At 45.3% G+C, this 70,378-nt stretch overlaps 5 protein-coding genes across 10 annotated transcripts; 1 reads left to right on the plus strand and 4 right to left on the minus strand.

The window, feature by feature from the left end:
- The first annotated feature begins 3,123 nt into the window (after positions 1–3,123).
- Positions 3,124–5,553, plus strand: LOC124661357 (probable cytokinin riboside 5'-monophosphate phosphoribohydrolase LOGL1). The gene is made up of 7 exons (XM_047199219.1): positions 3,124–3,392; positions 3,600–3,697; positions 3,829–3,859; positions 4,664–4,763; positions 4,899–4,969; positions 5,078–5,221; positions 5,343–5,553. Exons 1-7 carry the CDS (start codon positions 3,270–3,272, stop codon positions 5,436–5,438), a joined length of 663 nt encoding a protein of 220 aa, XP_047055175.1. The 5' UTR covers positions 3,124–3,269; the 3' UTR covers positions 5,439–5,553.
- A 1,690-nt stretch (positions 5,554–7,243) lies between these two features.
- Positions 7,244–11,942, minus strand: LOC124660018 (casein kinase 1-like protein 2). 2 transcript variants are annotated; one of them, XM_047197820.1, is made up of 15 exons: positions 11,703–11,942; positions 11,538–11,578; positions 10,833–10,902; positions 10,597–10,745; positions 10,126–10,221; positions 9,958–10,028; positions 9,779–9,840; positions 9,559–9,622; positions 9,402–9,486; positions 9,188–9,314; positions 8,972–9,054; positions 8,817–8,877; positions 8,399–8,538; positions 7,693–7,942; positions 7,244–7,554 (listed from the first exon to the last, which is right to left on the minus strand). In XM_047197820.1, exons 1-15 carry the CDS (start codon positions 11,776–11,778, stop codon positions 7,544–7,546), a joined length of 1,386 nt encoding a protein of 461 aa, XP_047053776.1. In that variant the 5' UTR covers positions 11,779–11,942; the 3' UTR covers positions 7,244–7,543. The 2 variants fall into 2 exon arrangements, with proteins under 2 accessions (XP_047053776.1, XP_047053775.1); XM_047197819.1 differs by lacking the exon at positions 7,244–7,554 and having other exon boundaries at positions 7,561–7,942; positions 11,703–11,939.
- A 5,882-nt stretch (positions 11,943–17,824) lies between these two features.
- On the minus strand, positions 17,825–23,240 carry LOC124662064 (probable magnesium transporter NIPA9). 2 transcript variants are annotated; one of them, XM_047199951.1, is made up of 9 exons: positions 23,122–23,240; positions 22,933–23,031; positions 22,703–22,832; positions 22,484–22,572; positions 22,062–22,118; positions 21,934–21,992; positions 21,580–21,700; positions 20,221–20,369; positions 17,825–18,250 (listed from the first exon to the last, which is right to left on the minus strand). In XM_047199951.1, the coding sequence occupies exons 1-9, from the start codon at positions 23,230–23,232 to the stop codon at positions 18,031–18,033; spliced, it is 1,035 nt and encodes a 344-aa protein (XP_047055907.1). In that variant the 5' UTR covers positions 23,233–23,240; the 3' UTR covers positions 17,825–18,030. The 2 variants fall into 2 exon arrangements, with proteins under 2 accessions (XP_047055907.1, XP_047055906.1); XM_047199950.1 differs by lacking the exons at positions 22,703–22,832; positions 22,933–23,031; positions 23,122–23,240 and having other exon boundaries at positions 22,480–22,572.
- Positions 23,241–29,170: 5,930 nt separating this feature from the next.
- LOC124660592 (glycylpeptide N-tetradecanoyltransferase 1-like) lies at positions 29,171–30,953 on the minus strand. Its single transcript, XM_047198417.1, has one exon. It carries the CDS (start codon positions 30,849–30,851, stop codon positions 29,538–29,540), a length of 1,314 nt encoding a protein of 437 aa, XP_047054373.1. The 5' UTR covers positions 30,852–30,953; the 3' UTR covers positions 29,171–29,537.
- Positions 30,954–41,399: 10,446 nt separating this feature from the next.
- On the minus strand, positions 41,400–47,436 carry LOC124660593 (single myb histone 4-like). 4 transcript variants are annotated; one of them, XM_047198420.1, is made up of 6 exons: positions 47,160–47,436; positions 44,291–44,496; positions 43,648–43,705; positions 43,017–43,100; positions 41,746–42,043; positions 41,400–41,670 (listed from the first exon to the last, which is right to left on the minus strand). In XM_047198420.1, exons 1-6 carry the CDS (start codon positions 47,307–47,309, stop codon positions 41,618–41,620), a joined length of 849 nt encoding a protein of 282 aa, XP_047054376.1. In that variant the 5' UTR covers positions 47,310–47,436; the 3' UTR covers positions 41,400–41,617. The 4 variants fall into 4 exon arrangements, with proteins under 4 accessions (XP_047054376.1, XP_047054374.1, XP_047054377.1 ...); XM_047198418.1 differs by having other exon boundaries at positions 43,621–43,705; XM_047198421.1 differs by having other exon boundaries at positions 44,294–44,496; positions 47,160–47,435.
- Positions 47,437–70,378: the final 22,942 nt, after the last annotated feature.

Here is a 70,378-nt window from a genome sequence, read left to right on the forward strand (position 1 = left end):
GCGGTGAGTTGAGCCCGACGGGCCTTGATGGCGTCCCTCCATTGGTCCGTGCGCGGCTTCGGCGGCGGCGGACGCCAATGTCTGTTCACGGCCATCTTCCGGCCGCCGCCGCTTAGCGGCCGCATGTCCGGCGGGGACCGGATACCGGCGTGGTACAGCGCCCACGCCTCCGCCACGGTGAGGCTGCCGCGGCCGAAGCCGTTCGCCGCGGCGATCTTGCGGGAGGACGAGGTCGACATTTTTGAGCGGCGAGGAGAAGATCTGGGAGGGGGAGGCGGCGGCGACGATAAGGATTATGAGCGGCGAGAAGCTGCAGGGCGTCTTAAAACAGCGGCGGCGGCCGGTGGTTGCACACAATAACTCCGCGCGGACGGCCACGCGGCCATGCACGACGAGACGCGTCCCTGCGTCGCCTGGGAAAACAGGGACGCCATTAACGTCGCTTGACCAAAGGTAGGCGACGGGGTTTTAGCCTTCTGTGCCGCTGACGGGTCGGCCCCGCCACTCCCCGCCTCGCTTTCGTTGTGTCCGGCGTCCCCGGAGCGTCCACTGCGGGACGGGGACGGGCTCGGGCGCGCCGGACACCGTATCGGGCCGTGCCGGACAAAAGTGGGCTTTTGGGGACGCGGCTGAACGCATTTTTGTCCGTGGCCACGCGCTCTGGGGAATCTTTGGGGACGCGCGACGCGAAGATGCTCTTATTCAGAAGTAGTGAAGTAGTATGACCAATGGAACGGAGAGCGTGCTGGGTCGTGCGTGTGCTCACGGGAAAGAGCACGGCAGCATCGTGCGGCCGGTCCCATGAACATGAAGACAAGGACGCCGGAGGATTTCGTCCAGAATGTGTCGCGTGGAGCGTCGTCGCTTGGAGCGTCGACAGAGCTAGGTTCGCCGCGCTTTCGACCTTTCGTCGGGGACGTCCCTGTCGGCGACACGAACCGCCGTGTCAGCGTCGCCGGTGGCTGATGATGTATCCGGCCGGGGGATGATGATGTCCGGTGCGATGGAGCTCGGGGGATGCGATTTTTCGCCGAGCACTTGGCTGGTTGCCGAGCAGGATGTCACCGTGTGACAGGGCTTGTCGTGGTCGTGGTAACTGGCGTGTTTCCTAACTGGTGAAGAACATGGGCTCGTTTGATGGTTAACTGAAGATTGCTGTTTACAACGACTCCATCATAGCATCAGCACGTCGTAGGGACATCGTGAGAGGGCCATTTCAACCGGCACAAGTCAGAAATCTTCTGCCTTTGCTCGAGCGTGCAGTGCTACGAGCAGAGGCGCGAGTGCAGCTGCTTCGGCATCCAGCACTCGACCACTGTTAATTCGGATGAGGCAGTCACTGTGGCACACTGAAGCAGCCTCAGCCCTCAGCAGACACCGCCCCTCCCACTAGGCCACCAGCACGCCTGCCGCCAGGTGACATTAGCTACATATGTCACCCACCAAGTGTTTGGCGTATGCAGAGGTTCGAATCTGGTAAACCAGATCTCTCCGTATCTGGCTTCAACCACTGCGTTACTATTTTACTATAACTAGATCTCCTAGGAAAGACATTGTATGCGTATTTTTGGTATCTTTTAAGGTGGAAGCTTATGCCTCTTCGGCGGGTTGGACTTTTTCATGCAAGAACTTTGTGGTCGGGTTGAACATTCATACATATCAGCTCGGTTTCATATAAAAATGTAATATGAGCTCATACATCATTTTTGTAAAGTCCAATGTTGCACCTAAAGCTAGGCCTTAATAAACTACTACCTTCGTCCTGGTTCATAGGGTTTGCACGTATTTTTAGGTCGTAAATTTTATTAATATAAATATATATTATAAAAAATATATATCATTAGAAAGAATAGATGTTCTACTTTCTAATGATATAATTTTTGTATTACAAAACTGATATTATGATGGCTAAATAGGCAACATAGGGATACGCATACGCCATGTGAACTGGGATGGAGGGAGTACAGTTCTTTCCAAGAAAAGAGAGAAAGAAGTAAAAAAAAAGCGGGGGATCCCTATGAGCTCCTCTTCCGCTAAGACCAGTAATCTAGAATCTATTCTTTTAAAGAAAAGAATATTACCCACTCAACAAAGAGCAGAGTCGTTGTCGTGAATAGGATTCTTTCCACCCTTGGGAAGTAGGCTAGCATTTCTCTCATCGCCATTTATGGTTATGGCATGGTCTGGGGATTGACCCTAAAAGGACATTGATTTTATTAAAGGTGGAAATTTTGTGTTCACTCTTAAAAAGTTTATACCTTCCGATATGTATCCGATGGTACACATCCCTACGATGTTACACAAGCAAATAATTCAAATTCATCAACAAGAATCACATGGCAAAACATCAGCTGAACATCACCGGAGCACACCAATTTGCCTCCTCTCAGGGACTGCTAAATTGAGGTTGCCCCCGTGGCGACCTTCCGCGCTTGAGCCCACCTTTCTTCCCCGATTCCGGCCTCTCTCCCCCTTGTTATCGGTGCCGACGGTGGCCGACGGTAGGTGGGAGGCAGGCCCGGAGCTGTAGATATAGGTTCTTAGTTATGTTTCTCCCCATCAATAAATTAGATCTAGGGTTTGTGAAGAAGCATCACAAACCTTAGATATGTTTCTCTTGCAAATTCTAGGGTTTGTGAGGCTTCTTCTTCCTCTGTTCTTGAGAGCCATGAGAACTGAGTTCTAGCTCAGTGGCAAGGCAAGCGAGTGCGCAGCCAGCCCACCCGGGTTCGAATCCCCATCCGCGGTAATTTCGCAGGAGAGGCGAATAAACCGGGTCATCATCCATCCGCGTCCATCCGCGGAGAGAGTCTCATTCTACCTAACAACGTATAGCCAAGGGAGGGATCATTCCCCCGTTGGTCAACGTTTTTTTTTTTTTGTTCTTGAGAGCCATCTTTAATGCTAATATAATCTATGTGTTAAAAGGAAGTTGTTTCTGCTGAATAATGTGCCCAGCGGCTTTATTCCTATTGGATACAAACTGAAGGGGCTAACTGTAAAGTAAAAGGATCCTGACACGCGGGCTCTTCTGGTGCAATATGGGCCGCTTGACCCACCAGATTAATCACGACATATTAAAAGGACAGTCGCGTCAGAATCCTTAATGCCGCCTCCGTTTGAAGCTCTCAAAGATACAAGAGATAACACACGGCAGCGGCGCAAAGGGGGAGAGAAGAAGAGAACCTAAACACCTCCCTCTCCTCCTCCACGACTACCTTCCCCAACCCCATCGTCCCGAGCCAAACCTGACGAAGGCACCTGAAGCCATGGGCGACACCGCCGCGGCTGCGCCGACGAGGAAGTTCGGCAGGATCTGCGTCTTCTGCGGCAGCAACTCCGGCAACCGCGCGGTGTTCGGCGACGCCGCACTCGAGCTCGGCCAGGGCCTGGTAAGCAATGCGTTCCGCGTTCGAATGCCGATGATGCTCCTTATTGCAGGGCGACCGGAGCTCCCGCGTCAGCCCCGAAATTCGATCGCCTTGGCGCCGCCCAAGCCGGGCCGGACGCCGCCCTGCCTGTCTGGATTGGGTTATCGGTTCGTTGCTGTCGCGCGCGTTGACGGTGGGATTTCGTGGTGGGTTTTCCCGTTCTTGCAGGTGACGAGGGGGATCGATCTGGTCTACGGCGGCGGCAGCGTCGGGCTGATGGGCCTGATCGCGCAGACTGTTCTGGATGGCGGCTGCAGTGTCCTCGGGTAGGGTACCCCTGCGCATGAAAAAAAAAACAATCTTTTTTGTTCATTCCTTCCCACATGTGGCAGGGTCATGTTTCTCAATCTGCAATCTTCCTAATGCGGTAGCTCTCTCTTTGGTTACTCCTTTGCAGGGTGATTCCAAGAGCACTCATGCCCCTCGAGGTGCGTACCAATCTCTTATTCTCATCCTATGTTTTCTTCTCTCTTTTTTTGACGGTAACCTAGGTCTTCATCTTATTCTTCTTTGTGTATTCGTAGAATTAGAAATACCGATTGTAACGTCATTGTTAATCGTAAAGTCTAGACTCACCTCATTGGTTCATCCGGTAGGAGGTTTTGTCACGCACGCACGCAGCGAAGTAGTCCAACACTCTGCCAAAGTTTGTCACGATGTCCCCCAACACTTGCTGACAGATGGGCCATCTGAATCCTATCCCTTTGTTCGGCCCCGCCTGTCGGCGTCACGGGTTCTCGCCATCACCTGCTAGTGCTATCTATCTTCTTCTGGCCACCCACTCGCCATTTGATTCCTGTTGGCCAGACGGATTCACCTTTGTGTGTGGGGTTAGAATCAGGTGATCATTGAGGAATTGGGACTATAATAGGGCTGGAAATTGCAGGCCGTCAGTTTCAGGCTCGCTGCCATAGAAAAATGAACTGTCAGTTTAGACTTTTCGGCGGTACAACTTGGAGATATAAAAGATTGCTGCTCGGTGGATGTAATAATAGTGTTCAGTTTTCCACGAGGAGATCACAAGTTGAGGGGAGAAAAGTAAGCAACAAGGGCGAAATTGCCTTGTAAACTTACATACTATATGTTACTGTACATTGATGTGGAAGTACCACTGTCCACGCATTTTGTGAACTTTCTAGGATGGTGATAGGAGGAATCTGAAAATGATGTTCCTGCAACTATAGCCTAGTCCACTCATTGCCCTAACGAAACACCAAAATGTCCTCTTCCAGATATCTGGTGCAAGTGTTGGAAAAGTAAAGATTGTCTCCGACATGCATGAGAGAAAAGCTGAGATGGCACGACAGTCCGATGCATTCATTGCTCTTCCTGGTATGCACGATTCTGCATGTTTTTTCCTCAACCCTTTTTATAAAGAGCTGGTGTTTTGATTCGGCATCCTTACATGTTAAGGATGGGATAGTATCTCAATCCCACATGCTTAGGTGATTACTTTGTTGACATCAGGGGGCTATGGAACAATGGAAGAGTTATTAGAGATGATAACATGGTCGCAGCTTGGAATACACGACAAACCAGTGAGTATTAGCATATTGTCGGCTATGTCAATTGACAACAAGTATCTGCTACACCAGGGGCACTTCAAAAAACTAATTTACGGGGCACTCGTCATTGACTTACAACAGGTTGGCCTGCTAAATGTCGACGGTTACTATGATCCGTTGCTTGCGCTATTTGATAAGGGTGCGGCGGAAGGTTTTATTAAGGCCGATTGCAGGCAGATAATTGTGTCGGCGCCAACTGCCCATGAATTGCTGACGAAGATGGAGGTGAACTGACCTCATTATCCACTTTCAATACCTGCCATTCGATTTAAAACTCATAGGCTCGTTGACAAACACAGGGCCTTAACATTGTTATTGTTTGAATGATTCTCTTGATTATATTCAGCAATACACCCGTTCACACCTGGAGGTGGCCTCGCGCACAAGCTGGGAGATGACCGAGCTAGGCTATGGAAAAGCAGCAGCGGAGGAGGAGAAATAGCATGACTTGCTAATGTGAGGGATTGCAATAATCCTTCTCTTGCGTATTCTCCATTGTTGGTTGCCTTTCATGTAATCCTATACGTTCGATTGCAACTTAATCTGGTGAAGAAGTCTAAGATTGCGTATCATCACACTTCTAATGACAATGCACCCAGATCCACGGACGCATCTAGGGAGCGGCCGCGTGCCCATTTGTGTATCTGAGCGGGCGACTACAAAAGGAAGCATGCAAACTTTATCAGTGTGAACGCATGTCAGTTAGTTATGATTAGATACCATGCACGTTAATTTTTTTTTCCAGATATTTAAAATCATATAACTTTTGCACTAGATGTTAAAATTATGATTTGTTTTCACTTTTGAATTTCTCGCGGTGAGCACTTCAAAACTATATCTCATTTCTATGTATTTTGATGACTTTTTTCTGAAGCAACTTCTACGTGCGACAAAGCAATTATAATACGGAACAATGCAACTTTAGTTTGGGACGAAACAACTTTGCTGCACAAACGTAAATCTACACACAACGAAAGTTGCATCGCTCGACGCCAAAGTTGCTCAGCTATACATCAAAATTTATTCGGTAGACACCAAAGTTGCTCGCTAGAGTCAAAACTGGGCCGCATCACAAACCAAATTTGCTTGGTCGGGCGCCAAATTTGCTCTGCAGGATTCAAAAATTGCATCGTCAGACACCAAAGTTGCTCTATCTTTTTAGCAAGTTGCCTATTGCCTGCCATTGCAGCGAAGTTGCCTCTGACGCAGCGAACTTGCCTACTCGTTGCTGCAAAGTTGCCTACACTACCGAAAAGCATTATAGACAACTTAGCAATGATGAAAAGCAACAATTGCAACAAAGTTGCTAGGATGACTCGGCCGGCATCAGTGGGGGAATGACTGACTCGACCGACGTTGGGTGTTTCAGAAAGCAACGCTAGCTATGCCAGAGCCACCAAATGTGGGATGATGATACTTACAATTGTGCTAGTTAGTGGCGAGGGCTGGTATGGCTTGATCGGCAACATTGTTGTTGCGACCGACTAGGGTCAGACCTTGTGAACTACATCATGGGTGCATTAGGAGTTGTTGCTCGTATTGGTGGATTAGGAGTTGTTGCTGTGTTTTCGTTGCACACCAAAATTGCTTTTCCGCATACCAAAGTTGTTTTGCTGCACAATAAAGTTGCTCTATCGCGCATAAAAATTGCTTGTTAAATTTTTTTATCGAAACATATGAAAATGTGTTCTAGTTTCGAATCTCTCGTCGTGGGGATTTTAGAAGTGAAAACGGATTGTAATTTCGTCGCACGGATTAAAAGTTATAGTTTTTCAAAAAGATACATGTTATCAGCTACCCTACTATTTTTTTAACAGACCCACGGTTTAACAGTTGTCTTGTAGTGTGCCCGCCCAAGATTTCGGTTTGGCACGCGTCCGCCCGGAAGAATTCAGGCAGATCCACGCATGGTTATTTTGTTCGCCTTGCATATATGTCATGAAATAAGTTGCCTCAAAAAATACCAACCTGACAGTACTGGGGGTATGACTCGAACTGCGTTTCCAGCTCAAGTCATGCAGTAATATCGAAAACATTACAAATCCCAAACGAAAAATAAGAGGTCCTGGCAACAAAAATAAAAAAAGAGTAAAGTGTACTAGGGCTATTTGAGCAGTAACAGTTTCCGATCTCATTGACACTCATAATCAACAAAGTGCTAAAACATGCATGCGTAGGACAGACTGACAACAAAAAGGACTGAACAAATCACACCACATTGTTCCCAAGGCACATTAATTCTCAGAATTGTTATCAGGCAAATTTGCTCAATGAACTGATGAAAAAATTCTACATGATCAAGTTTCATTTTTCCAAATACAAGTTTTACCAGCTGATCTTGGCTGTCCAGAGACAGCAATTCTCATAGACATATAAATAATACAACAGACCCACGAACTCAAGAGGCGCCAGATTAACAAACTATAAAGACATTTACAGAACAACCACAATAAATTATGAGAGCTGAATTCCATGCGCCTCGGGCTGACGATTTATTTACTGAGTCCAGAGGACCATCACCTGGCAATAGCCCTTCACATCCTCCTCCTAATCATCTCCTGTGATCCAAAACTCAACAGGAAATGCTGTGCTTATCTTCAGATTATGATTTATACACGGCACATGTAGAAGTAGAATTCTTCAGTGCTACTAGTACTGAACCCTCTCATCGCCATCAAAATTAAGACCTTCAATACCTTTGAGAGCAGACTCGTAGTTCTTTGTGTTGGATGGGTGCCGCGCTGAAGAGGAGCGCTTTGGCTCTGCAGAATCTATTGGTGGGCTTCTCTGAGTACCTGAGGCCCTACGAAATGCCCCAGGGCTTGCATCAGTTGTGCGTGATCGTGAAGGCTCATAAGTATCACTTGCCATAGCATCCCGGCTACTTGAAACAGCAGCTCTTCTTGACGATCCACTTGACCGTCCCAAGAGATTTGAGCCAGATGTCTAGACAACATAAACAACCAAAAGTAAGAAACTGTGATTGCAGTCATCCATGAGAAAGTACAACCAACCAACTGAAAATCAAGAGATACTAAGGTTACAGAATCATAATACAAGCCCATAGAAAAACATAACACTTGCACGATTGCTTGAAGAATTCTTCAAGCCACATGACACGCTGATCGGGACACGCTTGAGTATCCAGCACTATTGATGTGCAATGTTGCACAATAACAGGGAAAGAGCAGTTTGTGAAGCGCTTTGTGGACAAGTTTTGGTAAATCAGAACGCAAGTTTATAAGAACCAAATCATGGAAGGAAAGTTGATTTATAAAGTTGACTAGCGCTCACATTGCTCCTCTCTTGCACTAGAAATTGAAAGAAAATATCTGCCCCTAATCTTGCAATCACAATATCAAGTCCATACAGCAAACAAAGAGGATTAGGGAGAAAACACACCGCAGGATCTTTAGAAATAGGGGCATCATTTCCTACAGGGGCTTTCTGCTTAGAAGAATTCCCCACACTTGCAATAGGGGGTGGTGGGGCACGGCGGCGGTCCATTGCTGACCAACCACTAATCCTCCCTTCAACGGCGCCTACATCGTAACAAATAGATAATTAGCATAGGTAAGAAGTCGAAACTATCAACTGTTCAAATACAAAAAAAAACCTCAATTTAGTCATAGAAGCAAAGGAATCTTGCAGTAACATTATAAGCCAATTACTTATCAATATCGACTCTAAAACAGTAATCATGTAATTTAGTCATAGAAGCAAAGGAACCATGCAAGAACTTTATTGTACATCAATTACTTATGAAGATTGACTGAAAAAAAGTAATACTCATATGGAACTGATCAAATGAATCAATTACCAGACTGACTATCATTCTGCAGTGCAGGTGGTGTCAACCCAGAAGGTCCTGCGCCATGGCCCTGTGGAATATTGGCAAGGCATAAATATTTTCCCACAGATAGCTACATACAAATACACAGATTTAGTTGATGGGTGCTTGAGGAAAGGACTCACCACAACACGAGGAGGAGCACTAGCAATCTGTGATTGCTGGTACTTCAGTATTGTCCAGTCAAATACATAATCAAACTGAAAACCTGCAAAGCATCATTCTGATCATGAACATATGCATAGATACTTCATAATCCTTTTTCATAATAGATGGAATCCTGTTGCACCCTACGTAGGAAAAATTACAGGTTCTCTTCAATAATAATAAAAAGAACCAACCTTCACGGATAAAGAGGTCACGGAAGAGTCGCTTAAGGTAGGAATAATCAGGCTTGTCATCAAACCGAAGCGAGCGGCAATAATGGAAATATGATGTGAACTCGGTAGGATACCCACGACATAAAGCCTGAAACAGAATGATAACATCATTAACAAGTTAACAACAGAATGCCAACACCCAGTACAGACGTTATTACTACAAGTGTGGAAGTACCTCAATTGATGTTGCAACTTTTTTCTCACTGATCTTCTCATACTTTTGCTTCTTTGTTCCTGCTTTCAGACCTTGCCAAGGTAGGCTGAAAGAAAACAGTGTTACATCTGATACATCAAATATGACACGTAATAAGAAATCCAACAATTAAACTAACCTTCCCCTTAGGAAGTACATGAGTACATATCCAAGAGATTCCAAGTCATCTCTTCGGCTTTGTTCTGATTGTTAGAAAAAAATGAAGATTGAAAGCAAATAGTCAGAAAAGAAGTGCGCAGGGCCAAGATGAATGATATTCCAGTGAACAGACCTAAGTCCAAACACATGGAAGTTATAACGTCAAAACAATCATGAACTGGTACAGTATCATTTCTCACCAATGCCAAGATGAGTGTTCACACTTGCATATCTTGCTGTCCCAGTCAAGTTCTTATTCTCTCTGCAATATTAAGATCAAAGTACATCACGAAAAAGAAAATAATATAACAAAAAAAATGCTCATGCTTATGCTTGCTTTGCTCATGCATAAGAAGAATGATATAGTAATGCCCCTTACCTGTATGGGATGTGTTGATGAGTTGAAGTATCCCTGTACTTTTTGGCAAGACCAAAGTCTATAACATATACCTGAAATTTTGTTAGAACAGACATTAAGTGGTGAATGAACACAAGAAACTGGATCAACAAAACTAAACTGATTACTACAAGCTACATTGCTACCTACCTGATTAGCTCGCCTACCAAGGCCCATGAGAAAATTATCTGGCTTGATGTCTCGATGCAGAAAAGACTTGGAATGGACAAACTCCACTCGATTTATCTACAAGTGGGAGAACACAGATCACATATAATTCATAGTCTAGGAAAATGCAAGAAGAAATCCAGGATAAAAAGTATAAAAATGTGGAAGAAGAAAGCTTAATGAATACATGACAAAAATGAGAAGACCAGTGAAAATGTGTCTGTGCACTGTGCACAAGTGCACGTGTGGGTACTAATAGGTGAAGCTGAGGTCCATGAAAAATTAGTGAAGTCTGTGCAAAAGTGTATGTGTGGGTACTAATAAGTGATGCTGAGGTCCATGAAAATTTAGTGAAGGGTAGGTATGGAGAGCGAATTCCTTAATATATACAAAAAAAAATGCACGAAGGCTTTGAGATGGAAAAGCGTTATTAAACTATTGGAGTATGCGCACCATCTGATCGGCAAGCATAAGTACAGTCTTAAGAGACAATTTTCTGCTGCAAAAGTTAAATAGATCCTCCAGGCTTGGCCCCAGCAAATCCATAACCAAGACGTTGTAGTCTCCTTCGACACCAAACCATCTGACATTTGGTATTCCAGCTGCCACAACCCACAAGAGAGATAGTCAGACCACACTTGTTGTATCACAGATCCTAATAAAATGTGCACTATGTATAGCTTCCGTACTTCCTCCTTGTAAAATCCTGTAAATCTTTGATTCATAGAGCAACTGAGGATGTTTTGTCTTTACATTTTCCTGCATGAGAAATGGTGATCAAATGTCAACTGTCAATCGAGATGGATAATCTGCATTCCAATGCTTTATAAATGTAATAAGCTAGTATGATCAAGATTTATGTTGCATCTACGGGCAATGCCCTCTATTTGTAGATTATAACACCAGCCAACACAGGAAGTAGCAGCATATTTTCGGGAAATATCAAGTTCCCGATTCTCGTTCCTCCCCTGGTTCATTGTATCTCCAATTCAGTTCATTCATTACCATCATCCAATACCCAGCAGCTTTATCTTACTTACCAATCAGCGATGCGATGATTAACTAAACACCTATCAAGTCCAACCAAGTCAACCACAGCGCTTAAGCCCAGGGGAGGCATTGACTAATCAACTAACCAAACTGATTCGAACTACAGCGGCTAATCGAAAGAGCGGTGCATCTGAGAGCAACTCAAAAGTATGAATTGCTCTGAGAAGAGCAGCATATATTAAGTCCACAATCTGACCAACCACAGCACCTATCAAGTCCACAACTGGAACTAAGGAGCAGGCTAAACCGGCACCCGTACTCAGCAGAGCATCAGAACGTAGCACGACAAAGCCGGCACTTGGACAAAGATCCAAGCAGTCCATCCCCAGGAACAGAGCACGTACCAGCTTAATCGCGACCTCCTCGTTCGTCTGGATATTGGTCCCTGCGCGCAAAATGGAAAGAAAAAAAAAAGGAACCGCGTCACAAACCGATCAAGGACCTACAAAATCCCCCGCAAAGAAAAGGGGAATCCGACCGAAATTCCGGGCACAAGAAGCAGCCCGCACCGAGATAGATCTCCCCGAAGGAGCCGCTCCCGATCTTGCGGCCGAGCCGGAACTTGTTCCCAACCCGCGGCTCCATCCCCGCCGTCGAAAAATTCCACCAGAGCTCGGAAGCTTCCTTCCACCAAGCACCGGCCGAAGAAGAAGAAGAAAGAAGGGCTAAAAGAACGCGCTTTTCCTGGCCCGGAAACCTGGCGGCGGGGGAGCTCCGCTCAGATCGGCGCGGGGCTGGAGCCGCGAGACAGGAGCGGGCGGAGGCTGGCTACCTAGGGTTCGGGACGGGAGGGGAGGCGGCGGCCATGGCCGTGTGGGGCGGCGCTGCGGATAGTTTTCTCGGGGGAAGTTGGGCAAGTAGACGAAGCAAAGCAGGAGGAAATGGAAAAGGAAAAGGACCAGTTTGGCCTCCCGGCTCTATCTATATCTATCTAGGTTTTTTTTTTCTTCGCATTTCAGTCCTCGCTTTGACGCTTTCGCTGTCGCTCGGTCCACCCCTGTGTATTTTTCAGCCCTTTTTGCGATTTTGCTCTGGGTACTCGGCCGTAGCTCTCTCTCGCCTTCCTTTTTGGACTAAACGGAGTACGGCTACATTAGTCACAAGCTTAAGCAAGAAGCACGATCAATGATAATGTTGCTCCCAACTTAACACGCGTACTCAATGCTTAACCTGAAAGGCGACTGTCACAGTATGGGCTAAGATTGTCATAATGGCATTGACATCGTCTGCCGTTCCAGTTTAGTCATGACTGGCACAGTGGATTGGAATAGGTAGTTGCTTGCGCTCGCGGTTTGTGACTTTGTGACCATGCACCATTCTCTCTTTTTTATTCGGCTATTTATTATTTATGCGCTTGTTTGTAGACAAAGGGCACTGGAAATTGTCAGAAAAAAAAGGATTTGCGGTTATGCTCCATTCCCAATGAAATATCATGACTTAAAGTGTACTTTTGGTGCTTCTCATGACTATTATGCAAAATGGGAACATCTGGAAATGTTTAAGCTAGTAGGATGGCTGTGTTGGATAAAGTCCCTGTACTGTTGTCTCTGTGGAGAGGCTGCTGCACATGGTCCTGTGGAGGACTAGCTGCAGCATGCTGTTAGGATAGGAAAGTATCTTTGACTGCCTTTTAGGGGCATCAAGGACTGGCAGTTAGCAGCACCCTTGACTGCTTTTAGGGGCATCAAGGACCGCGCGATTAGACTAGCATCTTAGCATATTCGTGGCTGGCTAGCAGACTATATATCCGTATCCCCAACCCTCTGGTTGGTTATGGCATTTGTGTGAGATGTGTGTGAAATAAACCAACGAAAATTGCCCCAACTCTCCTAGTGTCATCCTCTTCTTCATGAAAGTGAGGCTAGAGATAATAACAAGTGGTATCAGAGCCAGGTTGTCTTGCAGCCTGAGCATTTCCTGCTCCTCCCCTTCACAGGGAAGAGAGCAGCCCCAACCAGTAGCAGCCTCAACTGCCCCTGGTTACTTCCCTCCGTCCGGGTTGTCGAGCAGCAGCTCGTCGGAGCGGCGCTCGGCCCCGAGCAGCGAGCCATGTCCGACGGCCACTCTCAGCACACGGCTACCTCCAGGCACGCGGCGTCGGCGAGGAGGCCGATCGCGCCGCGGCGAGGAGCGTGAACGAGTGGGCTGCAGCGGCCGCCGTGGCGACGAGCAAGGGCGTCGAGGCCGGCAGCGGCGGAGCCGGGCAGTAGCCGCAGCGGAGGCAGAAGCGACGAGGCGGCCGGAGGCGGCACGTGCGGCGGCGGCGGAGGTCGAGGTGCCGCGCGGCAGCACCAACGGCTCCGTTCTGCCGACGGCAACGCCGACGCAGACGCCACGCGCGCGAGAGCGGGTGGCGCAGTGGGCAGCCGAGCACGCCCGCGCTCCCGGAGGAGGCGCGCACGGCGGTGGCGCTCCCGGAAGAGGCGCGCACGGCGGTGGCGCTCCCGGAGGAGGCGCGCACGGCGGTGGCGCTCCCGGAGGAGGCACGCACGGCGGTGGCGCTCCCAGAGCGCACGGTGGCTGCCGCTGGGACGACCAAGACCGCGGCCTCTATGGGGTCCGGACTGTGGTCAGGGACGTTGGCCCTGGTGTTGGGTGGCCTACCCTCACCAAAACCAACTACGTCGAGTGGGCTGCGGTCATGAGGATCAGGCTCCAGGTGCGGCACATGTGGGAGGCGGTCCAGTACGGCGACGTCGACCGCCATGAGGATCGACGGGCGTTGGATGCCCTCATCGCCGCAGCTCCGCCCGAGATGCGGTTCTCGCTTTCCAACAAGCGGACTCGCCAAGGAGGCTTGGGATGCCATCGCTGCGGCACGCATCGGCAGATGACCGTGCTCGCAAGTCGACACCGGCGAGCACCTCGCAAGGAGTGGGAGAACCCGGCTTTCAAGCCGGGGAGGACGTCGATGACTTTGCTCTCCGTCTCAACACTCGTTGCGGAAGATGGTGCAGTTCGGTGATGACACCTACGACGAGGAGAGAGCTGTCGAGAAGCTCTTTCGCTGCATCCCCGAGAAGTACAAGCAGATGGCTCGCTCGATCGAGTCTCTGCTGGACCTCTCTACGATGACGATCGAGGAGGCGATAGGTCGCCTCAAGGTCGTCGACACCGACGAGCCACAGCCTCTCTCGTGGCCCATCACCATTGACGGGAAGCTACTTCTCACTCGGGAGCAGTGGGATTCCTGCCACGGTGACATGAAGAAGGGGGAGTCCTCTTCCAAGCCAGGCGGCCGCAAGCGTGGCAAGCCGCGCAAAGACGCCCAGGCCGGGGTGCAAGGACTTGCCGACGATGATGCCCGCGGAGGTGTCCAGGGAGGTGCCGCCGGCAGGCACAAGCCGGCACCAGACGACACCTGCCACAACTGTGGCCGGCTTGGCCATTGGGCCAGGGAGTGTCGGCAGCCACGACGCGGCCAGGCCCACGTCGCATAGGTGGAGGAGGAGGAGCCGGCTCTGTTCATGGCGCATGCAAGCATCGAGCTACCTCCAGCGGCACCGACCGCATCAGCTCTCCTCCACCTCGATGAATCAAAGGCACATGCCCTTCTTGGCGATGGCTCCGACAACAACAAGATTGGCGGGTGGTGCCTCGACACCGGCGCCACCCACCACATGACCGGTCGACGGGAGTTCTTCGTCGACCTTGACTCCGACGTGCGAGGCTCTGTCAAGTTTGGGGATGCCTCCGCCGTGGAGATTAAGGGTGTCGGCTCCGTCACCTTCACAGCCAAGACTGGAGAGCATTGGTTGCTCACTGGTGTCTACTACATTCCTGCGCTGAGGAACTCCATCATCAGCCTGGGACAACTGGATGAGAATGGCTCGAGCGTGTTGATCGAGCATGGGACCCTACACATCTGGGATCGCCACCGTTGCCTGCTTGCCAAGGTAACCAGAGGCACAAATCGCCTCTATGTTCTTGATGTGCAGGTGGCACAACCCCTCTGTCTCGCTGCTCGTCGGGAGGACGAGGCGTGGCAGTGGCACGAGCGCTTCGAGCATCCTCACTTCGAGGCCCTGAAGCGTCTCAGTGACACGGAGATGGTGCGAGGCCTGCTGTGCCTCAACCATGTGGAGCAGTTCTGCGACGTTCGGGCGAGCTTCCGAGCCAAGGAGAGGCTCGAGCTCGTGCACAGTGACTTGTACGGCTCGGGATGGCTCAGCGCTCCCACAAGACGACGTACAAGACTTAGGGGGAGAATGTTGGATAAAATCCCTGTACTGTTATCTCTGTGGAGAGGCTGCTGCACATGGTCCTGTGGAGGACTAGCTGCAGCATACATGGTCCTTGTGAAGGACTGCTGTTAGGATAGGAAAGTATCTTTGACTGCCTTTTAGGGGCATCAAGGACTGACAGTTAGCAGCACCCTTGACTGCTTTTAGGGGCATCAAGGACTGGCAGTTAGACTAGCATCTTAGCATATTCGTGGATGGCTAGCAGCTATATATCTGTATCCCCAACCCTCTGGTTGGTTATGGCATTTGTGTGAGATGTGTGTGAAATAAACCAACGAAAATTGCCCCAACTCTCCTAGTGTCATCCTCTTCTTCATGAAAGTGAGGCTAGAGATAATAACAGGCTGGAGTATAGTCACATGTGAACTTTTTTTTAAGGTAAACTTGAGCTCAAAGCTGGCTACGTAAGATGCAAATTGGTAAAAACTAAGCACCTCTACAGCTCTACTGATGTAAGTATATATGTTCTATGTGTACATGTAAAATGTCGGGGACAAAGGATAAGTTTTGTGACATGTGCGGAAAAAATGTTCCTTAAAAATGCTATTTTGAGCATTACGAAAAGCTACTTAGTTTTTTGCATGGGAGACGACATATATCTTTTATACATAAATACTTGTAGGCACATATGAGATACATATATGTGTGTTACCGAAAAGAATTAAGATTTTTTTTCAAAATGTCAAGCGTTTTTCATGATTTTACCGTTTAGCATATGCTCCTAGGATCCAAAACCCTGCTCGCCTGCTCCAATCACAAACATAACTATGCCTAGCATTTAGCAGAAACATGCAATTCCCATAAACAAATTTATCACGACACTCTTGCCCAAGAATGAACAAAAATTGAAGTTGTGAGACACAAGCTCAAAATTTACAAGCTCACAACTTCAATTTACAAGCCGAAGATGACCCTTTTCCAGATGCTTGCCCAACCCAAGGCGATTGATCTGAATCCTTAATCCTTTCCGTTACTTTGTGTACTGTAATATACGTACCACAGTAGTTGACCTAACCTAGCTAATCAAATGGCTGGACAAAACCATGCGTAGCACCCAACCACACACAAAGCAAGCAGTTTTTTTTTAATCAATATAGGGTTGGAAATTTCAGGATAAGTCGCAAGGAAAAAGAAGGGCAGCATCTGCAAGCTACCCCCTTTGTTAAAAAAGCATCTCCTAGCCTGATCCTAAATTCCTAACACACTTGGATATTGTGGACGCAGATAACTACAAACCCCTGCATATATAATAAGTTCTGACTTGGTCGTTTGGACCAGTTAGTCGCTGGCCGCACTTCGTTTGGCAGCATGGCAAATGGAGACAGGTATATGAGATCATCATGCCCATTAGTATTCAGTTCATCCATTTCAAAGAAAAAATAGTATTCAGTTCTTGACCAAAACACAGGTCCACCAGAATCGCTAAATCGTACACTCAGCATACAGTAGAACCACCAGTATCATGATTCATGATGCCATAAGATTAATCATATCACATTTTAAATGTCATGTACGGCCGGATAATTATACTTACATAATTATAGCTGAAACAATTTCAGTTATTTGGTAGAACATGTGGGTCTGTCAACAACGAATATTTGCACAGTTGTGGTAGCTGATTGAGGAAAGCGGCTGCCAAGAAAATACTAATCACTAAGCTGGCCCATTGGAACGGGAGGAATTTAGAACAATATCACAAGAACTCACAAACAGGGCTACAATGCCCCCACCACGCGCGCTCAAGCAGAACATATTAGAGCATCCCCACTCGTTGGCGCTCCCCACGCCCAAATCCGGAGAAATTTTCGTCCGGATTGGAGGAAGGTTTGGCGTGGGGGGCAGTAGTTTCCCAGCCGCGTGCCCAGGCGAAGTCGACGATGCGAATTTAAAAACGGAAACTTGACAAACTTCGGCTAAATTCGGGTGAATATAGACTAAATTTAATGATATTTAGACTAAAACGGGCGGAGTTCATACATAGAGGCCGAATGCGGGCGAATGCAGACCGGCGGCAGGCTTTTACAGCGCGCGGAAGACGATGCGATGAGGACGACGATCGGTTTCTCTCGCCGACAAGTTGGGGCCACCAGACGCGCGGGAAGTTTCCTCGCCGTTTCGCGCGCTTTCGTTTCGTCCGGAGTCCCCGAGCGCTCCCGGGGGCCGGGGATGTCGTGGGATCGCCGGATGGATTTAGGCCCAAATCCGGACGAAAACGAGGAACCGGGGGCGCGACTGGGCCGAATTTCGCCGTCCGGATGGAAAAAACGCTCGCCGGGGGCCTGTTCGGGGGGACGAGTGGAGATGCTCTTAGTGCCCAAGCAAAGCAAAACCGGCGAACACAAGATTTTCATGACAGATAGGACCAAGAGAACAAACGAATAGAGCACTTGCAAACCAACCAAAGAAGATGTAAATCGATCAAAATTCACAGGAGATTTACCAACTTCTGTTAGACCTATAAGGGCAGCCAGTATATGAGCAACCGGCCCAAACTTTTCGGATGCTACTCTAGACTTGTACATTCACATGAAGATTTAGACAATGGCAGGACGCATGGAGGTGTTAAGACAATCTTGCTCCAGCAGCAGCTGATCTAGGCCTTCTCTTTTCCTGGAGAGGTTAGAATATGTTGTAATGACGATGCATGGATTGTTGTGGTTTGGATTGGATCCTTCCCTCGGGCTGATCCAGGCCTCCTGATGCTGTGAGAACGCTCCATATTGCTCTTCAGAAACTTCTGCACAGGCTTAGGTAGGCGTGCAATCAATCGGGCTGAAGTAACAAGAAGTATCACACCAGTGATAATGAAGAACCTGAAACAAGAAACTGATCTTTTAGTGTCCTCACGGTAGCCAATTTCTCTCCAAATTAAAGAGAGAGCACAAAGCGACAACAGATTTGTTCAATGGTATTTTGTTAATGAAGAGGATATGCCTCAGTACACCACTGGCATTATTATCCTATTATCTTGCAGGTCTATTAACCAGTATGCATCAGATATTTTAGAAGATGAATCTGCCAATAGGAAACCTCAGTTGAGTAGAAAGAACTTGCTATGCTCTATCATGATCAAAGTTGCCAACAAAGCATATGCATTAAGGATAGGCTGTAGAATAATTCCACATAGCCCAAGGGGATACACCCACACCAGTTGCAGGTAAATAGTAGCATATCAGGTTAACTAAAAATTTGTGGCTGTAGGCGCTTGATTACAAGAGACGGCTCAGACTGGCACAAGATCATCTGCACACAGCCAGAACCCAGTCTCATAAAACTCCCTCCAACCAACTGCTAAACTGTGAATCGAGCCCCAAACCCTACGTCTCTCTCCCCACCATCAATGCCACCTCCCTCACTTCACACCAGCATGGGATTCTTCATTGCTGCTTGCCTCTCTGCACCGCCCAGGAGATGATGCCTGGGACAGTAGGCGACAGTCTTCTTCTCCATCTCACGAGATCTAGGGGCAACCGGCATTCCCATAGCAGAGAAGAGGCAGCGACTGTCCCACGGCGATTGTGCTACTGCTAAGCTGGTACAAATCCTTGAGTTGTGCGGCGGTGAAGCCTCTTGGGCCTTCAATTCATAACCATCCCAGGATTTGGGCATAGGTGGTCCTACCACCTTTTTAGATCTATGAAGATGGTGCTGCTATAGAACAAGAGGCCCTCTGCCGCCTCCAGTATCGTCTGTGGTCGCTGCATCCACAGTGCATCACCTGAACGTTCCACCAGTGTCTTCCCTACCCTACCCACCCCCACCCTTCGCGATTTCAAAATCCCTAGCTTGCCAGGACACCATTGATCTGATGCATTGCCAGCGCTGTGCAAATAGCCCTAAGCCCAGGTTCATTTAATCCCGAACAGCCAGGGATCGGTCTGGATCGAGGCACAATCCCGGCTGTCCGTCCCCGCGGTGCATTTTTTCCAGACCAGAGAAACTGTGGTCTTCGTTTACGCCCTGGAGGCATTAGAGCCCAGCCCATCCCGTCCAACTTCTTGCTTTGCCTGGAATTATTTTCTCCCCACTTGACCTGTGGAAAAAATATCCACGGCACGTCACAGAGAGAGCGAGCGTCAGGTGTGAACCGTGTAGGCTGATCCAGGTGACTTAAACAAACTTGTTTGTAATTGGATAAAGGCCGACACGACCGGGCCAGCAGTGTGCCCCCTCAACATCTGGGTTACAAGTTCGCGCCACCGAACTCGGCAGTGGCCAGCCAGCCCGCCCGTGTTCGACTCCCAGGGGGAGCGAATTTGCGGGTGTCTCACCGGGGGCTCTGGGTCCCTAATAAAATCCCCTCCACACATATGTGCCACAACTACTAGCTCCTAGGGACACTCAAATTATGTGTGCTGTGTGTATAGTTCTAGAGTCTAACTTGTGCACTAGTGGTGTGCGTGTGTGTGGTGTGAGTGTGGTGTTGAGTTAGTGCATAAGTTCAGATACTACAACTGTAACACAGATCGAGGGGCCTCAAAAAAAAAAAAAAAAAAAAAAAAAAGGTGACTTAAACAAACAGGTATATTTTGGAGGGGTTAACAGGGATTAGTCCTGACATGCATTGGGTGATGGCACAGACCCAAGCCAAACCTGGATTGGTTCCATGCTTGGACTGAATCCCAACAAAACGAACAAGCCCTAAAGGTGCAGGAAATGAATTTGCTAGGGGAAAAACATTGTAAATTACAATAGCTGACTAATGACTAATGATGCACGGAGCCAAAACAGGCAATAATAGTACACAACACAGAAGAGAAGTAATATCATATAAATATATTACCATCCAAGTAAGAGGAAAAAACGGCTTGTGGGAGCTTTGGGCAGATGCTCATCAAGTGCAACCATACCAGCTACAACAGCAGACACAATAGATGCCACGGATGTACACGTGGACACAACAATTGCCCTCCCATGCTTGAGACCTCGAGTCTGCATAAAGGATATGTGCCATTAGTTGAATACAATATGAAATCAGGGCTGAGTTCCAAAAAATGGTCCAATATACAGCAAACAACTAGTTTTCGATTTGTGAAGAAATAAATTTACATCATTTTCTAGATTAAAAAGATCGGCTACATAAAAAAAATCACAACATTATGTGGAACGTCATGTCTAACCATACTATGCGGCCCCATTCAACCTTCGCACCCATGTTCCTGATTCACTGAGATATAAAACACTCATGCTCCTCGGTGCTCCCATGTGGTGTACCCTAAATTTTCAAGTTATGGTAGCATCATAAATTTGGTGTAAGAGTTTGATTAACATCTACACTCTTTCAAGAAACACTACACAAAAACTGTAAAATCGTTGGAACCAATACACGCCGTCGCCGTTAGTCTCCACTGCTTTCAAACATCACCGGTGTTGCATTCATTGTTTGTCTGCCACATCCTTCTATGTCAAACCTCCAAATTACCACTTTGCTAGTGCACATGTTCACTTGTGGGCCACTTTCACAGTGTTGTTCTAAGCAGACTTTATCTTTGAATCCGAGAAACAGTTATCTGGAGCAGGGTGAGAGATATGGCTCCCTTGGATGAGTATTTCTGTAGAGCAGAAAAACATCCTTTAAAAAGTAATAAGTAGAGGCATGCTGTCTTGTTCATCTTCCAACCACGACTACTGCGTGATCGCCCATACCAAACCAGGCATGTTGTCTGCTGTAAAAGACATCTTGATGAGCATCTCTAGCACGACACCACTTCAACAATTTTATTCTTCTTTCTGGATTCACAAATCAAGTCTGCTTTAAATATGGCGGCCTAAGCAGCCCACAAGCGCGGGAATGCAATTGGCTGAAGAGGTGACAGAAGGATATGACAGAGAGATTGTATAACAGCCAAACAATGAATGCATGCAACCAAGGACATTTTAATTGGTAGAAATTAACAAAGTGTAATAGTTCCAACAGTTCCCAAGCACTGTACAGACTCAAGGCCATAGTTCATTAACGAAGTGCAACACCGATGACACTAAACAAGCATTGTATAAACTCTATCAAAGCCATAGTGCGCTAACTGAAGCAGGGAGGCTACATCTACAGAAGTATGAAGGCCATGGTGCAGACTAAAAGGGCACATCTGCGGAATGCAAGCTATGAAGTAGGGATGCACATCTCCAGTAAACTAGACCATACCTGGTAAACAAATCCCACGGCGCTGCAGGCCACACTACAAGATATGGCAACCGGCACAACAATCTTCGGAAATCCCATCTCCGACATCACGAATCCCATCTTAGAGATCACTGATGAAACCCTATACATGAAATAAGTTACGAGTCATTGTCCCACATTGGTTACTACATATCCTTACACTGAAAGGAAAAAAAAGTTGAAGTAATATTTGTTCATTTCATGATAAATGTGTACTCTTAGTGATAAAACATCCTCTCAACCTAATGATCAATATTTTAAGTCATGAATGTCCTCATTAAGTAGAAAAGGACCATAAACACAGTGACAAATAGGAACTGGATAGAAAGAAATTACCCAAACAAAATTCCCGATTCTAAGCCATATATGACCTCCTCGATCACTTCAGGTCCAGTCTGGATTGATGCATGGAGTCAAAATTTGCAATATACACAAACATGAATACCGAATTTCAAAGTGCTCACCAAATCTTGGTCACGCCTTTGCTTCTTGTACATATGAAGCCAAGTGTTGAGCAGAACCTTAATTTGCATATACCATATGAAATTGCCGTCAGTTGACTTTACGGTAGTAACATCTACTGCAATCCCTAAAATATGATCTGTTCTTCTCTCGGCATGTTTTTTCTTTTCTTAAAGAAGAGCAGCTTAAACACTTCCCTAGCTTCAGTATAAGGTTTCCCCTTGGGAGGTAACAAAAGAGTATATGAAAATACAAAGGTTCTACAGATGTAAATGCGCGCCTAAAATTCTTTGTTGCGGGTCGGAATATACTATATAAGCATAATGGGTGTAACAATTCATGCGAGAGAAATCACACTTGTTTCGTGGAAAGCAGAATTGAGTGGAGGCAAAATAGCGTACATAGCAGAGAGCGTGGTACCTACAAACAAGATGAGAATGCAGAGCACGAGCCAGGGTATGCTGATAAGGGGAATCTCTTCCACTTTCTGCTCCTCCCCTCCAACGCCGACTCCTGAAGTTAAAGAAAACAGAGCACATCAAGTCTAGAGATTCAACAAATGTCTGTCTGAATTCTATTTTCCATCTCGTCGCCATTGCATGAAAATCGTAAAAGGATGTGAGAACTTGTGATTGCGGTTCACCTATGGTGCCGACACCGGCCAGCGTGATGGCGATCCAGTCGAGGCCATTCATGACCTCCTTGAGGTAGAAGTGTGAGAAGACGCAGAGTATGGCGAGGCCGCAGCCGGCAACGGGCTGCACGACAGAAACCTGTGGAGAAGAAGCAAGCGTCATTATCAATCAAACAGCGGCGTCTAAGTGTAGCTGTGCAGGAATTGGGCGAGAAAGGAAGGGGGGGCGGGGAACGCACGGGCGCCTGCGAGAGCGCGGTGAGCATGAGCGCGGCGCCGCACATGTCGAGGAGGAAGCCGCTGATCCAGAGCCGGTTGAGCGCGTACCGCCGTATCACCTGCGCGCGCAGCAGAGCGTAATAAACAGTGAGAAGATAAACGGCGGCGTCGGCGATCCGGGTAAGGGGAGGGAGGGAGGGAGGGGGTACCTTGAGCTTGAAGGAGAGGGGAGGGAGGATGAGCGTGCCCTTCTTCTGGAGCACCTTGCCGATGCTGTTGCCGGCGGCGCCGGCCAGCGTGAGCGCCACCGCCTCCCACATCTCCGATCCGATCCGGCAGTCACCGCGCGCGTGGGGATTCGCAGAACTTTCTGGGGAGACCACGAGGCCGAGGGGGGGAGGAGGTGGCGTTCCTTTTCTCGTCGTGCGCCCCCGTGCTCGTGTCTACGCCCACGGCAACGGCACGAATTTTTTTGTTCTCTTGCAGCTGCCGCGCGGCCGCGGCCGCTGGCGCTGCTGGTGGCGACGGTGGAGGTGGACGGTGGTGCCTGACTGGTCGCGTCGCGTGTGCGGGAGGGATACTCCACGATCTCGCATTATTCTATCTGTGTCCTCCATTTCGGTTGATTTTGGGCCTTTTGCTAATTTTTATGACAGTCGGAGTTTGTGGATTCAGCCCAGACTTCTCAAAAAGAATTTGGAATTCATCCAAAGCCCAGACTTCTCAAAAAGAATTTGGAATTCATCCAAATATGCCAGCATTAGGTTCCTAGTGAAAGGAAGCAAACGGAGTTGGTCAGCCTATGGGCGAAACGCTTGTTGTTGCCCACCGGTGAAACAATGACCATGAAGTTTTAATCTAGCTATGTTGGCAAAGCAAGTTTGGCGGCTCCTCTGCGAGCCTGAAAATCTATATGCTAGAGTCTTAAGAGCAAAGTACTACCCATCTGGAGATCTACTGAATGCTGATCTGAAAAAGGGATCATCCTATACTTGGCAGAGTATTTGGTCAGGCATTCAAACTTTCAAAAAAAGGATGTATATGGCGGGTTGGTAATGGAGAAGATATCAACATTTGGGATGATCCCTGGATACCTACCAGTCCATCTAGGAAGATTCTATCTCGCCGAGGTAATATAGTATATACAAAGGTCTCCGAGCTTATTGACCAGAATACACGTTCATGGGATGAGGATCTGTTGCGGTCTCTTTTTTTGAACGTGGATGTTACCCGTATTCTGAAAATTCCTCTAGCTATTGGTATGATGGAAGATTTTGTGTCCTGGAACTATACAAAAACTGGTGTCTTTACAGTACGATCAGCTTACTACACGGAATGGGACTTCCAACATGGTAGAAAATTACTCCGTACGAATGGCCAGAGTACGGCTGAAATCAATCCAGTTCGGTCCACTGTGTGGTCATTGAAAACATCTGCGAAAGTGAAGATTTTTGCTTGGAGGCTGCTGCATGGCACTATTCCGTGTAATTGTGTTCTCGCAAATAGGCATATCAATACTAGCAGCCTGAGGATACTCTTCATTCTTTTTTTCAGTGCCCGCGTGTGGCAGAGGTTTGGGAGAAGCTAGGCTTAAGCAATCTAATAAATGAATTTTTGACGGTTGATAGAGCCGGATCGGCTGTCTTTGAAGCTCTGCTAAGACTACCAGATAGCAAGATCTCTGATGCATCGGTTGGATGCAGTAAAGAGCTCATTGCCACCACCTGCTGGTACTTATGGTGGCAGCGGAGACAGATTGTTCATAATGAACCGGTGACTACCCCGGTGCGATCGGCATTGGCCATCATGGCGATATCCACAAACTATGTAAGAGCTTGCAACACCAACCCAGGTATTGGTCGTGGTGGATGGGAAAATCCAAAGGAAGGTTATACAAAATTGAATGTGGATGCATCATTTTATGCTGAATACTTCTCGGGAGCGACCGGTGCTGTGATACGTGATGATCGTGGGGCTTTGCACTCCCCTTGGTAGCAGATGCGGCATCTGCAGAAGCGCGTGCTCTCAGGGACGGGCTCCTACTCGCTGGTCAGGTAGGCTGCTCAAAACTGGTAGTAAATAGTGACTGTATGGAAGTTATCTCTACAATGCAAGAGGGAGGAAATTCTATTGGAGCGGCTGCGGCGATCTATGAAGAGTGCTATTTTCTTTCTAGGGGTTTTTCTCATGTTATTTCTATCCATTGTGCTAGGGAAAGTAATAAAGTAGCTTAAGGCAGAGGGACCCCAGTCGATTGTTTGGGTGGAGGATCCGCCAGATTTTTTAACTGACCTGCTACTTACAAACGATGTAACTATTTTTGATAATCAATAAAGTTGCCGTGGTGGCTTTCCCTCAAAAAAAAAAAAATGACCATACCAGACGGTGGTGGCAAGTTCAGTGTGTGAATTACTGATGTTATGTTTCGTTCTTCTGTGTTCGTAAGCTTTTTCTATGAAAATAACCACATCACGTATGCAAGGTTTGGTTTTCTACAAAATTTCCACCAAAGTTTTGGAGAAACGTCAGGATGTAGCGAACAGACTAGCGAAGTTGGCACTGAGTGGAAGTAATTATGATCACCAACACAAAAACGCCTGGGGAAAACACTCTTCTGCAAACCCGTGAATAAGGAACACGCATTGCACTGTCTGAATCCTGCATGATTTTAGTTTGTACGATGTTATTACAGGAAAACCCAACGATTCTTTCCATCCAAGTGGTGTGGGCAGATAGAAAATGTACTGCAAAATAACCTCAGAAAAAGCTTCTACAGTATTCAATCCTGCAATTCTAACAACCTACTGCCTATGAAAAGATACAAGGATGTCAGTCCCCCGAAAATGCCTTAGAGAACCTGCGGATGCCCCCACCCCATATCTCACCTTCTATTCTGTATCGCGAGCCGTTCATTAGTAGTATGGCTGAGCGCAGTTATGGTTTGTATGATTACAGAGAAACGTATTCTCATCCGTATCTATCTATTCCCATAATACAAGGGTCCCACGACCTGACGTCATTCAATCATTTATTCCTCCGTCTGCGGCTCATCTCTCACCTTCCTCATCTCTCTCTCGTTCCCCATCCCAACTCCAAATCCCGGCTCATTTGTTAATCCCCACCGAAGCTTCCGCATTAATCTTCTCCTGTGCTTCCTATCCCCGACTCCATGGCGCCCTGGATCCATGCTTCGTCGCCGGGAAGAGTACGGACACGGCGTCGTCTTCTTCTCCTCCGGCACGAACGGCTGCCAACACCTCCATCCCGATGCACCAGGAAGTGGTCTACAGCGACGCTGTGGCCAGACCCGATCTCCCCGTGCCCAGCACCTCCACTCTATGGTGTCCTAGATGCCAGCGAACTTGTTTTTTCTGTGGTGCTTTGTTGGTGTGTTACACTACCAATTTTTTCTCTAAACTCTCATGTCTTTTGGATATTTCACTCTTGTATAAGATCTACCGTAGTTTGTGGTGGAAAGAATTGCTCAGAAATGTTTTGATTTAGCACGTCTAAAATTTTATTTTCTTGCCTCAAATCTCAGATCTGTTTCTCTATTTCTTTCAATGGATTTTGGATTCTGCTATTTCCTGTTTTTGTTACTATCGTGTTGATGGATCTTAGATAGCTGAATATTTCTTTTATGGTTCTTCCATAATATGCCGAATTTATTCATGGACAAGATAACATAATATTTTCTGTTCATAATATGATTCTTTCCAGCTAAGATAAGAAGCAATAATAATGTGATATGTTCAGTATGTATAACCTGTGATTGGAAGATTCTACCATCAGGCTACCATGAACAAGAATTGTGACGTGTTCAGAGAAAAAAATGTAGTACCAAAGAACTTTTTTTCTTCATATAGTCCATTATTTTTGTTGAATTAATTGGGTATATTCTTGTTCATCCAGATGTTTTTTCTGTTCAACAGACTCTCAACAATAAGTGTCCAAACCCAAATATATACGGATGACTTGTTCTGAATTTTTTTATCTGATAATCTGCATGTGTAAATAGTATTAGAAATTCTGTACCATATAAAAAAATTCTGTTGATATCATCAGAAATTAATCTCCGGTTCATATAATAAATCTGTTAATATCAAAATAAATTTCGGAATCATATGAAACAGTATGTTGTGGCATGAGATGGGAAAGAGTAGAAAAAAAAAGAATGGAAAATTTTGTGCAGAAATTTCTATACAATTTTCTGGTTCTTATTGATTTATTGAATCAATCATTTGTTCATGTCACCATGAATTGCCCAAGCCACCAAATCTGTGCGTGTACCAGTGACGCCATCTATGGCCTATTAAATGCGTATTTATGTTTCACAGTTGTGTATTGTCATTTACTTCTACGTTTCTGATTAAACAATCTTACCTTGTACACACATCACGAAGTTAATAACGGACGGTGGGATTTCAGGGGCCGGTGTAGATGAGAGCCAAAAGTCCGGGTCAGTCAGTCCCCAGGATTTCCTATGAAAATCCTTTTAAGTAAGAAAGTGTCCTGAATATGCAGACGGAGAACCCACCAACATATCCTAGACTCGTAGAGATGGTACAATCAGTTTGTAAGATTAACAGATCTGGACTGGTTATTAGACACACATGTTAGGCAACAGGTGTGGCCGGCGTGAGAGAACAAAATGGCACCTACAAGAACAAGCATGGAGGGAATCAGAGTTTCAGAGCTGTGACACTGTCTTGCATCCAATTCAATTTTAGTAACGATCTGGCTGCAGCACCATCACGGCATCACACTTCTACAATGATTTATTTATAAGGGCAGTCAGCACTGTCTTCACTTCTACAATGCTTCATCAGAGACAGTTGCATGAACAACATCCAAAATCTATAATTAGCAACTATGTAAACGATCAATACCTTGGCTAGAACAGACTCAGGTCACTAGTGGATGGCCACAGATTGGAATGAACCAATGTAACCAATCAGTGTATGGGCTAGAACAGACTCAAGTCATTAGCGGATGGCCACAGATTGCAATGAACAACCCCAGGATTGAAACAGAACTACTCTGTATGTCAATACTTTTGAAACCACTAAATGAAAACCATTTGATAGAATGTTAATTTGGATTTGAAACCCAGGCAGCTTAGGCACAGAAATCTAATTGGGCAACTAAATGATGTTAAAATCAGCTGACAGAAGGGGCCTCAAACTATTTTATGCGAGAATGACCAAAGATAATGATGTGTGTTTGGAACAGAGAAAACTAGAAAATTACCAGCAGGTACACAAATGCTATGATTTGAGGGAACTGCAATAAAAAGAGAGGTGGAGAGGACTTGACAAATTGGCTTATCGCTGTAACAATGCAACAAACATTACCTCCATACAAAACTGGAATGACCCAGTAAGGATAAGTATTTACCTCCATCAAGGCCACAATCCCCCCAAACCATTAAACATCACAAACCACCATATGGGCATATATATTAGGCTAAAGTACGTAAAAACAAGTAAATTTGCATACAATATATCATCAAAACCTGTGAAATAATGGTGAATATCCTACATCGACAAAGACACATTTATAACTTATAATCTCAACCACAGGGGCACTTGAATGATTTAACGTAACAAGTTCTATCAAAATTCCTTGGTAAACTCAGTGACATCATAAAATGCTTTGAAGAAATCTCACATTTATAGCTTTTTTGTTTGGCTGTTATCACATTTATAGCTTTTTTGTTGGGCTGTTTTCACTTTAATCACGATAAGGTAACAAGTAGGATGACTTAGGCACAGAAATCTAATTGGGCAACTAAATTATGTTAAGATCAGCTGATATCTGACAAGAATGGACCTCAAACTGTTCAATGTGAGAATGACCAAAGATAATGATGTGTGTTTCGAACAGACAAAACTAGAAAACTACCAGCAGGTACACAAATGCTATAATCTGAGGAAACTGCAATAAAAAGAGAGACAGAGAGGACTTGACAAAGTGGCTTACCGCTTACATAATGCACCAAACATTACCGCTATACATACAAAACTGGAATAACCCAGTAAGGATAAGTACTTACGTCCATCAGGGACACAATCACCCAAACCATCAAACATCACAAACCACCTCATATGGACATTATAGAAAAACTAGGCTAAAGTACGTAAAAACAAGTAAATTTGCATACAACAGATCATCAAAACCTGTGAAATAATTGTGAATGTCCTACATTAACAAAAGGCACATTTATACCTTATAATCTCAACCACATGGGCACTTGAATGATTTAACGTAACACAAGTTGTATCAAAATTCCTTGGTGAACTCAGTGACATCATAAAATGCTTTGAACCATACACACCGAATATCACTAACTGAAAACAAGTCTTAAAATTAAGAAAAGGATTTCTAATTCCAGTCTCCTCATTTGCAAATCATTGTGGATTCCCATGACAAGGCATGGGAAATTTGCTACCACAATAAACAAAATGAGCAATGACAAATTGCACACTGGGTAACCTACAGCATGACAGGAATCGACCCATCACCTGTAGCAACCAAGAAAGACGCGTACTAAACCAGCCACACAAGGAGTACCTGCTGAAAAGAGTATAACCCAGACACCATCTTGAGACCTTTTTGGACCACCCTACAGAAGCACGAGGCCAAGCTCAGATGGCTTGATCCCATTGCGAATACGGTAGTTGTAGAGATAATAGTGGAGCTGCCCATCTCCAGGCCCAAACTTGAGCTCCTTGAGGAACCCCTCGTTCTCCATGACATCGAGGGCGTTGAACACATCGTAGTTCTTCTGCTTGGCCACAATCAGCGCATCATTCATCAGCTGCTGCAGCGGGGTCTTGACGGCGACATTGTAGTAGGAGTACGCAGCCTTGAGCGTTGAATAGGTGGCATTGTTGAGGACTGATGAGGGCAATGTGTAGAAGCTGCAGAAATCCGTGACCTCATGCGTCTCGGGGCTCTCCACAAGGTAGCTGTCCACCACATCCTCCTGGGGCAGCAGCCAGTGCTCAACATCAAGCTCATCGAAATCCGGCGCCACGACGTACCTTGCAAGGTATGACCTGAGCAACCGTGTGACAGCCGCGACATCCCGCAGCTCCATCTGGCGGAACCCCGGGGTAAGCGGCGCATCGGGCAGCTTGTAGAGACGGACCGTGCGGCTCATGGTCATGCGGGGGCCGAGACGGGAGAAGCCGACATCGATGAGCTTCTTGGGGTTGAGGGAGCGATGCCAGTAGCGGCAGGTGGTGATGGGGGTCGGGAGGACGACCCCCGCGGTGTAGGCGGCCTGCCAGATGTTCTCCTGGTGGACGCGGCGGGTGACCTCGCGGATGAGCACGGGGGCGAGGCGCTTGGATCGGAGCTTCTTGTGGACGCAGAGGAAGTTGATCTCGGCCATGCGCACGACGTCGTCGCGCGCGCGGATGCGCGCGGGGACGCCGGATATGAAGGCGACGAGCTTCTTGGACTCCTTGGCGCGGACCCCGATGTGCCAGGCGCGGAAGAAGGAGGGCGGGCGGAGCGCCCAGCGGAGGAAGGCCGGGGAGTAGTTGAAGCGGAACATGTTCTCGTCGTCCTCGACGTAGTTGTGGGCGAGGAGGGCGTAGAGGTCGGCGAGGAGCGCGTCGTCGTCGAGGTCGCAGGTGAACCACTCGAAGGCGGCGGGGAGCGGGTAGGGGTCGGCGCGGACCTCGGAGAGCGGGGCGGGCGGCTCGATGGCGCCGTCGGGGAGGGAGCCGTCGGCGAGGTCGCGGAACTGGCCGACGGGCTGCGTCTCCCAGAACTTGTGGCGGCGGGCGCTGGGGTTGTTGGCCAGGGTCATGTGCTCCTGCACGCGCCGCGCCAGCGCCTCGATGGAGGTGTCCTCCGGCGGCGCCAGGGCGTCGTCGCTGGTGGAGGCGCTGGCGCTGGCGGCGTCGTTGTTGTTGGGGGCGGCCATGGCGATCGGCGCGGTGGGAGGGGAGCTAGATCGGCTCGGCTGTATGTAGGGTTTCAGGGATTTGGGGGAGAAGAAGACCCTCCACAGGCGGGCGTGCGTGATAGTGGATCTGCTGTGGGCTGGAACTCGTAAGCGTTCCGAAGATGCCTTTATTTTCCCTTTTCTGTTTGGGCTGTCTCTACGTAACACGATTTTCCTAGATTTTCTAATTTCTGGTGCTTACGTTTTTTTTCCCATATAAATGTTTCCTTTTGGTACACAAAAATTACTACGGAGTACCCAAATTTCGTATACCTCCAGGAGTATATATATAAAATAAGAACACCAGAGGGGGACTCCACCCCGGCTTTGTCACCAAGATAGAGGTGAGGTTTCGAACATTGATTCTATAGATTTTTTTTTTTTTTTTGCGGGAGACAGACGATAATATCAAACATCCGAACATACAGAAAGATCCAGAAACAAAGCAAAATTACACATCAGTCCTGCTGGACCTCGACGGCGCTGACGAAACAGAGGCCGTCGATGGCGCGCCGCTGCCGCTGCTCCGCACATAGCCTTGGACAGGAGCCAGCCCCACGGCGCCGGGAAGTCGTCGAGCGCCGGATCCGGAGATCCTACCACCTGGAACGCCGTCGTCGTCGCGGATGTCTTCAACACCATCGTCGTCTTCAAGATCACCAACCGGATCCACCGTCTCGGCCGGATCCGGCGGGGCTTGACGAGCTCGGCCGATGTACCCATCGGCCGAGCTCGAGGAAGTCGACCGCCAGGCGCCGTAGCTCCGAGGAGCGCCGCCGCCGGAGGAGAAGCGAATCGACACCAAACATCGCATCACCGGCACCTCCACCTCCATGGCGCCGCCGGGCGAGACCCTACCGAACCCTACACTATGTACAGGCCGGGATCCGTGGATTCCCCAACCTCCCGCCGTCGCAGCGGCCGTCGGAGGCAGAGGGATCCACGAATCGCCGGCCGGCGAGGTGGGCTGACGGGGAGTTTTACAAATCTCCTCTCTCGCTCACTGTAGACGGGAGAGAGGAGCGGTCCAAGTTCGATTTATTTGACCTGATTCTATAGAAATATTTACATCCTTCATAACCTTCGTTTTACATTTGTTAGCATCCGGTTTAGATGTATTTTATGTGCTCTTTTTGTCTCTTCAATTACTATATTGTTCTACTATCAGTTTGCTTGTGCTTGGCAGATTGAAAACCCTTTGTTTTACATGTTGTTTGATACGTCTCCGACGTATCGATAATTTCTTATGTTCCATGCCACATTATTGATGTTATCTACATGTTTTATGCACACTTTATGTCATATTCGTGCATTTTCTGGAACTAACCTATTAACAAGATGCCGAAGTGCCGATTCTGTCGTTTTACGCTATTTTTGGTTTCGGAAATCCTAGTAACGAAATATTCTCGGAATTGGACGAAATCAACGCCCGGGGTCCTATTTTGCCACGAAACTTCCGGAAGTCCGAAGAGGAGACGAAGTGGGGCCACGAGGTGGCCACACCCTAGGGCGGCGCGGCCCCCCTTGGCCGCGCGGCCCCGTGGTGTGAGGCCCTCGTGCCGCCTCCCGACCTGCCCTTCCGCCTACTTAAAGCCTCCGTTGCGAAACCCCCGTACCGAGAGCCACGATACGGAAAACCTTCCGAGACGCCGCCGCCGCCGATCCCATCTCGGGGATCCAGGAGATCGCCTCCGGCACCCTCGCCGGAGAGGGGATTCATCTCCCGGAGGACTCTACGCCGCCATGGTCGCCTCCGGAGTGATGTGTGAGTAGTCTACCCCTGGACTATGGGTCCATAGCGGTAGCTAGATGGTTGTCTTCTCCCCATTGTGCTTCATTGTCGGATCTTGTGAGCTGCCTAACATGATCAAGATCATCTATCCGTAATTCTATATGTTGCGTTTGTTGGGATCCGATGAATAGAGAATACTTGTTATGTTGATTATCAATTCATGTCTATGTGTTGTTTATGATCTTGCATGCTCTCCGTTATTAGTAGATGCTCCGGCCAAGTTGATGCTAGTAACTCCAAGAGGGAGTATTTATGCTCGATAGTGGGTTCATGTCTCCGTGAATGCGGAGGGGTGACAAGAACCTCTAAGGTTATGGATGTGCTTGTTGCCACTAGGGATAAAACATTGGTGCTATGTTCAAGGATGTAGTCACTGATTACATTACGCGCAATACTTAATGCAATTGTCTCGTTGTTAGCAACTTAATACCGGAGGGGTTCGGATGATAACCTCGAAGGTGGACTTTTTAGGCATAGATGCATGCTGGATGGCGGTCTATGTACTTTGTCGTAATGCCCAATTAAATCTCACTATACTCATCATAATATGTATGTGCATGGTCATGCCCTCTTTATTTGTCAATTGCCCAACCGTAATTTGTTCACCCAACATGCTGTTTATCTTATGGGAGAGACACCTCTAGTGAACTGTGGACCCCGGTCCAATTCTCTATACTGAAATACAATCTACTGCAATACTTGTTCTATCGTTTTCCGCAAACAATCATCTTCCACACAATACGGTTAATCCTTTGTTACAGCAAGCCGGTGAGATTGACAACCTCACTCGTTTCGTTGGGGCAAAGTACTTTGGTTGTGTTGTGCAGGTTCCACTTTGGCGCCGGAATCTCTGGTGTTGCGCCGCACTACATCCCGCCGCCATCAACCTTCAACGTGCTTCTTGACTCCTACTGGTTCGATTAAACCTTGGTTTCTTACTAAGGGAAACTTGCCGCTGTGCGCATCACACCTTCCTCTTGGGGTTCCCAACGGACGTGTCAACTACACGCATCAAGCAAATTTCTGGCGCCGTTGCCGGGGAGATCAAGACACGCTGCAAGGGGAGTCTTCACTCCTCAATCTCTTTACTTTGTTTTTGTCTTGCTTAGTTTTATTTACTACTTTGTTTGCTGCACTAAATCAAAATACAAAAAAAATTAGTTGCTAGTTTTACTTTATTTGCTATCTTGTTTGCTATATCAAAAACACAAAAAAATTAGTTACCTGCATTTACCTTACTTGATTCATCATGTTTCCTTTTAATTTTACCACGAAAGACATACCGGTAGGACGTGGGTCTATAATTGGGAGAAATAATATAGAAGAATTCTTCAACCATGTTAGTACCGTTGACGATTTTGAGGATAGACACTTGGTAGACCTTGCCCCTACCTATGAAATTGCTGCTGCTGCTTTAGTTCGCATGTTGGAAACTAAATTTGTTAATCTCAATCCTATAATCCAACACATGTTTCTCACACTTGGTGATATAGAAGAAGGGGAAAAGAAAGATTTTGTTTTAGAAACCCTTCTTAGAGAATTTGGTGGTATAGCGAGAGAGGCTAGAAAGGTCTTTGCTAAATTTAATATGCTTGGTTCTTACACCAATTTTGTTAGTCTCCTTGAAAAGATGGATATGGATAGAATAAAGTACACTAATAATATTAATGATGGAGGGGAGATCAAAGCACCAATACCATGTAAACTCTTAGCTATGAATGATGCACTAGAAAATAACTATGCTTGGCTTGTTCCTGAAAATTTGTTTGATGAGAGTAGCACGCCTAAGACTAATGAAAAGGGAGATGCTAAAACTTATGTATCTAATATACTATGCCTGGTTGAGAAAACTCCACACCCCGCTGAGAATGCACCACCCTTTGATAATACTTGATACACACTTTCTGCGCCTAGCTGAAAGGCGTTAAAGAAAAGCGCTTATGGGAGACAACCCATGTTTTTTTTTACCTACAGTACTTTGTTTTTATTTTGTGTCTTGGAAGTTGTTTACTACTGTAGCAACCTCTCCTTATCTTAGTTTAGTGTTTTATTGTGTCAAGTAAAGTCGTTGATAGAAAAGTTCATACTAGATTTGGATTACTGCGCAGAAACAGATTTCTTTGCTGTCACGAATCTGGGCTGTTTTCTCTGTACGTAACTCAGAAAATTATGCCAATTTACGTGAGTGATCCTCAGATATGTACGCAACTTTCATTCAATTTGAGCATTTTCATTTGAGCAAGTCTGGTGCCTCGATAAAATTCGTCAATACGAACTGTTCTGTTTTGACAGATTCTGCCTTTTATTTCGCATTGCCTCTTTTGCTATGTTGGTTGAATTTCTTTGATCCATTAATGTCCAGTAGCTTTATGCAATATCCAGAAGTGTTAAGAATGATTGTGTCACCTCTGAACATGTTAATTTTTATTGTCACTAACCCTCTAATGAGTTGTTCTAAGTTTGGTGTGGATGAAATTTTCAAGGATCAAGAGAGGAGTATGATGCAACATGATCAAGGAGAGTGAAAGCTCTAAGCTTGGGGATGCCCCGGTGGTTCACCCCTGCATATATCAAGAAGACTCAAGCGTCTAAGCTTGGGGATGCCCAAGGCATCCCCTTCTTCATCGACAACATTATCAGGTTCCTCCCCTGAAACTATATTTTTATTCCATCACATCTTATGTGCTTTGCTTGGAGCGTCGGTTTGTTTTTGTTTTTTTTTTTGTTTTGTTTGAATAAAATGGATCCTAGCATTCACTTTATGGGAGAGAGACACGCTCCGCTGTAGCATATGGACAAGTATGTCCTTAGTTTCTACTCATAGTATTCATGGCGAAGTTTCTCCTTCGTTAAATTGTTATATGGTTGGAATTGGAAAATGATACATGTAGTAATTGCTATAAATGTCTTGGGTAATGTGATACTTGGCAATTGTTGTGCTCATGTTTAAGCTCTTGTATCATATGCTTTGCACCCATTAATGAAGAAATACATAGAGCATGCTAAATTTGGTTTGCATATTTGGTTTCTCTAAGGTCTAGATAATTTCTAGTATTGAGTTTGAACAACAAGGAAGACGGTGTAGAGTCTTATAATGTTTACAATATGTCTTTTATGTGAGTTTTGCTGCACCGGTTCATCCTTGTGTTTGTTTCAAATAAGCCTTGCTAGCCTAAACCTTGTATCGAGAGGGATTACTTCTCATGCATCCAAAATACTTGAGCCAACCATTATGCCATTTGTGTCCACCATACCTACCTACTACATGGTATTTTCCGCCATTCCAAAGTAAATTGCTTGAGTGCTACCTTTAAAATTCCATCATTCACCTTTGCAATATATAGCTCATGGGACAAATAGCTTAAAAACTATTGTGGTATTGAATATGTAATTATGCACTTTATCTCTTATTAAGTTGCTTGTTGTGCGATAACCATGTTCACTCGGGGACGCCATCAACTACTCTTTGTTGAATTTCATGTGAGTTGCTATGCATGTTCGTCTTGTCCGAAGTAAGAGCGATCTACCACCTTATGGTTAAGCATGCATATTGTTAGAGAAGAACATTGGGCCGCTAACTAAAGCCATGATCCATGGTGGAAGTTTCAGTTTTGGACAAATATCCTCAATCTCATATGAGAAAATTATTAATTGTTGTTACATGCTTAAGCATAAAAGAGGAGTCCATTATCTGTTGTCTATGTTGTCCCGGTATGGATGTCTAAGTTGAGAATAATCAATAGCGAGAAATCCAATGCGAGCTTTCTCCTTAGACCTTTGTACAAGCGGCATAGAGGTACCCCTTTGTGACACTTGGTTAAAACATGTGCATTGTGATGATCCCGTAGTCCAAGCTAATTAGGACAAGGTGCGGGCACTATTAGTATACTATGCATGAGGCTTGCAACTTGTAAGATATAATTTACATGATACATATGCTTTATTACTACCGTTGACAAAATTGTTTCATGTTTTCAAAATCAAAGCTCTAGCACAAATATAGCAATCGATGCTTTTCCTCTATGGAGGACCATTCTTTTACTTTCAATGTTGAGTCAGTTCACCTATTTCTCTCCACCTCAAGAAGCAAACACTTGTGTGAACTGTGCATTGATTCCTACATATTTGCTTATTGCACTTATTATATTACTCTATGTTGACAATATCCATGAGATATACATGTTACAAGTTGAAAGCAACCGCTGAAACTTAATCTTCCTTTGTGTTGCTTCAATGCTTTTACTATGAATTATTGCTTTATGAGTTAACTCTTATGCAAGACTTATTGATGCTTGTCTTGAAGTGCTATTCATGAAAAGTCTTTGCTTTATGATTCACTTGTTTACTCATGTTATATACATTGTTTTGATCGCTGCATTCACTACATATGCTTTACAAATAGTATGATCAAGGTTATGATGGCATGTCACTCCAGAAATTATCTGTGTTATCGTTTTACCTGCTCGGGACGAGCGGAACTAAGCTTGGGGATGCTGATACGTCTCCGACGTATCGATAATTTCTTATGTTCCATGCCACATTATTGATGTTATCTACATGTTTTATGCACACTTTATGTCATATTCGTGCATTTTACGGAACTAACCTATTAACAAGATGCCGAAGTGCCGATTCTTTGTTTTCGCTGTTTTTGGTTTCAGAAATCCTAGTAACGAAATATTCTCGGAATTGGACGAAATCAACGCCCGGGGTCCTATTTTGCCACGAAGCTTCCGGAAGTCCGAAGAGGAGACGAAGTGGGGCCACGAGGTGGCCACACCCTAGGCGGCGCGGCCCCCCCTTGGCCGCGCGGCCCCGTGGTGTGGGGCCCTCGTGCCGCCTCTCCGACCTCGCCCTTCCGCCTACTTAAAGCCTCCGTTGCGAAACCCCCGCACCGAGAGCCACGATACGGAAAACCTTCCGGAGACGCCGCCGCCGCCGATCCCATCTCGGGGATCCAGGAGATCGCCTCCGGCACCCTGCCGGAGAGGGGATTCATCTCCCGGGAGGACTCTACGCCGCCATGGTCGCCTCCGGAGTGATGTGTGAGTAGTCTACCCCTGGACTATGGGTCCATAGCAGTAGCTAGATGGTTGTCTTCTCCCCATTGTGCTTCATTGTCGGATCTTGTGAGCTGCCTAACATGATCAAGATCATCTATCCGTAATTCTATATGTTGCGTTTGTTGGGATCCGATGAATAGAGAATACTTGTTATGTTGATTATCAATTCATGTCTATGTGTTGTTTATGATCTTGCATGCTCTCCGTTATTAGTAGATGCTCTGGCCAAGTTGATGCTAGTAACTCCAAGAGGGAGTATTTATGCTCGATAGTGGGTTCATGTCTCCGTGAATCCGGAGGGGTGACAAGAACCTCTAAGGTTATGGATGTCTTGTTGCCACTAGGGATAAAACATTGGTGCTATGTTCAAGGATGTAGTCACTGATTATATTACGCGCAATACTTAATGCAATTGTCTCGTTGTTAGCAACTTAATACTGGAGGGGTTCGGATGATAACTCTGAAGGTGGACTTTTTAGGCATAGATGCATGCTTGGATGGCGGTCTATGTACTTTGTCGTAATGCCCAATTAAATCTCACTATACTCATCATAATATGTATGTGCATGGTCATGCCCTCTTTATTTGTCAATTGCCCAACCGTAATTTGTTCACCCAATATGTTGTTTATCTTATGGGAGAGACACCTCTAGTGAACTGTGGACCCCGGTCCAATTCTCTATACTTGAAATACAATCTATCGCAATACTTGTTCTACTGTTTTCTCGCAAACAATCATCTTCCACACAATACGGTTAATCCTTTGTTACAGCAAGCCGGTGAGATTGACAACCTCACCGTTTCGTTGGGGCAAAGTACTTTGGTTGTGTTGTGCAGGTTCCACGTTGGCGCCGGAATCTCCGGTGTTGCGCCGCACTACATCCCGCCGCCATCAACCTTCAACGTGCTTCTTGACTCCTACTGGTTCGATTAAACCTTGGTTTCTTACTGAGGGAAACTTGCCGCTGTGCGCATCACACCTTCCTCTTGGGGTTCCCAACGGACGTGTCAACTACACGCATCATTGTTCCTGTCAAAAAAAAAAAATGGAGTCTCTCATTCATGAGATTAAAAGCGGTTGCACATTATAGTTCAGGTTAATTGTAAATTACACTAAACTACAAAAGCTTAGCATCTACAGCACAAAACCATAAGTTCTAAAATGAATCCACATAACCTCATGTGTTGACATCCCACCCAAAACGAGGCTATGCCACTCTTAATAATAGTATAATTAATGAATCACAATAGTCACTTCGATGTGAATATGTTCTTGCTAGGTAACATGGATATGTTCATGGCACATGCTTCTCGATGTTTTGATTCCCTATAACAACTGTCCACAGCCGTCCGAAGAATTAACTTATGGTTTTCGCCGTATTACATGTTTGTTATGTGCCTTTTAGCTTTTGACTGGATATTGTTTAATGATAATGCAAGCTAAAAGTTAAAGTCAGAAGCACTTATTTAGGTGTTCCTGACTTATAAGCCAAAACTAAGCCTAACCAAACATTACAGTTCAAACTCAACCATATATGCAGTAAGTAGTGTTTTTTTGTGTTTGTGTTGCGGTGTGTTAGTTTTCGTGTTCCTCTTAGACTACTCATAGTGGGAAGTAAAATAAGTAGTAACATCAATAATATGCAATGCCAACTAAGCATTTTGATGATATGGTATGTCATTAATTGAGAACAGAGAGGGTAATGGTAACTAGCTATGTTACCATCACATCACACATTTTAAGAAAGAATGAGTCTACGAAATAATTAATATGACATTGTATGTTACTACACCCATAATACTACCCACTATGGAAGTGGTAACATAGAGTAGTAACATATGTATGTTACTACCCTTTGTTACTTTCCACTATGAGCAGCCTTACGATGTGTTAGTTTTGTGTTAGGGGCACCTGATATCTGCAATTTAATCACCGCTATTAAATGTCTAGCAAGACGTACTCCCTCTGTTTATAATTATGTGTGCTCTGAATTTAGTCGAAGTTCAAACTTTAAAATGTTTAACCTAGTATAATGCTAAAGCAAAATAACCAGCTTCCCACAGACATAGCTACGCACGGACATCTTACGTTTGGATAATATATATAAAGGGAGCAAACGGATGTAACCTAGGTGCATGAACTATGAAGAGCATAAGCAAACGATATTATACCCGAGTATCCATGTTTTCCCTGTTGTAATTTCCTTGCGTGTCAGGTTGCAAAGTAATGTAGGGAAATTAAAACTTCGACAAAATACATTCTTGAGTCATGGCACAATAGATCACATTTTGTCTTCTCCCCATGTAAGTGTAATACTAAATATATATAATATAAATATATATTTCATGATGGTTCTAACAATGTTGATTCAATATCATATATGTTTATTTTTTTCTACATATTTAGTCAAACTTTGCTAAGTTTAAGTTTAACTAAATCTATAAGGCATGGTAAATAAAACAGAGGGACTAATTTAAAGGCGCATGTGTTGGCAAGACAAAACTAGGAAATTGCAGGCACAAAATGCATAGATCCATCCTCTGTTAAAACTCTATTTGAATAGTAGAAATATAAAACAATTTGGAAAGCACAATAACAAATACTTTGAAACATAAGAAATTGTAACAAATGATATTCAGTAGAATAAAAGAATTGCAAGGGTCCTAACCGAATGGGTGGAAAAGAGTTGTTAAGGCATAGAAACGCGGTTCACGAGAATTTGGTAGCTTTATCCTTGTGATGTAATGAACTTTTTATAGGAAAATTTCACAGGGACCATAGTCCAGGAAAATCGTACACTCCAACTCGAGTGAAGCACAATGTACTTTGGTAGACCATTTACTATTCATCTTTTGGTGCCAAAAAATGGCCTAAGCAAGATGTAAAAAATCTGGTTTTATAACTTTACTACGAGAGAAAAGATTTGTGTAATATAAATTGCAGAGACCGGGTGTATGGTTAAACTCTTTAAGTAATGTAAAGCATCATTTATCGGAAAAAAGAATGCTCTCACATAACCCATCTTCAGACGATTTTGGTGAGCACTTTAGGAAGGGTGTGTTGCTCAAGTAGCCTAGCTTTGTGTTTTGTGTGTTCCGCCTTCCGGTCTTGTTTGTCGTATGTCTTGTGATGCTTTATATTATGTACTCTAAAACACTGCAAAAGGAAGGTTGTGTGCATTGATTGATGCAGCAGCCAGGCTATGTTCTCCTTTTCGGAAAAAAAAAAGTGCGGCTGCCCGTTGTTCAGATTTTCACCCGACTTCCCTTCAATAAATTTCAAGAAAAAATGGATGCTCTCAGCAGTTTGGTCCATAAACTGAACTTCGGAGCAAACTGCATCGCAGAGGACAAAATTATGGAAGAATCTGCTTTAGGCACCTTCCTTTGGAAAGGCCATCGACCATGTACAAAGAAGTCACCATCAGATGATTTCAGATCACAGGTTGTACGTCAAGCATCTAGGAAAAGCAATGCTAACATACGTGAGAAGCAAGGAACATCACAACTTGTCAAAAAAAAAAAATACATGAGAGAACCTACTTATGCAAAGAAGTTGCTTTGCCTTGATGAATGGGTTTAACACTTATTCCTTCTACAAGTAAACAAAAAAACACTTATTCCTTCTTCCCCTTCTTTTCTTGCATTTGATCAGGACAGAAACATGGCTGCTCATATGATCATACTTGCACTAACATATGCCAAAAGAGATGCACATTACGATCGTTATGACAGACAGTATGTGAAATGCACTCAAGTTAAATATCCACAGCGAACTGCTTTTAAGTTACAACATAGCAACAATGCGGGCAAGACGGCAAGCCCGCTGCCCGCCCAACCTATCCATGTACAAAAGAACAAATGTTGGCATGCGGCTGATGGTTTTGATATCAATATTCCCTGTGCGCCGATTGCAATACTGTGAGTACCTCTCCTCTTGAACCTGAAGCATTAGCGAAGGTTAGGAAAGACAATAGCAAGGTGGAATGGAAGATGGTGGAGTATGAACATGGTATACATCGATCATAGAGCTCTGACGCGAGCGTAAGGAGAGACTCCGTCTCCTCGGCCATCTTGAAGATCCTTTCAGCCTCCATCATGTGATCATTTGCAATGTGTGCTTTGGCTTCTGCATCAGCTACTTTCATAGCTGCAGCTTGAGCTGCTTCTAGTGCAGGACTCGCAGCAGGAAACAGACCTACATTCTTTGATGCCTTGGATGGCTTGGCTGGATCCTTCTTCTTTTGAGATGGATCTTTCATTGGAGCAAGAAGTTTCTTTGCATAAGCATCAGTGAGCTTATAGGACTTGTCAATCTGTTTAATGTTAAAATAAAAAGATCTTGTTAGTTGCATCAAAAGGTCTTTTACATCTTCAAAAAATACGAAGCTCCAAAGAATACAGGGGATCCCAGGATATTGCATGTCTATAGTAAATAAAAGATGTAATTTGGATCAGTAAGCAAAATATTCCTACAAGAATCTTTCTCGATTTTGTTAGAGGTATCGTTGAAGGAAAAAACAAGGGGTCGGACTAAACGACTGGACCTTCAATTCAATGCCGAGCCCAGAGCAAACTAGTTCATGGCGCAACAATTTTGACAACCAGACTGAAAAATCTGAATTCTGCGCATTGTCAAGACTTAAATTCGAATAAATGCAAATCAAACCATCTGTTTTGAAGTTCACTCAGCGAGACTTCCCTATACCCCCTATATTCCCAACAAATTCTCCCCAGCAGACATGAAGATCTTTGTTTGGATTGGTCAGCAAGGGTGGGATCCCAAGCACAATCCATGTGGAGAACTAAGATCCATGTGGATTTGGTAGAGTGTTTCCATTCCTGGCTATCCAAACAAGTTCAAAGGAAGTAAGCAAAATACATTACAAAACTAATTCATGAAAATGAAGACTGGAGATGTTGTCCTAATGGTGTCGGTTTGTCCACTCAGGAACACATAACCACCGCACGATCAACTAGGTATTTAGTTAGGCAGAGAGATCAGGTTAGTTAGGAAGATACAGAAATGATATGTTAGGACGGCGACTCCGACTCCTAGGGGGCAAGTTAGTAACTGTTCCCTATAAAGGGGCACCATATACCCCGTTTTTAATTAAGCAACACAGAATTAGAAGTTTCAACTAAGTCTCAGAGCCTCTGTACTAAGAAACGGAAGAGCCTTGCCATCAGCTGGAGGCGAGTGCCATCTCCCGTATCTACGGACCCCTGACATATGCTAACAGGAGATGACAAGCTACCATCTCATATTGGTCATAAGAAAATGGTCACCTTCTCAACTTTGTTGACGCCTATAAGCCGTCGTAGTTTTGCACAAATCAATCTTCTAAAGTTTGGTTGCACCTCATGCCTTTGCTGCATATAGGGCACAAAGATGACATCAGCAACCTATCAATCTACCATAATTCTAGTAATGCAGCATAATTATGAAAGGTAAACATTACAAAGTACAATACAGGACATATGCAACCAAATAGAATTTTCTATGGATATGAAACCCATATGTAACCCATGAAACAAAATATTTCTGTATTAATTGAGGCTTAAATGCTTCTTTCATGTAAAGGGAGCTTAAACAATGGAAAATGCCATGTGTTTAAACAATAAATTAAACATGTAGCTCACATTTTTCACTATACTAAAGGCTAGACTAATCTACTTCACTCAGCATAGCTCACTAGCTCTTTTAGAAGGGGAAGAACTTCAAAACCCAGATTACTTATCATCTGCAAACAAATCAAGTGATGGCACGTGCTTATGATTCTTACGAGGTCAGTTGTATATCTGAGTAAACTTGAATAAAGTGAAAAGGATGAGACAAAAATAAGTACTACAACAGAATCAATCAAATAGTGCAATCGCAAAGATAATCAACCTCTATGAAGTTGCAAATTGTCGTAACCTCTGATCCATTTGGCTCCTTCAGTTCGCCGAGAGCTTCTAGGATCATGGCACTATACCTAACAAACACATTGGTACAGGGCAATCAGATCTCAAATAAAGTACGTGTGAGGGAGAAATGATGTAGCCATATGCAAATGAAATAAGAATCGTTCCTAGCCCTGACACGTGCCTGCTGCAAGGCTTCTATCTTGTTCACCTTATTATGATATGTCTAAAAAATTATTTAACCACATTTTTTACACTATCTACTTGTTTGTATTCATCTACCAAAGAAATAAACAAAGTACTTTCTTTAACGGTTTAACCCAAATGATGTTCCATCTAATTGGTCAGCATCATGACAAAATCGAAATTTCAGCCAAGATGTCCTTATCATGTCCTTATCATGCCAAAATCGAAATTTTAGGTTTGATCATCTTGAGATCATTGGACAGAATCATATTCGATTAGATAAAAATAAATATAGGAGTAAATCTATCTAACATGTGATGAAATGAAGCATGCTAGATGTATTATGTGATTATCTATCAACCCTTGAATGGAAGTACTGAATTAGTAGGACTATAATGTCACCAGAATAACTAGACACTTAAAAGTAGGTTTTGTAACCAAAGTTCGAAGGCATGAGGCTTAAGTGAGACAACTTTGGCACCGAAGTCTTGTCATCCTCTGGGTTTTTTTCAATATCTTCAGGTGGAGAAGCTTCAGCAACATTATCCGGGGCTGGGAGAAGCAGAAGCTGCGGGCTAGGTGATGGGGAGGACGAAGGGACTTTTATCCTTGGAACCCTTATTTTATCCCTTGAACCCAGTCCACTCGCACTAAAACTCAAATTCCTCCATTTGTCCTGAAAGTGGCAAATAAAACTGAATCAGACAAGCTAGACAATACAGCCATTAACCACGGTAAGGTGTGCAAGCTACAAATAAAAGTCCATACGTTCTTCATGTTTTCACCAAATGGCAGCACTCTCATAGCAAACCATCTAAGTCTTACAAATATTGCTGCCTTTGATTGTATGCATGGAAAATAGTACTCCCTCTCGCCCATAAAAGGATGCCTTCGATTTGTCTATATTCGAATGTTTGTAGACACAATTTGGATGTATCTATACACTAAATAGTGTCTACAAACATCCAAATTTAGACAAATACAAGACATCCTTGTATGGACAGAGGTAGCAGTTTTTTCAGTTATGTCCCAACAAGACACACGTCACACTTCATGCCATGACATATAACAATCATTTAAGCAGCTCTACTTCGTTCCACTATGCCATTACCGAAGGAGAAACACACAAATGTTGTTTCAGAAACAACAAATGCTGCCAGGTGGGGACAATTCACAGCATGCTGCTGACATGACTGCTTGAGGAAAAAATGGACCAATGGAACAGCAGTACATAACTCATCTCATTTTCTAAACCTATAGAACAACTATCTATCAGCTTATCCATGCACTTGATTTTCGGAATAGACAGAGTTACCTAAGAATAAGGTTATGTAATTTACACATTGCATAAATTGCTATAAATCAAATCATAAAAACATCTTATCAAGCTGAGCAGCAAATTATGACCACAACTAGCTTCCATGAATATAATGTAAAGTTCATTCGATAATCTAATTAAAGATTTGGTTTGGCTAATATATTACCATACTAGGAACGTGGAAGGGAAATGGTATGACACCGGTGTAAAGCTACATACAATGGCACGACCCAGATTACGGAGGGAGCAGCCATGAGAGGTGAGAGGTTTGGGGCGATGTGGTTTAGGTTTAGGCACCGTGATGCCTTGGGGTTAGATCCTCTGTGGAGGTAAACCTCCTCTTTTCTCTGTTTATTTATTTAATACTCCCTCCGTTCCATATTAGTTGTCACTAATTTAGTACAACTTTGTACTAAATCAGCGACAACTAATGTGGTACGTAGGGAGTACCTATTACACTAGTATTGCCTGGCTTTATATAGGATCCAGCCAACTAGAGATAGAAAAATTCAACTAGGACTCCTGATTCTAGACAATGACCATTACTTGGAAATAAAGAAAAGATAACAAATCCTGAGATAGGAAGAATTACGGCTGTATTGTTTGCCCTTCATGACATACAGTGACTATAAGGATGGGTACAATTTAGAATGATAATTTTACTTCTAAGAGTGCATTCATCCTTTTAACACAAAGAAATATCCCCTGTAAATTGATGATTTTTTACTGAATGAAAAGATGTTTATGCCCATCTTCAAACTTTCCAATCTGTTGACATTTAAACAGCCTATTCCCTGTGTTCAGAACAGGGTTTGGAAAACCCATAGATATTGCAGGTTACCAGCTGGTTATTAATGGATTACGTGGGAGGAATCTACAAGAAAATTGTCATGATTGCTAAAAGCCTACAACATCATTTATTTTGTACTTGAAGGAACTCTACAAGATAGTCTAAAGGTTAACAGAGGAAACCCAAACTCCCAACCAAGAGCCTTGAGGGGATGCAACAACGAAACTTTGACCTATTTTTGAGGAAGTTTTCTGGTTAACTAAGAGCAACCTCTTGGGGTGAATATTCAGTTATTTACTTCCAGTAATCCAGCCTCACCCACTCTAAACATTTGTGGTACCTTACTCGAAGATAAATAGTGTTATCAAATTTTCTCAATCTGAATCCTCTCTCAAATCAACTCCCTGGCAATCTTGCTAGAGCTTCTACATGCTTGGTTGATTGCAAGCGAAACTGAATCTATAAAAGTCACTTCTTTTGCCAAAAAAATAAGCCATTGTGACATTGTCCCATAAGCAGCAAGCAAGTAACAAATCAAATCCAACTATTTTACTGGCACGCTCCGTATACAAGAAATTGCTTCTCAGTTGTTCCACTAGTTCCAAACGCTCACCCCAAAAACCCCACAACAACCACACCGAATGGCATCATCTTACTTCTCTTCTGCACTCTGGGCAAAATTACATCAGAAGATATCACTCTGTTCCACAACATCAGCCATTTTGGCAAACTAACTAACAGCTTATATTATGGAACGGAGGTAGTATATTTTTAAATGTCAACTCTTTCTGTTGATACAGCACCATCCTGTACCACCAATTGTTCACATGTATAATTAAAAATGTCTCCTTTTTTCACTGTACAATCCAGATTACAGAACATTCATCTTCCCTTCTAACGCCTGCACGGAACACCACATAGCATTGGGCAAAAGTCACATCACGACATCCCTATGGCAACTAAACAGAAAATATCGCAATTTTGGGACCAAATTCTCATATCTCGGATCCTAAACCTACCACCAAATTTGCGGCAGGGGAATCACTGATCACCAAAGGGCTAACAGAGCATCGCACACAAATCGGACGGAGACAGTAAGGAACATGGCGAGCAGCGCCACGGAAGGCTCGGCTAGCGCAACAAGCCTTCCGTGATATGGAATCTACCGAAGCGAAAGGCGGCGGCGTCCACGCCTGAGGTAGACGGGAAGTGCTGCAGGGGGGAATAGTACCTTGAGGTCGATGTTGGAGCGGGAGGAGAGGACGGGGCTGAACTCAGGATCCTTCTGGATGGTACGCCACTTGCCGGCGCCGTGCTTGAGCACACCGCGACGCAGCGCCTCCTCCTCCTCCGACGTCCACTTCTGCTTCGGCGCACCCATCTCCCAAGCTTCGCCTCCCTTGCCGTGCTCCTCGCCTTATGTACTACTAGCCGACCAGAAACCCTAATCTAACAGATGGCCTTTTTGGGGGTTTTCTCTTTATTTGCTGATGAGAAATGCTCCCAGAGTCCCAGATTTGTCTACAGCTCGCAAAAATATACATCATATATCCACTGTATGATGGGAAAAGGTATTCTACTCGGAGCGGAGGCTATCTCGACCCTTTACCTCGTTCCTGAGATTCGTGCAAATAAAAGTCATTTCCAACGGGGCGACGCAAATAGACGTTGAGCGACTGTTTGCGGCCGGCTGAAAATGCGTCTTGTACACACTCCTGCGGGGTGACGGATAGTGATCGGGCCGTCCGCGGCGACGCATTTCCACCAGTGGCCCCCAAATAGGCGCCGGCAGAGCATCCTCTATTTGGGGATGTTGTTCCCACACCGGCGCTCCCCATACGACATCCTCGATAGAAATTTAAATTTGAAATGACATTAAAAACCGAAATTCATAAGAAATTCATATGAAATTTATACAAAAGTTACTCGAATTTAAACCTAAATAAAACTTAAACTTAACCCTAATCTACTAGTCGTTGGTTGGAGCGCGTGACGGGTCTGCCTCGTCGTCGTTCTTCCTCTTTGCCGCCTGCGTCCGTGCCCACCTCTCCGCCCTTGCTTCACGCATCTCGTGGGGCAGCATGGTGGCCGGTGTCAGTGGAACTTGCCGACGGCGTTGTCCCCTTGCTGCCAGTCGCTGCCGAGACGCCTCGTTCTGGGCGAGCCTCGCTCGCGAGCGAGCGATCGCCTCGGCGTGGCGATGAGCGTTCAGCTCGATGAGCTTTTGTCGCTCCGTCGCCATGAGGAGGTGTCCCGCCTCCTCCGTGGCTGCTCGCTGGCGCGAGATCTCCACGGCGTGCTCGAGGTTTGCGTCGTTGAAGAATTCCCACTCCTCCTCCTTCAACCTCCGGAAGCGTTGCGCGTTCAACGACGCCAGGATCGCCGCATGCTCCGTTCGGCGGGGGCCTGCGGCTGCTCGCCCCACTGCGTCGCCTCCTCCGCCGCCCAGCTTCTGCGTCTGCGACGTAGGCCTCATCCCACACCACGAACAGTGGGTCGTCTGCGTTGTCGGCGTCTAGCTGCGGCGGCTGCAGCTGCGGTGGTGGTTGAGGCGCCGCAGGAAGTGCGAGGCCGTTGAGGACAAGCATGGAGTATGTCGTGCGGAGCCGGCGCGACATTTTTGAGGTTGAGAGGAGAGAATGGCGCGGCGGCGATGGTGGAGACGAGAGAGGACAGCGTGGCTACGGTGGTGGAGATGAGAAGATAGCGCAGCGGCGGTGGACAGCATACGTACTAATACGAGTGCCAACTATCGGCATTTACGACGGCGTAGGTGGGTGGACGCCGTGTGGCCAGTCGCCGCCTCGATTTCCATGTTTGAGACCATTAAAAGCCGACGACCAACCTTCCCGCGGCGCGGCCGATGCGAACCGCCGCGTCCTCTCGCTGACAAGATGCCCCCGCCAGCGAAAATCGTCGTCTCGCGAGGCGCCGACGCGCCTGATTCGCGCCCTTCGCGAAGAGGCCGCCACGGGGTTACCGGCGCTTCTATTGGGCTCGAAAAAGCACCGGCGCTATTTGAGGCGCGCTGGTGCAAGCCCATTTTCGATGCCCCCCCCCCCCAGAATGTTATCGGGGCCTCTATCAAGGCCGCCGGTGGAGATGCTCTAAGAGACCCAAGTTTTACACGCACAAATTAACAAATCACATGTTCTCCTATTTGAACTGAACATAGTTCAACCAAAAAGTGAACCCTAGCCGCCACATAACCACGCCGCAAGGCTGCGGGATCCCTCTCCATATTTGATATTCTGGAAGTAGGAGGTGGGAGCCGTTGATGTAACTAGCCTAGGTTTTATTTCAATTTCTGCTCCGGATTCTATCCGGAAAACTCTTTGTATTGATATTATGTGATCAATAAAGTGCCGTGTCCTGTCAAAAAAAATTCTAGGCGTTCCATGTGTAGTCGGGAATAAAGTTATGAGAACATATCCCGTGAAACATATCAAATCCTGCACCACCTACACCCTTGGCACATGAGAGTTGGATTGAAATGAAAGAGACATGAGTTCGTGTGGGTCCACCAAAAATAGCGGAAGTTACTCTGAGGTGATCTGGAGGCGATCGCGTCTAAGCTAGGGTTTTCCTCTTGAGGGTGGGTGCTTTCTAGCGGCGGCGATCGATCTCGACGGCGAGGTTGTGTCTCTGACGGTCTGGTGTGGGTGTTCTCGCGCCTGTGTTGTGCGTGGGGCATTTTGGATGTGGTGCTATGGCGTCTTCGGCTCGTACACCATCTTAGAACGGTGGGCGACCCAGGGCGCCGTCGCGTTTGCCTGCAAAGTCGACCATAGATGATCTGGCGGCAGGTCTCTCTACGAAATTAGGCGATCTCCTGCTAACGGATAAGGAAGTCGCTAGGCTGGTGATTGAAGGTATCAGCGTTGAATCTGTTCCACGGCCGAAGTGGGCTATTGTGGGTAAGGTCTGTTCTCCTCGCAAATTGATGATGAGTGCTTTTGAAAAGGTAATGCAGAGGGCTTGGGGACTGCATAGATATGCTCACTTTATGGACATTGGTGACAGTAGATTTGTTGTCCGATTTACCTCGGAATGGGGTTGGAATCATGTGATGCGTATTAGGCCATGGCAGTTTGATTTCAACATGGTGCTGTTGAAGGTTTTTGATGGAATTGTCCGTCCGTCAGACATGACCTTTGATTCGCTTGATATTTGGGTTAGAGTGTTGGACCTACCCATGGACATGATGAATAGGAATTTTGGGAAGGTGATAGGAGGTTGGATTGGCAAATACATCTCAGTGGATGTGGATGACGAAGGAATGGCTTGGGGTGAAGAGCTGAGAATAAGAGTTGAGATACGTGTTGACCACCCTTTGCCCAGGGGAGTTAATGTGAGAGGACACCCGTACCCTCGAGAACACCCCCGTCGGACCCAACGAAGGGAAAAGATTCGATGTACACTGGCAGAGACAAGTACCGGAACCCGTCACCTCCACCCCGGATCCCGCGTCCTCCTCCACCACCTCGCCGCTGAAGTCCAGTCGGAAACACCAGACCCAATGGGCCTGGTGGAATCAACATCCGCGACAACCTGGTACCTCGGAGGAATCAGAACACGGAGCGCACGTCGGGGCCTCGTCGGAGCCGGAACGAAGAACGAGAGCCTGAACCCAGCAGAAGCCGGAACGACGGAAGCGACCGCCATCACGGAGAAGGTAGCCACCGAAGCCGGAGTCAGCAGCAAGAAGGGCACGGAGAATCTGAAGGAGGAAGCAAAAGGTCCCAGCGGCCCCCTTGCAGATCTCCCTCCCCACCACCAAGTGGAGGAGGTGGAGGCGGAGGCCGAAGATCTCGCTCCCGTTCAATATCCCCCCGCAACGGCCCGCGTGACGCAAGGGAACATCTCAATGAATACAGATCTGAATACATTGGCCCAAAATGCTTTGGCAGGATGATCCGAGAGGAGCCAACGCCAAAAGGCTTGAACCTTAAGCTACCCGGAAATCTCAAGCACTATGATGGCAGCGAAAGGCCCGATACTGGATCGAAGACTACTTCAATGCAGTCAGCTTCGCCGGAGGGAACCAGAAAATAGCCTGCCGCATGCTTCAGTTGTACCTTATTGGTCCAGCTCGTACCTGACTCAGTGACCTCCCGGAAAACTCCATCTTTTGCTGGTTCGACCTGAAGATCGCCTTCGAGAAGCACTTCAGAGGCACCTACAAGAGACCTGCCACAACAAGTGACCTGCAGTCATGTATCCAGAAGAATGGTCAAACCTCACGGAATTTCCTCACCCGATGGTTAGCAACCAGAAATGAGTGTGAGAACGTGGATAACCACACAGCTATGCACGCCTTCATAGGTGGTTTGCAAAGGGGAGGACTGCTCCAGCACAAGCTCACTTGCCTGATCAATGAAAACAAGTTAACTTTGGATGACATGATCGGCATAGAAAGTACTCACACCACCGCTGACGACGACGCAGGTGGAGAACTTACAGCCACAGCCATACCCCTGCACCAGCAAAAGAAGAACCGAGACAATGGAGGCAGCAGCAACAACAATAAGCGGAAGAATCGCCCCGATGACCAAAAGAGCGGCGGATCTGACATGGTTACCATGACGTTCCAATGCGGAGGTCAAGGAGGCGGAAGAGGCCGCGGTCGTGGTGGCGAAGCCGGCAGGGGCCAGCGGCGAGCTGACGAGGTCACCGTTGCCGAAACCTGTGCTCCCCAGACATACGAAGAATACAGGGACATGCCATACTTAGCCCATATTGATCCGGCTACTGGCAAGTCCTCCAATACTAATCGCAACTGCAAATGGGTCAATGACCTCAAAACTGACCCGGAAGCGGGATACAAGCGCGCCCGGAAGCACCACCCTCGTGGCAAAGGAGGCAAGGGCAAGAACAAAGAAAAGGACGAGGATAGTTCCGAGGCGATGGATGAGGATGACGCTTCGCCGGATCTCAAAGAGGCTTCCGCAGCTAACAAATCCAACCCCTTCGTAAAAAAGAGTGTTGGTGCATACCATACCTTCCTCGGAACTCCGACGGTACGGGCCAAAAAATCGGCCCTCCGGATCCTGAACGCCACAGTTCCGGCTGTGCTGCAGTACGTCAAGTGGTCGGAAAAGCCTTGCACCTTCGACAGGGCGGATCACCCAACCATCATCCCAAAAGAGTGCTACGCCCTGGTTGTGAGTCCTCGAATCGACGGGTATGACTTCTCCAAGTGCCTTATGGATGGCGGAGCCAGCTTGAACATCATGTACCTGGAGACTCTCGAGAGGATGAACCTTACCAAGGAGCAGCTTAATCACAGCACCACTGAGTACCATGGCGTCGTTCCGGGTAAAAAGGCGAACTCCCTGGGAAGCATCAAACTTCCCGTGGCCTTCGGTGATGTTAACAATTTCCGCGAAGAGATGATCACGTTTGAAGTTGTGCCCTTCAAGAGCTCCTACCATGTCATCTTCGGCAGGCCCACCTACCACAAGTTCCACGCAAGGGCATGCTATATCTACAATAAGCTCAAGATTCCGGGTCCTAACGGTATGATCACCGTATCCATAGATTACAAGAAAGCTAGAGACTGCGAGGAGGGCGAAGCCGCCTTCGCAGAATCTGTGATATCTGGAGAGGGGCTGCAAGGCTACAGGGCCGCGGTGGATCCGAGTGAGATGCAAACCACCAAGAAGCAGATCTCCGAACAGAAGAACTCGTTCAAGGCTATGACAGACACCAAAAAGGTTGACTTCATAGTAGGCGACAGTTCCAAGCAAGTGTCTGTCAGAGCTGACATGGACCCCAAATAGGAAAGCGCGCTCGTCGAGTTCCTCCGAACTAACATGGATATCTTCGCATGGCAACCTTCTGACATGCCAGGAGTACCAAGGGAACTCGCCGAGCACTACCTCAACATAAATCCGGGTGCAAAACCGGTGAAGCAAGCTATGCAACGCTTTGGTGATAAGAAGCACTGCGCCATAGGGATGGAATTAGCAAAGTTACTAGAGGCATGTTTTGTAGTAGAAGTTATCCATACTGAGTGGGTCGCAAAACCCGTCCTTGTACCCAAAAAGAATTCTGAAATACTAAGAATGTGCATCGATTACTCCGGCTTGAACAATCATTGTCCGAAGGATCCGTTCCCCTTGTCGCGCATTGACCAAGTCATTGATTCGACAGCGGGGGCGGAACTTCTCTGTTTTCTGGACGCATATTCCGGGTATCATCAGATCCGGATGAAGAAGTTTGACCAAAAGGCGACCTCGTTCATCACACCTTTTGGCACTTACTGATACGTCACCATGCCCTTTGGTTTGAAAAATGCAGGTGGCACCTACCAACGTACGATGCAGCGGTGCCTGAAGGACCAAATTGGCCGGAATGTACACGCTTACATCGACAACATCGCGGTCATGACCCGGAAAGGATCCAACTTGATCAGCGAGCTACAAGAAACCTTCGAGAATCTCCGACGATACAAGATGATGTTGAATCCGCTGAAATGCGTCTTTGGCGTACCAGCCGGAAAACTCCTTGGCTTCATTGTGTCACGTAGAGGCATTGAAGTGAATCCGGAAAAAATCAAGGCTATCTTGAACAGCAAAAGGCCAACTTATCTCAAAGATGTGCAACGATTAACTGGCTGCATTGCCGCAATCAGTAGATTTGTTAGCCGTCTTGGCGAGAAGGCGCTACCTTTATACAAGCTGCTGAAGAAAACAGACAAATTTGTCTGGGATGATGCAGTAGATGCAACACTTCAGGGGTTGAAAGACATACTCTCTTCCCCACCTATCATGGCAGCTCCGGTTGAGTCAGAGCCCATGCTCCTCTACCTGGCAGCCTACAATAAAGTCATCAGTCTCGTTGTCGTGGTAGAGAGAAAGGAAGAAGGCTATGAGTACGGAGTCCAAAGACCGGTTTACTACATAAGCGAGGTCCTGATGGAATCCAAGCAAAGATACCCTCACTTTCAGAAGCTAGTCTACGGAGTATTCCTAGGTAGCCGAAAGCTGAGACACTACTTCCAGAAGCATCCTATGACAGTTGTGAGCAAAGCTCCACTGTCAACCATCATCAACAACTCCGACGCAATAGGGCGTGTAGCAAAGTGGGGCGTTGAACTTTATGCCTTCGACATCAACTACCAAGGCAGAACCGCGATCAAATCCCAAGTATTGGCGGACTTCTTTGTTGATTGGACTGAAGCGCCGGAGGGCACACCTGTGCCGGAACCTGAACCTTGGGTCATGCACTTTGATGGATCCAAGCAACATCAAGGCTCGGGGGCTGGAGTTACCCTGAAGTCACCAACCGGGGAAGAACTGTAGTACGTTCTGCAGATTCACTTTGAAGCTACAAACAACATGGCGGAATATGAGGCTCTACTACACGGATTGCGCATCGCTAAGGAAATCGGGACCAAGCACATCATATGCTGCGGAGACTCCGACCTAGTGGCACAACAAGTAGCCGGAACCTAGAACGCCAAAAACTCCGCCACGGCAGCTTACAGAGACGAAGTTGACAAGATCGCCAAGTGCTTCCTCGAATATGAAGTCAAGTACGTCAGGAGAGATGACAACACAACGGCAGATATGCTGTCCAAGCTCGGATCCGGCCGGAAACCCATTCCGCTTGGAATTTTCCTTGAGCATCTACGGACACCCTCCGTGAAGGGCGCCAACCCGGAAAACCCAGATGTGGCGTTTTCTCTGGCTAAGAAAGTGATGGTTATCACTCCGGCTTGGACCCAACCTTTCCTGGACTACCTCATTGACCAGAAGAAATTGCCAGAGGATGAAGTCCTCACGCGACAGGTCATCAGACGAGCAAGATCCTACACAATAGTTGATGGACAGCTCTATAAACGAAGCGCAAACGGGGTATTTCTAAAATGTGTATCAAGTCAAGATGGCATTGAAATCCTCAGAGAGATTCATGCAGGTGATTGCGGGCATCACGCCGCTCCCAGGTCACTCGTTGCAAAAGCTTTCCGGTAAGGTTTTTACTGGCTAACATCCAAAGAAGATGCTGAGAAGATCGTGAAAACTTGCCGAGGTTGTCAGTACTATGCTACTCAACCAAACGATCCGGCTCAGAGCTAAAGACCATACCTATCACTTGGCCGTTCGCGGTCTGGGGGCTCGACATGGTCGAAAAATTAAAGAAGTCATCTCCTGGCGGTTTTGAGTACCTCTTGGTCGCTATCGACAATTTCAGTAAGTGGATCGAGGCAAAGCCAGTGAGAAAAGCCGATGGTGCTACGGCACTAAAATTTGTTTGCAGCCTCGTAACGAGATTCGGCATCCCGCACAACATAATCACAAACAATGGCACGAACTTCGCGCAGGGAGAACTAAATGATTATTGCAATAACGTAGGGATCCGGCTTGACCTTGCATCTGTGGCTCATCCACAATCCAATGGGCAGATCGAGCGAGCTAATGGCCTCATACTAGCCAGAGTCAAACCTCGCCTTGAGGAACCGCTGCGCCGCGTAGCCGGAGCTTGGGCTGAGTAGTTAGATTCTGTTTTATGGAGTTTATGAACTACCCCTAACAGGTCAACTGGGTTTACGCCTTTCTTCCTAGTATACGGATCCGAAGCTATGCTCCCCTCCGACATCATCCATGATTCCACGCGAGTCTCCGCCTACAATGAAGAAACTGCCGACGAGGCTCGACAGCTATCCGTGGACCTGATCGAAGAAGCTCGGAATCTAGCTGACCAACGTTCCACCATTTACCAGCAGAAACTCCGGCGTTATCATAGCCGTCGAGTTTGAAATTGCTCGTTTAAGGAAGGTGACTTGGTCCTTCGCCTTTGGCAGGTGAAGGAACATAAGCTACAATCCCCCTGGGAAGGACCCTTTGTCATCACCAAAGTCCTACACAACGGATCTTACTACCTCGTTGATTTCCACGAGCTAAAGGACAGACCTGATAATTGGTACCGGAAACGCAAGAGGGAAGATCCGAGTGACATATACGATGAAACAGATCATCCCTGGAATATAGCACAGCTACATCCTTTCCACACTTAGCAATTTTCGGATTACATACTTTGTAACATCTATGATACATGATCAATGAAAGAAGGCATATGGTTTACTCTTTGACTCTTTTACCTCCTTTAGTTCTTCATTTTTGGATCGTGTATGTTTTCCGACTAAAAACCGCAGAGCTAGATGTTTCCGCCTAGGCGTGTATACAAGTTGAGATTTTTTTCAAAATCATCCCTTAGGACGTGAGCTTAAGTTTTCTAGTGGAAAAGTTCTCTGTTGCGAGCTTATGGATTCCGGCAACGACTTCCGGCACCTTGGCTGGGGGCTTGTTTCCGCGGTTATTGACGGATTGCCATTGGGCTTCATCACTGTCGGCGAGCTTTTTCCGGCTAAACATCTTCCGGCTCGTGGAACGTCAAATAAGCAAGCCGGAAAACTTAGAAACTAGCACTTGCTTTCCAAAAGAACGAAACATGCATTCATAAATTAAAAACGGATTGCAGGATAACTATTTTCCGCCCACATGCAGTCGTTTCGTCCTAGCTACTTCAAATGTTTCAGTTATATTACAAACCCTCGATGGGGCCAAAATGATGCATTATTTTTTCCACAGGAACCAGTCTTTTATTTCTCCTTGGCCGGAGAAGAGTGAGCCTCATTGATGTCTACTTCCCCCTCCTTTTCCTGTAGACAGTGTTGGGCCTCCAAGAGCAGAGGTTTGTAGAACAACAGCAAGTTTTCCCTTAAGTGGATCACCCAAGGTTTATCGAACTCAGGGAGGAAGAGGTCAAAGATATCCCTCTCATGCAACCATGCAACCACAAAGCAAGAAGTCTCTTGTGTCCCCAACACACCTAATAGGTGTACTAGTTCGGCGAAGAGATAGTGAAATACAGGTGGTATGAATATATATGAGCAAGTAACAATGGTGCCGGAAAATAGCTTGCTGGCGTGTAGTTGATGGTGGTAGTATTGCGGCAGTAGTAACACAGAGTAAACAAGTAAACAAGCAGCGATAGCGATATTTAGGAACAAGGCCTAGGGATTAGACTTTCACTAGTGGACACTCTCAACATTGATCACATAACAGAATAGATAAATGCATACTCTACACTCTTGTTGGATGATGAACACATTGCGTAGGATTACACAAACCCTCAATGCCGGAGTTAACAAGCTCCACAATTAAATGTTCATATTTAAGTAACCTTATAGTGTAAGATAGATCAAAAGACTAAACCAAGTACTAACATAGCATGCACACTCGTCACCTTCATGCATATGTAGGAGGAATAGATCACATCAATACTATCATAGCAATAGTTAACTTCATAATCTACAAGAGATCATGATCATAGCATAAACCAAGTACTAACACGGATGCACATACCTGTCACCATTACATCGTGCGAGGAGGAATAAAACTACTTTAATAACATTGCTAGAGTAGCACATAGATAAATTGTGATACAAATACATTGCAATCATAAAGAGATATAAATAAGCACCTCACTATGCCATTCAACGAGTGAATAAGTATTACGTGAAATATAGCCTAAGAGACCCACACGGTGCACACACTGTCACCTTTACACACGTGGGACAAGGAGTCTCCGGAGATCACATAAGTAAAACTCACTTGACTAGCATAATGACATCTAGATTACAAGCATCATCATATGAATCCCAATCATGTAAGGCAGCTCATGAGATTATTGTATTGAAGCACATAGGAGAGAGATGAACCACATAGCTACCGGTACAACCCCGAGCCTCGATGGAGAACTACTCCCTCCTCATGGGAGCAGCAGCGGTGATGAAGATGGTGGTGGAGATGGCAGCGGTGTCGATGGGGAAGCCTTCCGGGGCACTTCCCCATTCGGCGGCGTGCGCGAACGGAGACTCCTGTCCCCCGGATCTTGGCTTCGCGATGGCGGCGGCTGCGGAAGGTTTACGTGGGTTTCGTCGAACGTATCGGGGTTTTCGCGACGGAGGCTTTAAATAGGCGAAGAGGCGGCGCCGAGAGGTCGAAGGGTGCCCACACCATAGGGTGGCGCGGGCCCCCCGGCCGCGCCGGCCTAGGGTTTGGTGGGCCTGTGCCCCCTCCTGGTGGCTCTCGGGTGTTCTGGATGCTTCGGGCAAAATAGGAACTCGGGCGTTGATTTCGTCCAATTCGAGAATATTTCGTTACTAGGATTTACGAAACCAAAAACAGCGAGCAGGAACTGCCACTTCGGCATCTTGTTAATAGGTTAGTTCCAGAAAATGCACGAATATGACATAAAGTGTGCATAAAACATGTAGATAACATCAATAATGTGGCATGGAACATAAGAAATTATCGATACGTCGGAGGCGTATCAATATGACATAAAGTGTGCATAAAACATGTAGATAACATCAATAATGTGGCATGGAACATAAGAAATTATCGATACGTCGGAGGCGTATCATGATACGCCTCCGACGTATCGATAATTTCTTATGTTCCATGCCACATTATTGATGTTATCTACATGTTTTATGCACACTTTAGATACGCCTCCGACGTATCGATAATTTCTTATGTTCCATGCCACATTATTGATGTTATCTACATGTTTTATGCACACTTTATGTCATATTCGTGCATTTTCTGGAACTAACCTATTAACAAGATGCCGAAGTGCCGGTTCTGTTTTCTAGCTGTTTTGGTTTCGAAAATCCTAGTAAGGAAATATTCTCGGAATTGGACGAAATCAACGCCCAGGGGCCTATTTTGCCACGAAGCTTCCAGAAGTCCGAAGACGAAACGAAGTGGGGCCACGGGGTGCCCAAACCCTAGGGCGGCGCGGCGCCCCCTTGGCCGCGTCGCCCTATCATCTGGGGCCCCTGTGCCCCCTCCTGACTTGCCCTTCCGCCTACTTAAAGCCTCCGTGACGAAACCCCCAGTACCGAGAGCCATGATACGGAAAACCTTCCAGAGACGCCGCCAACGCCGATCCCATCTCGGGGGATCCAGGAGATCGCCTCCGGCACCCTGCCGGAGAAGGGAATCATCTCCCGGAGGACTCTACGCCGCCATGGTCGCCTCCGGTGTGATGTGTGAGTAGTCTACCCCTGGACTATGGGTCCATAGCAGTAGCTAGATGGTTGTCTTCTCCCCATTGTGCTTCATTGTCGGATCTTGTGAGCTGCCTAACATGATCAAGATCATCTATACTGTAATTCTATATGTTGCGTTTGTTGGGATCCGATGAATAGAGAATACTTGTTATGTTGATTATCAAAGTTATATCTATGTGTTGTTTATGATCTTGCATGCTCTCCGTTACTAGTAGATGCTCGGCCAAGTAGATGCTTGTAACTCCAAGAGGGAGTATTTATGCTCGATAGTGGGTTCATGCTGCATTGACACACGGGACGGTGACGAGAAAGTTCTAAGGTTGTGTTGTCTTGTTGCCACTAGGGATAAAACATTGATGCTATGTCTAAGGATGTAGTTGTTGATTACATTACGCACCATACTTAATGCAATTGTGCAGTTGCTTTGCAACTTAATGCTGGAGGGGTTCGGATGATAACCTGAAGGTGGACTTTTTAGGCATAGATGCAGTTGGATGGCGGTCTATGTACTTTGTCGTAATGCCCAATTAAATCTTACTATACTCATCATGATATGTATGTGCATGGTCATGCCCTCTTTATTTGTCAATTGCCCAAGCTGTAATTTGTTCACCCAACATGCTTGTTTGTCTTATGGGAGAGACACCTCTAGTGAGCTGTGGACCCCGGTCCAATTCTCTTTCTTGAAATACAATCTACTGCAATACTTGTTCTACTGTTTTCTGCAAACAATCATCTTCCACACAATACGGTTAATCCTTTGTTACAGCAAGCCGGTGAGATTGACAACCTCAGCTGTTTCGTTGGGGCAAAGTACTTTGGTTGTGTTGTGCGGGTTCCACGTTGGCGCCGGAATCCCCGGTGTTGCGCCGCACTACATCCCGCCGCCATCAACCTTCAACGTGCTTCTTGGCTCCTCCTGGTTCGATAAACCTTGGTTTCTTTCCGAGGGAAAACTTGCTGCTGTGCGCATCATACCTTCCTCTTGGGGTTCCCAACGAACGTGTGAGTTACACGCCATCAAGCTCTTTTTCTGGCGCCGTTGGCGGGGAGATCAAGACACGCTGCAAGGGGAGTCTCCACTTCTCAATCTCTTTACTTTGTTTTTGTCTTGCTTAGTTTTATTTACTACTTTGTTTGCTGCACTAAATCAAAATACAAAAAAATTAGTTGCTAGTTTTACTCTATTTGTTATCTTGTTTGCTATATCAAAAACACAAAAAAATTAGTTACTTGCATTTACTTTATCTAGTTTGCTTTATTTACTGTCTTGCACTCTATATTAAAAATACAAAAAAAAAATTAGTTACTTTTGTTACCATGTCTAGCTCTGAACCTGTTACTTCTTCGCCTGAAGAATTAGTCTTCACTTTTAAACAAGGGGATGAGGAGAGTTTTAAGGATGCTTGGTCTAGAATTTTTACTTCTTATCGTAAAGCTGAACCTCAAATGACTCTAAGTTTGCTCCTTAGTAATTTTTATTTTGGTCTTATGGTTCGCTATAGATATGCTTTGGATACTTTAGTGGGAGGAGATTTCCTTCATTGCAATGGGGATCAAGCTTTTAATGCCATAAAGAAGTTGGTTGCATCACATGATTCAGCTAATAACTTTGATTCATCCCTCACTAGCATATATAGTAGATTAAACAATCTCGAGATAAGTACATCTCGCTTGGATGATAACTATTGCCACGTTCGTAATCGTCTTGAACAAGTTTTAGTGAACTCTAAACTTTCATTGTGGGATCCTACTGTTAAAATTGTTATCGGTGATCGAACTCTCCATGCCTACTTGTGATATTATGTATGAATTTTGCCTTATGCACGAAAGTATTTATAAATCTTTGAAACTTTGGGGAGTCGATGAAGGAGGAGAAGAAATAACTCTCATTGATAACTCTACTATAATTCCTAAAGGAATAGCCGCAGGTGTGCATACAACCATTCTTGGAAGAACAATATCCATTGATTATCTTGTTGTTGAAACAGGAAAACTCATACTCGGAAGATCCCTCTGAAACTATTGGGAGCGAGTCATTGATGTTGGAGAAGGCACTCTCGAAATTCACCTCTATACCAGGGGGAAATCATATATTTCCTAAACCAAAGGGAAAGAAAAACAATAAGAAAGGTAAGGGTAAAGCCCAAGGTAAGGTTGACACACCGTCTCTTGATAATACTTGATACACACTTTATGCGCCTAGCTGAAAAGCGTTAAAGAAAACGCTTATGGGAGACAACCCATGTTTTTACCTACAGTACTTTGTTTTTATTTTGTGTCTTGGAAGTTGTTTACTACTGTAGCAACCTCTCCTTATCTTAGTTTTGTGTTTTGTTGTGCCAAGTAAAGCCGTTGATAGAAAAGTAAGTACTAGATTTGGATTACTTGCGCAGTTCCAGATTTCTTTGCTGTCACGAATCTGGGTCTACCTCCCTGTAGGTAGCTCAGAAAATTAAGCCAATTTACGTGCATGATCCTCAGATATGTACGCAACTTTCATTCAATATGAGCATTTTCATTTGAGCAAGTATGGTGCCATTTTAAAATTCGTCAATACGAGCTGTTCTGTTTTGATAGATTCTGCCTTTTATTTCGCATTGCCTCTTTTGCTATGTTGGATGAATTTCTTTGATCCATTAATGTCCAGTAGCATTATGCAATGTCCAGAAGTGTTAAGAATGATTGTGTCACCTCTGAATATGTTAATTTTTATTGTGCACTAACCCTCTAATAAGTTGTTTCGAGTTTGGTGTGGAGGAAGTTTTCAAGGATCAAGAGAGGAGTATGATGCAACAGGATCAAGGAGAGTGAAAGCTCTAAGCTTGGGGATGCCCCGGTGGTTCACCCCTGCATATTCTAAGAAGACTCAAGCGTCTAAGCTTGGGGATGCCCAAGGCATCCCCTTCTTCATCGACAACATTATCGAGTTCCTCCCCGAAACTATATTTTTATTCCATCACATCTTATGTGCTTTGCTTGGAGCGTCGGTTTGTTTTTGTTTTTTGTTTTGTTTGAATAAAATGGATCCTAGCATTCACTTTATGGGAGAGAGACACGCTCCGCTGTAGCATATGGACAAGTATGTCCTTGGTTTCTACTCATAGTATTCATGGCGAAGTTTCTCCTTCGTTAAATTGTTATATGGTTGGAATTGGAAAATGATACATGTAGTAATTGCTATTAATGTCTTGGGTAATGTGATACTTGGCAATTGTTGTGCTCATGTTTAAGCTCTTGCATCATATGCTTTGCACCTATTAATGAAGAAATACATAGAGCATGCTAAAATTTGGTTTGCATATTTGGTTTCTCTAAGGTCTAGATAATTTCTAGTATTGAGTTTGAACAACAAGGAAGACGGTGTAGAGTCTTATAATGTTTTCAATATGTCTTTTATGTGAGTTTTGCTGCACCGGTTCATCCTTGTGTTTGTTTCAAATAAGCCTTGCTAGCCTAAACCTTGTATCGAGAGGGAATACTTCTCATGCATCCAAAATACTTGAGCCAACCACTATGCCATTTGTGTCCACCATACCTACCTACTACATGGTATTTTTCACGCCATTCCAAAGTAAATTGCTTGAGTGCTACCTTTAAAATTCCATCATTCACCTTTGCAATATATAGCTCATGGGATAAATAGCTTAAAAACTATTGTGGTATTGAATATGTAATTATGCACTTTATCTCTTATTAAGTTGCTTGTTGTGCGATAACCATGTTCACTGGGGACGCCATCAACTACTCTTTGTTGAATTTCATGTGAGTTGCTATGCATGTCCGTCTTGTCGGAAGTAAGAGAGATCTACCACCTTATGGTTAAGCATGCATATTGTTAGAGAAGAACATTGGGCCGCTAACTAAAGCCATGATCCATGGTGGAAGTTTCAGTTTTGGACATATATCCTCAATCTCAAATGAGAAAATTATTGATTGTTGTTACATGCTTATGCATAAAAGAGGAGTCCATTATCTGTTGTCTATGTTGTCCCGGTATGGATGTCTAAGTTGAAGAATAATCAATAGCGAGAAATCCAATGCGAGCTTTCTCCTTAGACCTTTGTACAGGCGGCATAGAGGTACCCCTTTGTGACACTTGGTAAAAACATGTGCATTGTGATGATCCGGTAGTCCAAGCTAATTAGGACAAGGTGCGGGCACTATTAGTATACTATGCATGAGGCTTGCAACTTATAAGATATAATTTACATGATACATATGCTTTATTACTACCGTTGACAAAATTGTTTCATGATTTCAAAATCAAAGCTCTAGCACAAATATAGCAATCGATGCTTTTCCTCTATGGAGGACCATTCTTTTACTTTCAATGTTGAGTCAGTTCACCTATTTCTCTCCACCTCAAGAAGCAAACACTTGTGTGAACTGTGCATTGATTTCTACATACTTGCTTATTGCACTTATTATATTACTCTATGTTGACAATATCCATGAGATATACATGTTACAAGTTGAAAGCAACCGCTGAAACTTAATCTTCTTTTGTGTTGCTTCAATGCCTTTACTTTGAATTATTGCTTTATGAGTTAACTCTTATGCAAGACTTAATTGATGCTTGTCTTGAAGTGCTATTCATGAAAAGTCTTTGCTTTATGATTCACTTGTTTACTCATGTCATATACATTGTTTTGATCGCTGCATTCACTACATATGCTTTACAAATAGTATGATCAAGATTATGATGGCATGTCACTCCAGAAATTATCCGTGTTATCGTTTTACCTGCTCGGGACGAGCGAGAACTAAGCTTGGGGATGCGATACGCCTCCGACGTATCGATAATTTCTTATGTTCCATGCCACATTATTGATGTTATCTACATGTTTTATGCACACTTTATGTCATATTCGTGCATTTTACGGAACTAACCTATTAACAAGATGCCGAAGTGCCGATTCTTTGTTTCTGCTGTTTTTGGTTTCAGAAATCCTAGTAAGGAAATATTCTCGGAATTGGACGAAATCAACGCCCAGGGGCCTATTTTGCCACGAAGCTTCCAGAAGTCCGAAGACGAAACGAAGTGGGGCCACGGGGTGCCCAAACCCTAGGGCGGCGCGGCCCCCCCTGGCCGCGCCGCCCTGTCATCTGGGGCCCCTGTGCCCCCTCCTGACTTGCCCTTCCGCCTACTTAAAGCCTCCGTGACGAAACCCCCGGTACCGAGAGCCACGATACGGAAAACCTTCCAGAGACGCCGCCAACGCCGATCCCATCTCGGGGGATCCAGGAGATCGCCTCCGGCACCCTGCCGGAGAGGGGAATCATCTCCCGGAGGACTCTACGCCGCCATGGTCGCCTCCGGTGTGATGTGTGAGTAGTCTACCCCTGGACTATGGGTCCATAGCGGTAGCTAGATGGTTGTCTTCTCCCCATTGTGCTTCATTGTCGGATCTTGTGAGCTGCCTAACATGATCAAGATCATCTATCTGTAATTCTATATGTTGCGTTTGTTGGGATCCGATGAATAGAGAATACTTGTTATGTTGATTATCAAAGTTATATCTATGTGTTGTTTATGATCTTGCATGCTCTCCGTTACTAGTAGATGCTGCGGCCAAGTAGATGCTTGTAACTCCAAGAGGGAGTATTTATGCTCGATAGTGGGTTCATGCCTGCATTGACACCTGGGACGAGTGATGAGAAAGTTCTAAGGTTGTGTTGTGCTGTTGCCACTAGGGATAAAACATTGATGCTATGTCTAAGGATGTAGTTGTTGATTACATTACGCACCATACTTAATGCAATTGTCTGTTGCTTTGCAACTTAATACTGGGGGGGGTTCGGATGATAACCTGAAGGTGGACTTTTTAGGCATAGATGCAGTTGGATGGCGGTCTATGTACTTTGTCGTAATGCCCAATTAAATCTCACTATACTCATCATGATATGTATGTGCATGGTCATGCCCTCTTTATTTGTCAATTGCCCAACTGTAATTTGTTCACCCAACATGTTGTTTGTCTTATGGGAGAGACACCTCTAGTGAACTGTGGACCCCGGTCCAATTCTCTTTACTTGAAATACAATCTCATCTGCAATACTTGTTCTACTGTTTTCTCGCAAACAATCATCTTCCACACAATACGGTTAATCCTTTGTTACGGCAAGCCGGTGAGATTGACAACCTCAGCTGTTTCGTTGGGGCAAAGTACTTTGGTTGTGTTGTGCAGGTTCCACGTTGGCGCCGGAATCCCTGGTGTTGCGCCGCACTACATCCCACCGCCATCAACCTTCAACGTGCTTCTTGGCTCCTCCTCGGTTCGATAAACCTTGGTTTCTTTCGAGGGAAAACTTGCTGCTGTGCGCATCATACCTTCCTCTTGGGGTTCCCAACGAACGTGTGAGTTACACGCCATCACATCCCCAAGCTTAGTTCTGCTCGTCCCGAGCAGGTAAAACGATAACACAGATAATTTCTGGAGTGACATGGCATCATAACCTTGATCATACTATTTGTAAAGCATATGTAGTGAATGCAGCGATCAAAACAATGTATATGACATGAGTAAACAAGTGAATCATAAAGCAAAGACTTTTCATGAATAACACTTCAAGACAAGCATCAATAAGTCTCGCATAAGAGTTAACTCATAAAGCAATAATTTATAGTAAAGGTATTGAAGCAACACAAAGGAAGATTAAGTTTCAGCGGTTGCTTTCAACTTGTAACATGTATATCTCATGGATATTGTCAACATAGAGTAATATAATAAGTGCAATAAGCAAATATGTAGGAATCAATGCACAGTTCACACAAGTGTTTGCTTCTTGAGGTGGAGAGAAATAGGTGAACCGACTCAACATTGAAAGTAAAAGAATGGTCCTCCATAGAGGAAAAGCATCGATTGCTATATTTGTGCTAGAGCTTTGATTTTGAAAACATAAAGAGAGCATAAAAATAAAGTTTTGAGAGGTGTATGTTGTTGTCAACGAATGGTAGCGGGTACTCTAACCCCCTTGCCAGGCAAACCTTCAAAGAGCGGCTCCCATTTTATTTTATTTTTGGGTGGCACTCCTTCCAACCTTTCTTTCACAAACCATGGCTAACACGAATCCTCGGGTGCTCGCCAACAATCTCATACCATGAAGGAGTGCCTTTTTATTTTAGTTTTATTATGATGACACTCCTCCCAACCTTTGCTTACACAAGCCATGGCTAACCGAATCCTTCGGGTGCCGTCCAACAATCACATACCATGGAGGAGTGTCTATTTTTGTTAATTAATTTGGGATCGGGAATCCCATTGCCAGCTCTTTTTGCAAAATTATTGGATAAGCGGATGAAGCCACTAGTCCATTGGTGAAAGTTGCCCAACAAGATTGAAAGATAAACACCACATACTTCCTCATGAGCTATAAAACATTGACACAAATCAGAGGTGATAAATTTTGAATTGTTTAAAGGTAGCACTCGAGCAATTTACTTTGGAATGGCGGAGAAATACCATGTAGTAGGTAGGTATGGTGGACACAAATGGCATAGTGGTTGGCTCAAGGATTTGGATGCATGAGAAGTATTCCCTCTCGATACAAGGTTTTAGGCTAGCAAGGTTGTTTGAAGCAAACACAAGGATGAACCGGTGCAGCAAAACTCACATAAAAGACATATTGAAAACATTATAAGACTCTACACCGTCTTCCTTGTTGTTCAAACTCAATACTAGAAATTATCTAGACCTTAGAGAAACCAAATATGCAAACCAAATTTTAGCATGCTCTATGTATTTCTTCATTAATGGGTGCAAAGCATATGATGCAAGAGCTTAAACATGAGCACAACAATTGCCAAGTATCACATTACCCAAGACATTATAGCAATTACTACATGTATCATTTTCCAATTCCAACCATATAACAATTTAACGAAGAAGAAACTTCGCCATGAATACTAAAAGCTAAGAACACATGTGTTCATATGCAACAGCGGAGCGTGTCTCTCTCCCACACAAGCATGATGTAATCCAATTTATTCAAACACAAACAAAAATAAAAGCATACAGACGCTCCAAGAAAAGCACATAAGATGTGATGGAATAAAAATATAGTTTCAAGAGAAGGAACCTGATAATTTGTCGATGAAGAAGGGGATGCCTTGGGCATCCCCAAGCTTAGATGCTTGAGTCTTCTTGATATATGCAGGGGTGAACCACCGGGGCATCCCCAAGCTTAGAGCTTTCACTCTTCTTGATCATAGTATATCATCCTCCTCTCTTGACCCTTGAAAACTTTCTTCACACCAAACTTCTCATAAACTTCATTAGAGGGGTTAGTACATAATCAAAAACTCACATGTTCAGAGGTGACACAATCATTCTTAACACTTCTGGACATTGCTGAAAGTTACTGGAAGGTAATGGAACAAAGAAATCCACCCAACACAGCGAAAGAAACAATGCGAAATAAAAGGCAGAATCTGTCAAAACAGAACAGTCCGTAAAGACGATTTTTTAATAAATACTTCCGTTAATCAGATCAGAAAACTCAAAACTAATGAAAGTTTCGTACATATCTGAGGAACACGCACGTAAATTGGCATATTTTTCTGATTTTTCTACAGAGAAAACAGCCCAGATTCGTGACAGATAGAAATCTGTTTCTGCGCAGAAATCCAAATCTAGTATCAACCTTCGATTAGAGGCTTCACTTGGCACAACAAAACACAAAACTAAGATAAGGAGAGGTTGCTACAGTAGTAAACAACTTCCAAGACACAAATATAAAACAAAGTACTGTAGCAAAATAACACATGGGTTATCTCCCAAGAAGTTCTTTCTTTATAGCCATTAAGATGGGCTCAGCAGTTTTAATGATGCACTCGTAAGAAATAGTATTTGAAGCAAAAGAGAGCATCAAGAAGCAAATTCAAAACACATTTAAGTCTAACATGCTTCCTATGCATAGGAATCTTGTAAATAAACAAGTTCATGAAGAGCAAAGTAACAAGCATAGGAAGATAAAACAAGTATAGCTTGAAAAATTTCAGCACATAGAGAGGCATTTTAGTAACATGAAAATTTCTACAACCATATTTTCCTCTCTCATAATAACTTTCAGTAGCATCATGAGCAAACTCAACAATATAACTATCACATAAAGCATTCTTATCATGAGTCTCATGCATAAAATTATTACTCTCCACATAAGCATAGTTATTCTTATTAATTGTAGTAGGAGCAAATTCAACAAAGTAGCTATCATTATTATTCTCATCAAGTGTTGGAGGCATAGTATAATCACAACAAAATTTACTCTCCATAGTAGGTGGCACCAAAAGACCACTATTATTATAATCATCATATATGGGAGGCAAAGTATCATCAAAGAAAATTTTCTCCTCAATGCTTGGGGGACTAAAAAGATCATGCTCATCAAAACCAGCTTCCCCAAGCTTAGAATTTTCTATATCATTAGCAACAATGGTGTTCAAAGCGTTCATACTAATATTACTACCAGCATGCAAATAAGGTTCCATAGGTTTTTTTAATTTTCGCATCAAACAATTCTAAATCAGGAAAAAGATTAAAAAGCTCACCAATTTTTTTGTTGTTTTCCATTATGCCTAACTAGTGTAAACAAGAAACAAAAAGATGCAATTGCAGAATCTAAAGGAAATAGCTTCGAGTACTTACAACGGCGGAAAATAGCTTGGTAGCCGAGGTCCGGAGTGTGAGTACCTTTTACCTTTCCTCCCGGCAACGGCGCCGTGAAAATAGCTTGATGTCTACTTCCCCCTCCTTTTCCTGTAGACAGTGTTGGGCCTCCAAGAGCACAGGTTTGTAGAACAGCAGCAAGTTTTCCCTTAAGTGGATCACCCAAGGTTTATCGAACTCAGGGAGGAAGAGGTCAAAGATATCCCTCTCATGCAACCCTGCAACCACAAAGCAAGAAGTCTCTTGTGTCCCCAACACACCTAATAGGTGTACTAGTTCGGCGATGAGATAGTGAAATACAGGTGGTATGAATATATATGAGCAGTAGCAATGGTGCCAGAAAATAGCTTGCTGGCGTGTAGTTGATGGTGGTAGTATTGCGAGCAGTAGTAACACGATAAAACAAGTAAACAAGCAGCGATAGCGATATTTAGGAACAAGGCCTAGGGATTAGACTTTCACTAGTGGACACTCTCAACATTGATCACATAACGGAATAGATAAATGCATACTCTACACTCTTGTTGGATGATGAACACATTGCGTAGGATTACACGAACCCTCAATGCCGGAGTTAACAAGCTCCACAATTAAATGTTCATATTTAAGTAACCTTATAGTGTAAGATAGATCAAAAGACTAAACCAAGTACTAACATAGCATGCACACTCGTCACCTTCATGCATATGTAGGAGGAATAGATCACATCAATACTATCATAGCAATAGTTAACTTCATAATCTACAAGAGATCATGATCATAGCATAAACCAAGTACTAACACGGATGCACACACTGTCACCATTACATCGTGCAGGAGGAATAAAACTACTTTAATAACATTGCTAGAGTAGCACATAGATAAATTGTGATACAAATACATTGCAATCATAAAGAGATATAAATAAGCACCTCACTATGCCATTCAACAGTGAATAAGTATTCTGTGAAATATAGCCTAAGAGACCCACACGGTGCACACACTGTCACCTTTACACACGTGGGACAAGGAGTCTCCGGGGATCACATAAGTAAAACTCACTTGACTAGCATAATGACATCTAGATTACAAGCATCATCATATGAATCTCAATCATGTAAGGCAGCTCATGAGATTATTGTATTGAAGCACATAGGAGAGAGATGAACCACATAGCTACCGGTACAGCCCCGAGCCTCGATGGAGAACTACTCCCTCCTCATGGGAGCAGACGAGCGGTGATGAAGATGGCGGTGGAGATGGCAGCGGTGTCGATGGAGAAGCCTTCCGGGGCACTTCCCGTTCCGGCGGCGTGCCGGAACGGAGACTCCTGTCCCCGCATCTTGGCTTCGCGATGGCGGCGGCTCGCGGAAGGTTTCGTGGGTTTCGTCGAACGTATCGTGGTTTTCGCGACGGAGGCTTTAAATAGGCGAAGAGGCGGCGCCGGAGGGTCGAAGGGGTGCCCACACCATAGGGTGGCGCGGGCCCCCGGCCGCGCCGGCCTAGGGTTTGGTGGGCCTGTGCCCCCTCCCCGGTGGCTCTCGGGTGTTCCGGATGCTTCCGGGCAAAATAGGAACACGGGCGTTGATTTCGTCCAATTCCGAGAATATTTCGTTACTAGGATTTCTGAAACCAAAAACAGCAGAAAACGAGAACCGGCACTTCGGCATCTTGTTAATAGGTTAGTTCCAGAAAATGCACGAATATGACATA

This window comes from Lolium rigidum, chromosome 6 (genome assembly GCF_022539505.1).
Source record: "Lolium rigidum isolate FL_2022 chromosome 6, APGP_CSIRO_Lrig_0.1, whole genome shotgun sequence".
NCBI classification, from domain to species: domain Eukaryota; kingdom Viridiplantae; phylum Streptophyta; class Magnoliopsida; order Poales; family Poaceae; genus Lolium; species Lolium rigidum.

Coding starts and splice junctions, on each gene's coding strand:
- LOC124661357 (XM_047199219.1), top strand. CDS start 3,270: ATGGGCGACACCGCCGCGGCTGCGCCGACGAGGAAGTTCGGCAGGATC. Junction 3,698..3,828: donor GGCGGCTGCAGTGTCCTCGG/GTAGGGTACCCC, acceptor ACTCCTTTGCAG/GGTGATTCCAAGAGCACTCA. Junction 5,222..5,342: donor AATTGCTGACGAAGATGGAG/GTGAACTGACCT, acceptor GATTATATTCAG/CAATACACCCGTTCACACCT.
- LOC124660018 (XM_047197819.1), bottom strand. CDS start 11,778: ATGGAGCCGCGGGTTGGGAACAAGTTCCGGCTCGGCCGCAAGATCGGG. Junction 11,579..11,702: donor CTTCGGGGAGATCTATCTCG/GTGCGGGCTGCT, acceptor TTTTGCGCGCAG/GGACCAATATCCAGACGAAC. Junction 9,623..9,778: donor GAACACTCATCTTGGCATTG/GTGAGAAATGAT, acceptor TCTAACAATCAG/AACAAAGCCGAAGAGATGAC.
- LOC124662064 (XM_047199951.1), bottom strand. CDS start 23,232: ATGTGGGAGGCGGTGGCGCTCACGCTGGCCGGCGCCGCCGGCAACAGC. Junction 22,573..22,702: donor GGCCGGTGTCGGCACCATAG/GTGAACCGCAAT, acceptor CTTTAACTTCAG/GAGTCGGCGTTGGAGGGGAG. Junction 21,701..21,933: donor GAATCGGGAATTTTGTTTGG/GTAATTTCTTTC, acceptor TTTCATGTATAG/GGTTTCATCAGTGATCTCTA.
- LOC124660592 (XM_047198417.1), bottom strand. CDS start 30,851: ATGGCCGCCCCCAACAACAACGACGCCGCCAGCGCCAGCGCCTCCACC.
- LOC124660593 (XM_047198418.1), bottom strand. CDS start 47,309: ATGGGTGCGCCGAAGCAGAAGTGGACGTCGGAGGAGGAGGAGGCGCTG. Junction 44,497..47,159: donor GCTCCAACATCGACCTCAAG/GTACTATTCCCC, acceptor TGCCACTTTCAG/GACAAATGGAGGAATTTGAG. Junction 42,044..43,016: donor GCGTCAACAAAGTTGAGAAG/GTGACCATTTTC, acceptor AACATTAAACAG/ATTGACAAGTCCTATAAGCT.